A 72,089-nucleotide genomic window follows, 5' to 3' on the forward strand; every position below is an offset into this window, starting at 1 on the left:
GAGAACCGAAACTGAACCGTTGAAACTTTAAACTGAATCATTACTAATGGTTTGGTTTCACTTATTGAACTTCAATAATAAATTTACCGTCCGGTCCGATTTTATATGTCAATTTTATGTATAAACTATAAACCATACCGTTTGCTATGGTTTGAACATTCGGAAACCGGTTGATCAAAAGTGATGACCGGTTCAAACAATTTCAAGGTTTTCAAATGAACCTTGAACATCCACAATTGTTACATAATATATAAGGAAGATAAATTATGGTCAATTATTTACTTACTTATATGGAGTGAGTATATAATAATAACTAACGAGTTTAAAAATGTATCTATAAAAAACAGATTATTAGTTGTTTATATATATATCGTTACAGAAAACCGTTTGAAGAATCAAGTTTACATTTACAAGCCGTTTGTTATAGAGAGAGAAAGAATTCTGTTATAAAGGTAACTAACTGCCATAGCCATGGCTACTCTCACAATTTGATCTATTTTCTGAAGCTTCTAACTGACTAATTACTTGCTCATGTCATTCAACAGTGCCGGTGATCGATCACGAACAACAGTGTATCCATTACAACAGAGCTTCTGTTAATCTGCGTGCATTGCTACTTCTACTAATTGTCGGATTATTTGGAGTAAAAACCTGGTGCTTCACACCGAGAACTTGAGGTCAGAGAATTCATGTTATACTATCATCGATTATAGTTTTGTTTAATTACCACTTACTTAATTGATGATACATGATATTATAATTTCTAATTATATGATTGAAGCCTACGTTCGATCCTTTAGCTCGTGTATATTTGTTTGAAAGTACTTGAATCTGCCTTCATTTTTATGTATTTTATGATCTGCACATATGCAGCATGCATTTTGATTCTACAAAACCAGTATATATTTTTGAAACAAGAACCTATCATCATGATTAATGTTAATGTGTCATTATATCTGCATATCATTTATTAGAAATATTTAAATCTGACATTATTTTTTCAGTATTTTGATCATTAATTGATGATATATTTGTGATTGTTAATGTGGTATTTGAATCTGACTTGATTAATATTTCAGTGTTTTGATTCTAGAAAACAAGTATGAATCAAGCAGAGAACCGTGTAGACCCTAGACTATGGTACGCTTGTGCTGGTGTTAATATTCACATGCCTTTACCGGATTCGTATGCCTATTATTTTCCCCAAGGTCATGTTGAACACGCACAGACAAATGTAGATTTTGGTAATCTACCTAGGTTTTCAAGCATCCTTTGCAGGGTAATTGATGTCAAGTTACTGGTGGATTTAGAACTAGAAGAAGTTTATGCTAAGATAATGTTGAGTCCACAAGATCCAAACAGTATCGGCACTGATCAAATTATGGAGGACACTCATGCTGTACCTAAGATCCAATATTATGAAAAATCATTATACGCGTCTGATTTAAAGAATCTTTATGTACCTCTGGATGGTGTAGAGATGTTTCCGAAACTGGATTAATCAGACACAACGCGCAGTAAATCAGTGAGAGTTAAGGATATTCATGGTGAGATTTGGGTGTTTTAAGTATGTTTGTTATGTAAGTAAATATATGTTAACCACTGGATGGAAAGAATTTGCAAAGACGAAAAACCTGGTTAAAGGAAACTCGCTTGTGTTCACCAAAGCAGAAAATGGTGAACTTTTTGTTGGGTTGAGACGTGGTAACGGAAGGGGAAAAGCGAGGCCTGAAGATGTTATTAGAGCTGTGTCTTCTGCAGTAAACGGTCAACCATTTGAGATTACTTATTATCCTCGTGCAAGTGAAGAGTTTGTTGTAAAGGCGTCTCGTGTAAATGATGTGGGGAATGTTAACTGGAATGCTGGAATGAGGGTAACAACTGCTTTAAAAACTGAAGGTTCGTCACTTATAAGTACGTTTTTCGGAACTGTATCTTTTGTTGGTGATGTTGACCCGTTATACTGGCCTAATTCCCTATGGCGGCGCCTACAGGTAATTTAGCTTTCGCTTATATTTTATATTTCCCGGTTTTCATCTTTCAAGAATATAATAAAGTGATTATATAATATGATGTAGGTAAATTGGGATGAAGAGCGAGATCAGTTGCAAAATGTGCAGCGTGTAAGCCCATGGCTGGTTCAGCCCATTATTAGTATTCCAGAAATCGAATTTAACAACACCCACCAAGTTCAGTTAAACCTCCTCCCAAAACACCCTGACGGGTCTCAACCACAAAATGAAAATCCTTACGATCTGACCCTCGGTAGCAGTAGCTCTAGCTCAAAGAACAATAGTTTTCGACTATTTGGTCAGCAAATACACCCTGACCAGCATTCATCAGGTAACAAAGGGAAGGAGATTGATGGCATGGCTTCTAGCGGTGACTGTGAAGTATTTCTGGGATCTGAAACTGTGCGGCTTGGGACGCTTGATCTTTCTGTTACTGAGTCGTATGAAGAAGTTGAAAAAAAGCTGGAAAATCTGTTAGGAGATAAAAAGTTAGGTGATTCGACTAGTGTGACGTACGATGATTCAGCAGCAGGTATGGGGGAAGAAATTTTCAGGTACACAACACCTTTGGATATAATACCATATGCCCAATACATCTAATTTTGTTTTTTTAATAATGGTGCAGTGAGTTTGCAAAAATGCAAAAAAGTTGACTGTGAAGGTAAACTCACTCTAGCTTCTGATTAGCTTATTTGGATAAGCAATGTAAACACCTTTTAAAACAACTTTGCTTTAACCATTGTTATGGCGGGTTTTTCAGGAGATATCAAATGCCCCATGATTGTTATGGTGGGTCCTCGAAGGCTTGAAGCCATTGTTGTATGAACTATGAATCTACATTGTTGTGGTATAGGTAATCCTTTTCTATGACTGAATATCAAATGATATGCTCTTTCTTAATAATCATAGGCATACAATTTCTACGTTTATCTTATAACTATTGACTATTAGCAAGTCAAATATCTGACCAAAACAATTTGAAACATAAAGAGGTTTAAATTAATGAACAAAATACATATATCCAAATCAAACTGTGAAACAAAGATCAAAATCTGTAAACAACAATAACTGCTACCTTCTACTGTACATCAATCTCTGCTGCACCATTTGACTTTTGACTCCACTCCATTGACCCTGATCCTGTTTCACTTGACGATGTGCCATTGGCTAAAGATTCGCCTGCTGTTGGTGAGCCAGGGGCATTTTCAAAAATTTCATAGTTTGCTGCATTCTTTTGTTCATCATCTTGGATGAAAGGATTTGGATCAGAATCAGATGTTGTGACGTTTGGTACCAAATCATCTTCACCGACCACCACTTCATCATCACTACTGTCATTACCAGCACCCATACCGCCATTGGCAGATGTGACAGTCATAGGTGCGTCGTTTCCATCTATGTTGTCATTTTGAAAAGTAAACCAGTTTGAATTTGTAAACAAACTGCCAGCACCAGAAAAGGTAAAAAAAAAAAAGGTTAACCATGAATTCAATAGGTACGGTTTTTGGTCAACATTAAGATTCAAAAAAGTACATACCTGCCCTGGTCATCACCTAACCCAAGTGATGATATAACCACTTCAGCAGATTCATCATCAAAAAAGACCTCCTGCTTTCAATAATAAGTACTGCGTTAGAGAAACAAAATAATAACAGTTATATTGACTAATGAAAAGACGTTACCTCATCATCTCGATCAAGATTATCATTTCCCTGAAAGAGAGTGAAATATTAACATAAATACATCATTAAATCATGGGAAGATAATACATGCATGCATACATAAAGGGTTTTGCACACATACCTCATCATTGTCATAAATGTTGTACCTAAATGCTTGACTTAAATTATTTGCTAAAGCAGCAACATCATAATCTGTGTCATGAACATCATCCTCATCACTATCCCTATTATGTAGTGCACTTGGCCGACTAAAATATAGAAAAGTAGAAATAATAAATCAGTAATTTAAACAAACACCTAAACAATTTATGAATTTTGATTAAAAAATTATAATTTTCAAACAAGACTTCATCGATTCTTACCCACAAGCCCACCGATACACATTTTCAACAATGTTGCGTTCTTGTAGAACTGTAGTCTGCCATTCGTTCCATTCGCTACTTTCCTAATAACAATAACAAAGTAATAGAAAAACTAATTATTAAAAAAAAACAAAGTAATAGAAAAATTAAGCAACCAATCTTTCCAAAATAAACACTATACCTGAATATGTGTCTGAATGCAGCTATCACTATTTCCCAACTGTGTGATTTTATTAGCAATGCGCGTCACATGGCCAATATTTCCAGCTTGAGGTGCATTTCTTCCGGCAGCAACCAGTGTTGGCTGCATAATTAAAAAAATTGCTAAATAAAAATTCAATCTTTTTTCCATATCAAGAATCATATATGTTGGATTAACAAGATAAGTGCTTTCACAAAATAACGCTATTTTATACCTGATCAACTTCATTAGAAAGGACAGGGCTTTTATCCGTTTGTAGAATCTTTTTCAAGAGATCACATTCTTGAAATAGGTGATCAATGATAATATTGTTTTTGCTTTCTAGTATAGTAACTATTATGCTCTCAACATGATGATGCAAAGCGTTATTATATGGGTACCTACACACAAATAACAATAGAAACTTAAGTACAACTTCACATTTATAATTAGCTACCGCAATCAATTGTTATTATATGTAGTAATTTACTCGAAGAAAAGATCGAGAACTCTTTGAATAGTTCCAGAGCTAATTAACTCTTGTTCAGCAATTTCATTCCTAGTCTTTAATAAAACCGCAATGAACTCCACAATCTGCAATAAATAAGATAAATCAAGATTGAAAAAGATACTAAACTTCTCATTGATAAAATGATGTTATATTTTCCGGTTTACTAACCTTTAGACGATGCTTCCCTAGAGGAGGCTTTAACTGGCCATATGTGGTTGGCAAAACTTTCTCATCGAGTGAAACGTTTAGTAGGATTAGCAGGTCACCTAATACATCATGATTATGTAATTAAGAATGTGGTTTAATGTATTAAAACATGATTAAATAGGATAGAAATTGAGATCATATGTACAAAACTCACCAAGTTTGGGCAGCATTGCACCAACAGTCTCTTGATTGATTTGCACGGCTGACTCGTACAAATTTTGACCACGAAAAGCATGAAACAGAAGTGAAGATGGTGATCTATTGGGATCCAATAAAGATATACACACAGTCAATGAGTGAACAAGTCCCGATTTTGAATGTGAATCTTCCAGTGCGTGACCAAATATCCTTGCAACAAAACTGATAACAAAATAATAATAAAATATAAATATACGATTAAAATCTTGAGAATAAAATCAACAAAAGTTTAATATAAAAAAACCAAAAAGACCTTGAACTAGAAAGTTTAGTAGCAAGAGGAGACGATGTGTTTCGCGTTAATGTACATAAAGTTTCAGCTGCGTTGGCATGTACTTCAGAAGGGCTCTGAGACAGTGATATAAAAAAGTTAAAAAGATCATTAAAAAATAACATTTAAAGCTGTCATAATAAAGGTATAGACGAAAAGCAGTACTTACAGAAGGACTTAATTTGTCCACTATCATCTCCAACAAATTGCTATCGGCCAACCACTGCATGACATCTGTAGGATTGGGATAGATATGGTCATCGGCTCCAACAAGCCTAACCAGCACCTGTGTAAAAAGATTATAAGAACCAGCAATTCAACATGCAAGCCATCTTGCAACTTTGATTCACGTTCTACTAACCTCCATGATTGATGTAATCCCAATTAAATCAACCAGCTGTTGGAAAACATATTGATGTGCCTGTAGAAGCATAAAATTATATAATAAATATTTGGTCAATAAACATAAAGGTTTTACAAGCATGCAGGTCTTTACATCTATATAATACTCTTTCCACTAAAAAAAGCGACCAAAACCACATTTATAAAGTGACTTGCATTAATGCATTATATTCTCACGAAAACAGATAAGTGATGCTGAATTTTAAATTTAGTCAAAAATCGTTTAAGTGGATTTATGCTTGAAAATTTGTTAAAATAATGTAATGAAAAGGCAGCAAGTGAATCACAAACATTGTACTCACTTGAACATAATTCATTAGCGGGATTGTCTTCCGCATCATGAGACTTATCACAACCTACAAGACGAAAACGACTCTAATGTAAATTATTATATAATGATAACAGAAATCAAGACGTGAAAGAAATTAATCTTAAGAATATACCTTACTGAAGTAACCTGCCAGCAAGGCGCCATGCGGGCGGGTTGGTTCCAAGAAAGAGAAAAGCAAATCCATGAGCTGCAAGTTTGGACAGAGAGAAAATGGTAGCATGAACTCAAAATATTAAATAAACGAGACATCAAACTACCATAATAAGTAACTCCACGTGAACGAGACTTAATATCAGTGGGACCCACCTCCTCTTCCTCCACTAATGTTTTGAAAATCACATCAACTTCACATGTAAAGATCTCACAAGCCACAAAAGGGAACCTGAAGCATGAACAGATCTTGGTTAATAATACTAGACAGTGTTAAAAACAGTATGTAATTATGTAACACGAATAGTGTCCCGTAATATCCAAAATATAAAGAATTCTATATGCGTGAAATAATAATTAAAAACCTACTTGAATGCGCGTTTGCTATCAGCATCCTCCGGAGGCTCCTCTATGATATACCTTAACAATTTTTCAACTTGAACTCTATCCCGTAAGCTGAGAAACAAGCACCCGTATTAAGTATCAAGTAATCTAGAAGGTTCTAGATGCCAGTAAAGGATAGATTTATTACAAATTAATAAGACGACTGTTTAACGCTTTGCATTCTTGGATAATATCTTCTTCATCCAAGAGCTCGTCCAATGTGAAATTTTCCTTGTCCAAAATAGCCTCGACCTAATAAACGTTAAATATCTTATTAAACATACATCACTAATAAAATCACTGCTTTACTAAATCCACGTAGAACAAAAAGGTGCATGAGTGTCAAGTATGACAATTTAATGCATGAATACATCTCAAGCTTGAAAGCATATACGAAAGCACGAAAAGTTACTATTAATCAGTTATCACTTATCACCACCCGCGCAGAATCCATACACTGTTAATATCTCAACTAAAATCTAAAGAAACATTTTTTTCGATACACTTGTAACTCGCGCATCAACATTCTTACTCCTTCTACAAGTTAAAACGAGCGATAAATAACGCTCTTATTCCGTGTATAAGATTAACATGAAAACAAGTGATTAAATAAATACCAACATTGGTTACAAAGAAAACAATAAGCATTTTGCATGAATTGCATACTTTCCAAAATAAACCCTAAAAAATGAAAGTTTCATTTTTTTCATAAACCAAGCTTTCAAGTTATAATATTAATCTATTTACATAAAAAAAAAATCACACATCATTTCCTAATAATCTTTCTTTCTTTCCAAAAATTAAAAAACAAATTAAGCAGCATAAACTTGGTAAGAATAAGTAAGCTATCAGTTAAATTACTTGGTGCTAATGAACATTAGCACCAAGTAATTAATACAAACAACAGCCCTAATTACATTACAGCTGACATTAAACAAAACCATTAAAAAAACCCTAATTTCATCCGATTTAATCAGTTAAATTAATCGCGAGCAAAATCGAACAAACACCCACATCTCAAATCGAACCCACAAATCGAATTTGAAAAGGTTGTCAATTAACAAATCTTACAGGTGAAGAAGATGAAGACAAAGAGGTTAGCTTCCAAAACATGTTGAATTGCAACTGGGTTAGATTAGATCTGCAAACCCTAAACTAAATTGAAATGGCGATTGGGCTATTTGAAAATTTGGAGCCAAACAAAACAAAACAAAACAAAACCCTAAATTTTAGATTTATTTCAGAGACAAGAGGGGCCTCTAAATGTTTATATTCAGGGAAACGGGTCGGGTTGGGTCGTCAAAATCGAATCCGGATAAACATTCATAAGTGTTCATATAAAAAAGAAATATTGGATTTTAATAATCCCTATTAAATAGTGTTGGCCGATAATAATCTCTATTCGTTTTATCGTCACAAGCGGTCCCAAATTCAAAAAAGTTGGCCCCCAATGGTCCCCTGTTGAAAATGACTTAACGGCGTTATAGTTTTTTCTGAATTTCAAACCAATGTTTTAGGGCTTTTGAGCGTTAAGAGGATACGAGTCGATTGGTGTAAAACTTAGTTTGAAATAGTGCTTCAAAATGACGAAACAATGTTTCAATTCGGGTGTTTGAACTTACAATTATCCAAAATTAAGTCGTTTGGATCATTATTTCGAGCTAAGTTTTACACCAATCGACTCGTATCCTCCTAACGATCAAAAGCCCTAAAACATTGGTTTGAAATTCAGAAAAAAATATAACGCCGTTAAGTCATTTTTAACGAAGGCCAACTTTTTTGAATTTGGGACCGCTAGTGACGATAAAATGAATAGGGATTATTATCGGCCAATATCATTTAATAGGAATTATTAAAATCCAATATTCCTATAAAAAAAAGATATTACGAGATTATGATGTCATAGGATTTTCAATTTGTGTCACATGTTTTAACATGAAATTGTGCATGTGAATGAATGTCTCTTTTAGCATGAATTTTTTAACTTTTCAATTAGCCTTTAACCTTCACAGCATGTGAGTATAGAAATGATGAATTAGTCTACTAACAGCATTCACATTTTATCCATCATACCGTGTGAGTGGTATGATTTATGGTGTTATGAGTGGAGGAGATTAATGAAGCGATTGTTTTGTATATTTGAAAAATTATTGTTCGCCCCCGATAATCTTTTAATGTTTGTTGAAAGTGTTTGTGAGTAATTGAAAGAAAAAATGTAATGATAAGAGTATTAAATATATATATATTATTTAATTGAAAAAAATATAATATTTTTAATGTAATTTTGAATTTAAAGATAGAAAGATAGATGTGAATACTTAACGATTTGATTTGTTTGTTCAAAGATATAGATGTGGCATCAAATTATGAGAAGTGAACCAATTAGTTTTCATTCAAAAATGTAGTTAATACTCCAAAATGATTTCAAGTTGCAATTAACTAACATGACAAGAAACCAAAACGGATTTTTTCTTTATAACTAGTTAATAGACTTGTGCATAAAACCCTGTTTCGGACCCGGTGTACCTGATCCGCATGTACAACCAAGTTTTAGTTTCTTGGAAAAACCATACCCGGAATGAAACCGGACCAGACCCACCGGAGCCAATATCACCTCTGGCCCGGTCAAAACTTAGACCCAACCCGATAAAACCCGCAAAACCGATCAAAACCCGACCATACGCAGAACCAGTTTCTACCCGGTTCTGGTAACAGGGAAAAAAACCGGGTTTCGAAAACTTTCGGCAAGCTATAAATGTAAATGGGCCTAGTGGATTGAATGGGAGATTGTGGAAGATGAAGACTAAGATTTAATTGGGCTACGTAAAGTGGCTAACGTAATGGGCATGGCAAATAATTGTAAATGGGCCTAGTTTATTTTCTTACAGATACTACACTAATGGGCTAAAAGTGAGGGGGTGTTTGTAGAGGTGCATAAAAAACCCCAACCCAGAACAGGACCCGTAAAAAGCCTGGAACTATACCCGGGTTTTTAATACCCGAACACGTACCCGACCCTACCCGTAGGGTACGGATACCCGATGCATAGGGTATGGTTTTTTAGAGACAATACCGGACCCAAACCCGACCCAGGTATTACCAATACCCGATTTTCCAGTACCCGGTCATACCCGAACCTGGTTCGATACCCGAAACCGGGTATTTGAAAAACCCGATTTGTGCACCTCTAGGCGTTTGTGCACTCACTAGGTTCCATAAAAAAGGCTCTTGGTTGATAACACTTTGGGCCTTCGGCTATAGCTCACATGCAAAATTCCGTGTTTCTTGAGCGAGCCAAATATATAAAATTCCGATACCTTTATATCCGAGAGTGTGTTGCCCGGGAAGAAATTGCAGTCGAACACGTAGGCGAAAAGAGCAACGATGCAGGCATCCTAACCAAAGCACTCGGGAGGATTAAATTCGTGGAGATGTGGAAATTACTTGGAGTAGAAGACCTCACCAATTCAAGTTAGGAACTCGGGAGTGAATTTTGGTGAGCTACGGGCTAAAATTCCCAACCCAATTGCACACGCATTGGTTCAATCTTCAATTTGAGGGTATTACTGGGATTCCTTAACCAAGCATGGATTAGAGTTCTAGTAATTATCCAATTAAATGTTTAGATATATATTATTTTGAACTTATGTCTAATATTATAGTCTAATGATAGGTTAGCTATATAAACTGAATTATTTTATATAAATAATTATATACATAATTCTAAATTTAATAATTTTTACAAATAAAATGTCATCTACGATATATCGTTTACGTTTATTAAACCAGATATACCTTTAAACAAAAGCAGTGTTAAGTTGTTTACTAGTTTCTCTAGTGTTCTACTAATAGAAAGAAAAAGCAGTTTAATTTGTTTTAATAAAAATATTTATAAATTGATATTGACCAATGCATAAAGTGAGTGATATGGGGTTACTTGATGGTGTTGGTCATGGAGGGAAACCCTAAATTTATGGCATAAAGCACTGCAAATTGACCAACACATGATCCATGATTGAGTTTGTGGGAAAGTGTCTTTTTAGGCACTAATCTGATTGACATATAAAGAATGTCATGACAGCAACAGCACTAGTAAAAAAATAAAGATAAAGCATGTCAACCCAGATCAGGACTAAATGGACCACACAAAACAACCACAACCCACTAACCTACCCTTAAAAAACACATTCAAAAAGACAACCTTTGGGACCACTAATTCTCAATCAAAGGTAAAACACACAAAAGTTTTATCTAAACAACTTTCATTGAATCTTAGGAATGAATTTAAACTGTTTGGTTTCATGACAAGCCATCACCGAACACCCTTTAATTAGTCGGATGTTCAAAACCGTTAAAACAAGCCTGCTGGTTTAGATGGTTGAAGAATCAAACAGTTTGGTTCACCGTTTGCCGATTTAAGCCACCCTGTTTAAAACTTGGAACCGTCAATGCTAATATAAAAATATCATTAAAAAGTGTTCTTACACTGGAAAACTGTATAGGAACTAATAATAAGTGAAACGAATTCAATGACGAAAAAGGATCATCATAAGATTAAAATAGATCAAAGACCAATTGGGTAGTGTAAAATGATGAAAATATAGTACCAGCCGGTTTTGTTTGTCATTTCCTAAAATTGCAGCTTATGTTTTGCTCGAGAATATTCGTCAAAATCTCAAATCATTTTATCTATATCAAGTTTGTATTCGATTTCTAAACAATCACTACAAGTATGATTTCTTGAATAGCTTATGGGTATCAAGAATCCCTACTTTTAAATATTCTTATTCCTGACTTTAAATCCAAACCTTTAAAGTTGAAACCAAACAACTAATACAACAAAAATAATGGCATTACTGGAAACAAACAGTCAATGCTACATAGTTCATACAAAAAGCGAATCCCGCCATTCCTAAACAAGTTTATCCGAGCGTTTTCAATCCTAAACTTCACCAATGGGCAAAGAGTCCAAAAAAACCCATAACTTATTACACAAATGACCAGTTGACAAAAGAGAAAGCAAGACAATGAACAGTACTTTCATCTGCTGCTAGAACCTTCCATGCTACCGCTTGTTCATACGTTATGTGACGCCCCATTGCTGACATACAAATCCCACCAGGCAAATGCGTGTAGCCCTGAAAACTCGCATGATTTACATAAAGGGTCATGAACAAGATGATCTTTTACCATATAGAGGCATAAAGCTGTGATCTTTATTATAGAAGATTAAAAAAATACATAACAGAAGTTGAATTTATTAAGGGTCATGATCTTTTTTTACCTTAAAGATGCCCAAAGTTGTAACCTTTTTTTAAAAAGATGCACAAAAATCTCATAACAGGAGGTTGAATTTAGTACCTGTTGCATTATCTTGGCAAATTCGGGAACCAACGCCTTTCGTCCAGAATCATCAAACATTTTGTCTAGAGTGATGTCTTGTAAGGAAACAAGAGTTGTCTCCAACATATCAAGCCCAGCTTGATTTGCAAACATAAAAACCGGAAGCGACTGGAAACCGCAAAGGAGTCATATTAGATTAGAAATAGGTACCATCCGGATTCCAAAAAAAAGAACAAAGACAAGACAGCAGTTTTGAGTCAAAACCTTTGACTCGTTTAGTTGTGAAATGGGTGAACTTTATGGGTTAGAACTTTCATATATTCATATCACTTCACACCCACTTAACAGTAAATGTTAACGACCATCCATGTAATTAATTCTAAAACTTTTGAATGTAAGTGTTTCGGGTCAACCCGTTTTCCGCGTCTTAAGGAAAAGATAATGGGATATTGATCATACCTTTAAAGAACAACACAAAATGGCATCTTGATGTTGCCAAAGATCTTTCAATAGCGAGTCCTCAACAACCGAACCCGAGCTTAGCAAATCTGCTCCTAAATGGTACCTGAAAAAGTCAAACCACAAATTGGTATCAGATATTCTCAAAACGATTTACAAAGCAGTAACAATTAAAAAAAATTAAAAGAAAAAAAATTAAAAAGAAGAAAATTTACGTGTAGCTCTGGCAGATCCATTGAGCTAAAGTGATTGCTTCGGGTGAGCCGGGAGACGGTTTGGGTCCCACACACGGGCTCAAACCCGAAGGTGAAATAGCCATTGCAACTCTCTGAACTGAATTGATCACACTTCGAACGTATTGTCTAGCCATTGTAGCCACACTTTCAGCTAAATTATTCTCAAACGGGAACTGAAACGCGATGGTAAGAAGCGATCTTGCGGTTTGGCACGTTGAGATGTCGGTTGAGCCATGGTTTGTTGTCGGGGCCACGTCTAGACTAGAGGTTAGGTCAAGTGTTCGGTGTGTGGTTGCCATTGTGTTCTTTGCATCACCCTGGTTAACATGGACCAGTTAGTCAAATTGGTCAAAGAAGAGAATTTTAAAAATAAATAAAAATTATTATCATTATTATTATGAACTCAACTGATTTGGGGTCCAAAGGGATTATACGAAATCCCGAGGGTACAAGTGGCGCATCATCTGGAAACATTTCATCAATCGGGGCGAAAACTAGCTCGGAACAAGCCCCCACAGCATTTTCATCGATCCCATTGCATAACTAAATTCAAAAAAGAATTAATAAATCATTAAGAGCATTTATGTGATATTAAATAATCAAAATGTAAGAAAAAAGTACCTGCAAGAGATGAATGTCACGAGACGTAAACGGATCCTCTTGACCAAGTGCATGACCTTCAAGTCTTACAACTTCAAGCATCTACATGAAAGAAAACATAAATCTTAATAAACAATTAATAACTATGAACATGAACATAATTTTAGAAAGTAAGAAAAATACCTCTTCGTGTTCGATTGTGTGGCCAAGAGGCATAATAATTTGGCTGCCAGTAAATCGGGTTGGTCTCATTCCAGGATATGTGTTATACGAATTGGCTTTAACCGATGCAGCAGAATAAGCATCTACATTGAAGTCGGCCCACTCTGACCTATGCTCCCTCAAAAATCGAACCAGCACCGCAGGTGGCACATTCTGGTTATAAAAATAATTGAGTTCAAGAAATGGTTTGATGGAAAGTTGACTCAGATTAAGAGGTCGGAGTTTGTTTTGACTAACAAAAGTTGCCCTTTTGGCCCATTTTGACTTTGGGGTAAATCTAACCGCATACTAGTATACTACCCTTTCGGCCAGACCCAAATATTACCCTTTTGGTCCGTTGTGACTCTCGGGTCAACCCAGCTTACCTTTCTCAACCCATACCAAAAAGATCCATTTTGGCCCGTTGCCCCACCCGCAAAACTTTTGAGTCGGCCAATTCTTACCCCAGATCAACCAACACCCAAATTGTCCTACTTTCTCCCGTTACCCAACCCGCAGGCCCGTAAAGATACTCACTTGAAACAGCATGGAGGCCTTTGCACAGAGAATCCCTCCAATCACTGAATTACTAAGATTCTTAGTTGAATTCACTGCAATAATTACGTCTTCAACACCATCAAAGTTCATTAACGACCACCCATCATCACTAAATCCATTTATGGCATCATTGAAGCCTCTACAATTTGAAGCAAAATGAATAAATTAACATAATTATTATAAATTATAAAGATATTAAAATAAGCAAATATCACAAATTATTTAATAGATACCTGCTTAATCTTTGACTTAATGTTCTCAGAACAGCCGGCTGTCTTCCTAATCCGTAAACTACCTCTCCACTTGACTCCTGAGCTATTTGCCTAATATAGCGCAACGCCTACATCCGACGCACAATTTAATAAATAAGCATAATCATGAGAGTTGACATGTTTGAATAAAAATATTTAGAATATTTGACTAACCGCAATGGTCATCTTTTGTGCTACAACTTTGGAAGATTCATAAAGCGGACGAAGAACCTCAGGCACACTCCACGCCTAAACAATTAAGAATTAAATCTTTTAGCAATAATTTGTAATGCTAATGTTTTATTAAACCAAATAAACTAATAATCCTACAGGGGTAGATCATTTGTAGGGTTGCTCAAAAATCTCATGGCTCATGGCTAGAACGAAAAAATCTCTCCCAAATAAATATAAATTATGTAGATTATGCATTATGTGTACGTCAAAAATATTTGTTTTTCGTTTTATATGTATATCAATACGTGTAAAAATATGAAACTAATTTTTTAAATAAACGAGCAAACTTGACAAGCGACAAACCGCCACGAACTTTTTATCAGCTGGGCTCCATCTCAAGATTTCAGCTCACTAAAATGAGCTTAATCAGGCTTGGCTCGGCTCGTTTATAATCCTAATCAATTGGTAGATATGCGCCTCTTATATAGTTTGTAAAGTATATATTCTACCGAATGTGTACTTGGATATAATATTAAAATAATCCATTTACCTCAAGATTCAAGTGATCAACTATGTGTATAACGGACCCACCGCCTTCACAAGGGCGGATAAGGTAGCCACTTGGCAACATTTCCCCTCTTACAAACTGAGAAAGAGCAGCCGGATTCGGGCCCGCACCAGAACCAGATAAAGATCTCTCACACACCTTACATGGCCAAAAAAATGTCAAAATAAAAATATATAGAATATGATAAAAAGGGTAATATGGTAATAATACACATACCACGAGACTTCCGTTATCTAAACTTGTTGTGTATCTTAAGGTCCAGAAATCGCGTGCAGGAGCTTGTGTGGTTGGGGCAAAAGTCTAATACAAACTTGTACATTAATTAATTATTTCATAACAAAATATTATTATAGAAAGGAGATATTTAATTATTATTTATACTTACCTGCATATATACAAGTTCGATTGTACCCCCATTTCCGGCGGGAAACATTGTGAGCACTTCAAGGCTCCGGCAGTCACGAAACCAAGAAGGACGATCTTTAAGGATCTCTACAATCTATAAACCATGAAATTTATTTATTATAAACAAAATCAAACATTAGATAAATGATTGAATTTTCCAAATAAGAAAATATTGCTGTTACTTGATACCTTTGTGGGCTCTAAACTTACAAGACCGCAGGCTCTAGCTGCCACTCCACTACAACTTTGTGAAATGGCAAAGATCCCAACCGAATCCGGACCAGGCTGGAAAAAGATATTTGATTTTTGTTACTATTGACATTTTAATCAAGATTATTATGGGTAGTTGAAAAAGATTTGATTTTGACAACCAATTAGACATTCTAATCAAGGTTATTATTAATCTGTCAAAAGATTCGATACTGATAACCAATTTCGAGGTATTAAACAAGATTATTGTTAATTAGTCGGAAAAAAATATAATTTTGACAACCAATTAGAAATTTTAATCAAGGTTATTATTATTAATTATCCAAAAAAGATATGATCTTCACCAACTTTTAGACATTCTAATCAAAGTTATTATAAGTTACACAAAATGAAAAGGATAAAATTTTGATAACCAAAATAGACATTTTATCAATGTTATCATAAGTTAGACAAAAAGATAAGATTTTGATAACCAAATTAGGCATTTTAATCAAGTTTATTAAGAACTAATCTGATTAAAATTCTACGAAACTGTAAAAAATAACCTTCATCCCAGGCATCTGGACCCAATTAACAGCAGTTCCTGTAGCCTTTGAAAGGAACTCTGTCAAGGTCTCTTCGGCAATCGAGAGGAGTCTACAAAATCCAAATTAAAGAACATATCACAAATTCCATACAAAAAAGAATATAAATTTCCCAACTAATATATGAAAAGACCAAATTACCCAGCCGGGTTGTTAGCATCTCTCAGAGAATGCTGTGGAGTTGTAATCACAGACTCACAACTCGCATCCGTAGCTGCAGAACCCTGCAAATATCATTGTTTGTTATCAAAATTGGATCTTGTTATGTGTAATTATTAAATTTAAGCGTTAAAACGTATGTATAAACATACTGTGTGCATTTGTTGGCGCATAAAACCGTTTTCGCATACAAGCTGAGACACTTGTTTTTGTAATCGATCATTTTCCTCCATTAATAACTTGTTCATGGCAGATAGCTTCTTGTTAACTGTTTGAAGTCTAGAAGATTCTTTCCGTTGCTTCTCTCGACATCTAAAAGCAAAAATAATATGATTTTAGCGTAAATCATTAAGCAACTTTACAAAATTCATTTTTCCTTTTTTGATTTTGTACTAAAAAATGTGAAATCACATGTAATAATTAAATTTAAAGATCAAATTTACAGCTGTAAACACAAAATAGTATGATTAAAATTCACAAATCATGCAATTTTACAAAAGCCCTTTTTCCCTTTTTAATTCTGTACTCAAAAATATGTAAATCACATGTAATAATGAAATTCAAAGATCAAATTTAAATCTATAAACACAAAAATGAGTGCAAATCAATAAGCAATTTTACATAATTTTTTTTCCTTTTTTGATTATGTGCTCAAAAATATGAACTCACATGAGATAACCAAAATTAAAGATCAAATTACATCAATAAACACAAAATAACATGATTAAAACTTCACAAATCAAGCAACTTTACATGTCTTTTTTCCCTTTTTAAATTCTGTACTAAAAAATGTGACATCAAATTTAATAATGACATTCAAAAATTAAACTTTACTTCTATAACACAAAAAATAATATAATCCAAGTACAAATCATTAACTAATTTTACCTACATTCTATTTCCCTCTTTTTTCCTGCTAAAAAATGTAAAAAACACATATGTAACAAATTAAAAGATCCAAATATACCTGCGATTTTGAAACCAAACTTTGATTTGTTTAGGTTCAATGTTGGACAAAATAGGACATTCTCGGATCAACTGTTGTCTCCTCAAAGAACTAGGTTTTGGGCACTCTGCATAAACTCTTTCCAGGGCTTCAACTTGCTCTGTAGTATACCTCACATACTTTCCATTATCCAACTGGTGTTTGTTTATGCTGTTATTATTATTATCACCCATCTCATTATGCTGCTGATGTTGAACCACCATAGCCATTTTCACCAAAAGCCCTGATTTTTATTATCAATTTACAGTTTTTTTGAAGACCCTGTTCAAGAATCTTGAAATCTTGGAGAAAAAAACAAGACCCAGAAAAATTTGGATGTAAAGTTTTGATTTTGAGGTGGGTTTCAAGAAACCCAGAAAAAAAAAAGATGGATTTTGGGAGGTGAGTTAGCTGAGGAAGAAGAAGATTTGAAGGGTGTTTGAAACCCTAGACATGGTGGGTGTGCAGGGGAAATTAAACAGCAAGACAACAAATGCAGAGAGAGAGAAAGAGAGAGAGAGAGAGGATTATTAATGGGAATTACACATAGTAGAGAGACACATACACACACAGAGATAGATACAGGTCTGAGTTTGTCTGAGAGCTAAAAAGAAGAGAGAGAGAGAGAGAGAGATGTGTTGGAAATCCAAAAATGACAGTGTTAAAAGAAGATGTCTCTCTCTACTATGCTGCTGGTGTGCGCAGTCTCGAGCCAGCCTTTGGCTTGTGCAATATATATATATATAGAGAGATATAAATTTAATGTACTAGCTTTTATCCTTTTGTTTTACATTATTCATAATTAATATTTATATATATTTTTAAATTTTAATTTTATTTATTGTATAAGTTAATAATATACTTATAATTTGATGATTAAATAGTTTCATAAATAAATGAGATGTTATAATCTGGTTTAAAAGTTATTTGGGTTTGGTGAGACCCATTTTTATTATAAAATTGTTATTTAATTATAAATAATATAATTTTTTGTAACACCTATTTTATAAGATTTTCATACCAAATATTTTGTGAGATTTAACTTTTAATTTAATGAGATGCTATAACCCGTTAAAAGAGTATATGAGTTTGGTGAGACTCGTACCTGTGAATTCTGGTCAAATGCATATGAAACATTTATTTACAGATAAAGCAATCTGGTAGCTTAAGATAATAGAGTGAGGTTTCATTTATATATATATATATTTAAGATATATATGTTATACTGATGTGCGTGGTTATATTAGTGTGAGGGGGTTTTTTATATTATATAAAGTAATTGTAAGCGTTATAATACAAAGAGAAACTTTTATAGATTAGAAAATTTGGGAAAACACTATCCATCCTATATATTTTTTTAATGTTTTATTAAAGTAGTTGTGAGTAGTAAGAGAAAAAGTGTAATGATAAAAGTATAAAAAAAATTAAACTGAAATGGAGAGAAAAAATGTATTAGTTTTTTGTGTAATTATAAACATAGAAATTCTGTTGAGAATGCTCCAAAAAAACATTCATTTGTTATTTATTTAAAGTAATTTATAAAGTGTTTTTTAAAAGCTAATTTTTTTCCAATCGATTTTACCAAATGTGTAAAGTGATACTAAAATCTTAACTATTAATCTGGTCTAGCAGCAAAGATATATGCTTAAAACCAAATTATTAAGGGTTCAATCTCACTTAAAACATGTGATAAAATGTGAAGAAAAAAGTAGTTATTAAAAAAAAGTGACTACAACCCATAACCATTGAAGCTAGTGATTGTAAATAATTATAGAAGTTAACAATTTTAAACTTATTTATGTTTGTATTGATTTTATATTATGTTTTTTTTAATTATAAAGCGATTGTAATCTACCTATACTTAAAATAAAGTTATTATTACATGTTATTTAACTAGAGTAAAGATGTCAACTAATATTATTACTATTTAAAAAATTACTATAAAGTTACAAACATAACTTTAAATGTTATATTAAATAAGGTTTTTAAGTATTTATGAATTGTAATATTTTATTTATCTCTACTATATATAATGTAGCAAACGAGGGTAAATTAAGACGCATAATTTAAGTAAATTACAACGCTCCATGCATTATGTACAACTTATAACAAGGATAAAAGTGTCATTAACACACTAAATATCACGTGTATTTGAAACCTATTCAAAATATTTACAATTTGCAACCCTCAAAGTTACAATATTGATCATTAATCTTTTACATATATATATTTTTATTTTCACTTTTACCCCAACTACCCACACTATTTTTAAACGGTTATAACTTTTTCATACGTTAATATGTTTTTAGAATAAATGGCATCATAAAAACGAGCATTTTATTATCTTTAATTTGAGTATAATATTTTTATAGTTTTCGAAGTAAAAAAAACATTTTTATAGAAGTGTTTATGGTTCGGTTTTGATGGTTTTAAATTAAACCATGAGCCAACTACAAGTGTTTTTTTGTTGTCGAAAACTGAAATTGAACTGTTTTAAATTAAACCCAACTAAACCGAACCATTACCAATGATTAGGTTCCGATGTAGTTTGTACTTCGATAATAAATTAAGTTTAAAATAAGAATTATTAATTTGTCTATACATTCACTTCAAACTAAGCGCCAACTAATAAATGACTTAAAAGAATCATAATACGAACAAATATAGCTTTGGTCACATAAATGATAAACCTTATTAGAATAAATAGAAGACAACATGATAACAAGAATAAAGATTACAAATATCATAATGGAAATTTGGCTAAATTAAAATTGTAATAGACACGTTTACTCGTATTAAATAAAACTTTGTTTAACTATCTTTTAATAATATCTAATATATTTTATAAAACATATCTTATTAAATAAGTAAATAATTAAAATTAGCATTTCACTATTTACGGTCAGCTCTGGTTTCAACCGTGAAACCAAACTATATTCAACCAGGTTAACATGTAGACAAAATTCCCAAATATGCTCAATCATAACCCGCGTCGAAGGTTATGAGTTTCACTATTGTGTATTGCCCGATAATTAGCTTGTTTTCATGCATTTTTCATCACGCTAAAAGCTGGCTGGGTGTTGTAGGGATGTTATTCGAGTTATTTATTCGGGTTTCCGGTTGTTCGGGTTTGAGCTCAAAACAAACTGACCCAAAAATCAACCCAAATAAGTTCGGTTTGTTCGGGTTTCCGGTTAAATGGGTCTGCTATATTCGGGTCGGGTTTCGGGATTAACTAATTAAAAAAATTTATCCATCTTTAATAAATATCATAAATTAAAAAAAAACCTATTCCAATCCGCTATAAAACCATAATAATAACATATAGTATTTCGCAAAATATGAAATTTATCATCAAGCATGCATTAGACGGGATGGAGTGTTGTAGCATGTGGGTCAATACTTGTGTAGATTGATGAAACATGCTCAATACATATTAGTTTAAATACTTTACTATTTAAGTTTTTGAATTGAAGATACAATCTCAACATGCTTTATGATAATTAATACATTGGGATCCAATGTGATAGACCTAATAGTAAAGTAATTGGAGTCTTGAGAACAACCGAACATGAATACATAAGGTTATTTTGTTACTTTGTCGCTAAACTACCCTATAAAATTTATGGATACATGCATCAATGTATTATACTTCGGGTTATTCGGGTCAACCCGAATTTGGGGATTTCAACCCAAATACCGAACCGAATATTTTATCTCGGGTTCGGGTTAGGAGTTTAATCGGTTCGGGTGAATTCGGGTCGGGTTATTCGGGTCTCAGGTCGCTTCGGTTCGGTTTTGTTATTCGGGTACAGTTAAAAATCACACCCCTAGGGTGTAGCATTCGTAGTTTCGGCAAATCGTTTTCCCTTCGTCATCTAGGACTATATTGCATAAAATCATGCAATCGTACATTACATTTTTTTTCTTTTCTTTTGACCACATTCGTGTCGGGTTTGCGATGATAGCTCACCTTCTTTTCAGATGTTTGAATGCTCGTTAAATATCTTATCTTGCTGATTCTTGCACCTTTTTGTGTAATGTGCTTTTATCCACAAGTGGTGCATGTAAACATTTCACAATAAGGGCGTGCTTTGGACAAGTATCATGTAAAAGATAATATTCGTACTCTTCATTTCTTAAATCAAACGTTTGTTCATATGCAACTTTATCAACGATGTTATTGAAAATTGGTGATGGATCCATACATTGATATAATTATTGGATCCACACCAAAAAATCATAACATATACAAAGATCACAAGCATTATGGTTGGTGTGGATGATCATTTGTTTGATAAAAAAAGAAGAACCTTCGTAGATTTTTTATATTTAATTATTAACAAAGTTTTTTTAAAATTTAAATGCAAAGAGTCGTTATTTCAGTTTCTTCATGCACCTAACGCCACAAAAAAATGTCCCAACACCCTCTAGCCATCTCACATTCACTTATTTTGTGTCTCGTGAGCTGACATGGTAAGACTCAAGTCCAATCATATTTTAGCATGACACATGGCATAACAAAGAAAACGGTGTTGCAAACCAATAAACATTTTTCCTTTTTTTGAGATCATTTACTTACGAAATCATTATTAACTCCGCTAATAAATTAGTATAAACCGAGAACTATTTAAATGTGACGGTTAAAATTGTGATTGATTTGAATAATCATTTTATTAAAATATTAAATATTCATACCAAAATAAATGCATTTTAGAATTTGAACACACAAAACATACATTTAAAATAAATGATAAATTGCTAGCGTATGTTTTTTGGTTAACATATATGTCATTTGCTGATAACATAAAATTCTATTATAAATTAAAATTTAAGACATTACACGATAAAAAAAATGATCTGTCTTGGTATATTTACATTCTTAGAAAGTAACTTTATTAGGAGTACTCCGTATCAATTAACTAGTTTCAATAGTAAGACCGTCATATTATAAACAAATTTTTACAAATTTAAAAGTTCTAGACAATGGTATATTAACTTTTTTAATAATATTAGAATACAATATAAAAAAAAATAGTAAAAGAGTACCCAAAGACCCTAAAATATTAAATGCATAAATCTCATAGGATCATAGTTTGTAATAATAGTTTTTGCCAAAAAGAAACAGTAAAAGATATGGGAGATGGGGGTGGATTATGTTATTAAATTAAGATGGCAGGGTGAGGCAAGCAAAGCCTATTTGGGTCGCAAAGTGGTGCTAGCGACATTAGCTCAGATGATGATGTTGGTCGCCGGAGATTTAGTCGCCGGAAAAATGTGACTTGGGTTTTAACCATAAAAGATTCCCGTAATTTCTGCAAAAATCTTGGGTGTGGCGTATGTATTAGCTTCAAAATGTTGTAAGATGGAGGACGGGAATGATTATGTGGCTGATTTAGTGATTGTGGATGAGCAGGTCGCCGGAAAAAAAGATGGTCACGGCAAAAATGGATTGTTATCATTTTGGACGGGATGACGAAGTCAAATGGTGGTGGGTATTGAATTGAGTGTTTTCCTTTTTAAATTAAAAACTATTTGATTAAACCCAGTTTGGTAAATACCTTCTGTATCACCTATACAGGTAAATACTTTTCTACATCAACCTATTTTGGTAAAAAAACTTCCCTTAATTTAAACGGTGTGTCTAGTTTTTAAATTGAGTTTAAAAATTTAACATCGAAATAATGGTTAAGGCAATGAATTTAAGATCTTAAGTTTAAAACATAACTTAAAAGGGTTTTTTATATAATAGTGAGTTTCCTTCTTAATAGTGTTTTTGTGTGAGTAAGGCAAAATATGTTAAAATAAATATGAACGGTTGACATCTCGTATTAAGAAGGCTCACCCGAGTATTGGGGGTGGTTCCAAATGTTGTTAAAAAAACATACATCTATGGAACTAAACTTATTTATTAATGGGTATTGATACTTATAGGTCGGGTGTTCGAGTCTAGTTGTATACCGCATGATAGAATTAGAAGTAAATATTACAGGTATATGTTGAGAAGTGTTGATCTATAATTTTTGATAAATGTAAGATAAGAACATAAAATGATTGGTGGTTAAAAGGACATCTAAGTGATCTGGGTCTTTCATGTTGATGTAAAAAGCTAATTAAAAGTTATTTTTCAAAGATAACTAGATATTATATTTAACAAGTATTTTTGATAATATGATAACATAAAGCAGTTAAGAAATAAAGAAAATGATATCAGAATTGAAGAAATATAGGAAGCTTATAGCAGTTCCTTAAGTCTCAGATCGATAATCAAACACGAATAAACAAATAACTCTTGTTTATATTAATCAGAAAATATCACTCTAAAAACTGATTACAACTCTCAAACCCTAACCCGGTTTAACTTTTGATGAACCCTAACTCGGTTACATCTAGAACCTTCTATAATGCCTAACCATAACTTGGTTTATATACACTAACCCTAACTTGCTAGTCAAGACATTACCTATTATAATCACAATACAACTAGGAAACATAACCACTATAACCTACTTGTCAATATTAGTCCATCAAGTTTACCGACTTGTGACTTGGAGTCTGAAATTACTTCCAACAGTTCCTAGCTGGAAGATTGTTTTAAGTCAAAATTTTGCATTCTGTTATAAATTTGACTAAACAAAATAACACGCTTTTATGACAGTTTGAATTACTATAATAATAATAATAATTAGCTTAACAATTAGCTAATATGTATTTTTTTTTTCTTTTATAGTCTATATAGTTATGTCCAGTATTTAAGTGAGCCTTTTTGAGACGGGGCGTTAAACGTCTATACTGATTTTGAATCTCCATACCCAACTCGTTCAGAAATATCATCAAAGAGGAAACCCACCACTGTTAAAAAAACTCTCTTGAATCAGGTTTCGAACTTGAGACCGTTGATTATTTTAACTTCCAATTTTAATATTGATAACATTTATAGTCCAACACGTCGTTAACTTTGTTTATTTTTATTGCGTGACATGGCTTGGACTTTTTTTCTAATATATTCGGATGCAACAATTATAATAAAAAATGCAATATTTGGTTGAACTTGAGAGGATAAAACAACATATAGTAAATAAGTTGGGCAGAGGGATTGAACCCCTATTCTACGAGTTAGAAGACAAGGGTCAACCCAACGAGCCAAACCCTCAATGTTCAACTGAAAATGGTTCGATTATAGTGTTTCAACTTTCAAGCTCGCTCATCTACGTTCCCAAGCTAAAACACGCATGTCCCATCCAAATTCATATCCGTGAATTTTGTGTTTGATTAGCATTTTGTTTTCTTGTCGTCTCACAAGTTGACACCCCTTACCAACAAACATAACCACAGTAAATTTAAAATAAACATGCTTTTTATATAAATTTAACAACGTTATTTTAAGAAAATCCAACTAAGAAGTTGGTAAGTGGTAACATTTGGTCCAAAATGTGGAAAAAGGAAACAAAGTGTAGTGTTTGGATGATTTGAGTAGGTGCAATACAAAGGTGTGGATCCTGGACCAGGGTGGATGACAACATGGCATAAATATGGTTTCTTAATTCCGGACCAACCTTAGACAAAAGCCATTTGCGCATGTAACATGGTCCCTAGCTAGCTCCTTTCATTATTATTTTTTCATTAATTTTACAAACAAACATTATATGTTCTTCATCTTTCAGTTTACGTGTTACGGGTCCAACTTAGTTTGAAGACATACCGATATGGTTCATAACTTCATCTTATTCACTGGAGCATTGCTTTAGTAATTGATCGTTGAAATAAAAAGTATTTTGCCTATAACCCGGTCTTCTAATTTATTTAATGTTTTCACGTACATCTGTAGAAATGATTGTAGCAAAGTTGGCAATCCTAATCTATAATCATGTCACACGTCATGAATTTGAAACTTGTGATTATCTTTATAATGTCTAAGTCATATTTAATTGTAAAAGACTTAACGACACACCAAAACGATTAAACTAGGAACACATACAACGGCCGCTTGTTCAACTCTTGTGACCTATAATTTATGAGCCAAACTAGTTAAATGACTGGCTTTTTAACAAAAACATACAAGGGCGGGAGGCTTTCCGGCATTTTGAGCTCGTTTCCTTCTCTAAAACGAGACCACTGCTGGTGGTCTATGAGAGTCAACATGGTATGTTGAACATACTCATTTGTTGAGGTGCTCATGATTGGCTCTTGATGTGTATTGATCTCGACAAGTGCAAATTTGACATTAATTCCTACATCAATGCATATCTTTATTGTAGAGAATTTATTTGGGTTTGAAGTGATAATGACTTGTCTTCACATAAAATGTTTTTTAAACGAGCTCGACTTAATAATCTAATTGTTGGAGAAATTGACTCGTCTGGTTAATTAAGGCGATCAGCTGAGTTATGATATGTGAACTACACATTGGACAATGAACTAAAATCCAGTTAACCGGTTAAATTGATAATTATGAACGATATATGAAACAAATCATAGTTATATAGTTATACAATATAACTATATATATATACTCGTTAGTGGGCTAATTAATAATACTGGTTAATAAAATATAATGTTTATTATGATGATTTTGTTTAATTAACTTACTACGGGTTTTTAATGAGAGACGGGTGCATGGACCGGTTGGGTTCCTAATATGATTTTTGAAAAATTAGAAAATAGTGAATGAAAATTATTTTTTTGAAATTATTATTATTAGAATTTTCATATGGTGTAACTCTTAAGTAGAGTTGCATAAGAAACTTGACTAATTTATTAGAGTTGATGACTCTAATTAATTTATAACTAATAGAGATTCTTCATCATCCATGACTCTTGTATATATGGTAGACTAAGTGTCTCATTTGAAGATGCTAGAAAAAAAATACAAGCTAAAAACTTCAAGGGAAAATGTATGCATGCATGAAGAGTTATTAGTGAAGAAGAAAGCTTTGAATACTCATATGTTAGAAACATATAGAGATGAGTTTCTCTACTTGATTCCTCTACCTTTTATTCTATTTTTCTACAAGTTCTGACACTATTTACCCAATGTAACCTCGGGCGCGTGGACATCTCCGGCAGTACCAACTGCTTCGGCTGTTGTACCATGAGAGACAGACGTGTTATCTTATGTAGAGGCGCGAAATCTGTTTTAAGGGAAGCGTGTTGAACACATGTATTAGCCTCAATCGTTAACTTTTATTTTGTTCATTCTTGCAGCCAAATAGATTACTAGAAGCCGTTGTTGTGATAATAGTTGAAAAAAGTATCTTTAAATTATTGTCAATGAGATTAAAAAGATGTAGCTGAATAACAAGTTGAAGACCTTATCATATAAAGTTCTTGAGTTTAATCATTAACAAATTTGTTATGTTTTTCATTGTTTATTTTTATTTTGTATTACGGTATTTGCACTAATTATTTTCTCATGTTAATAAACAGAGTATCGTTATTTGTATTAATTTATATAAAAACTCATATTCCTACAATGATTGTCTTGTGATTAAGTTTTAATCATAATCATAAGACCATGAGTAGTGGCTTGTCATGACGTCCAAGACTAACCCCAAAACACGATGAACACCGCCCCCACTCTCGTTTTCCTCTTTGTTTTGGTCGGGTTTGTTGTGTACACAACAAAGGTTAAGGGAAGTTCTCTAATAAGTGTGTATTGATTTTTAATTTATATTTATATTAAAAAGTTATAAAAGTAAGCCGGTTACGGGCACTTTGATCCTTCTCTTTTTCCACCTATGTGTGTGTGATGTTAATGATTTTTTTATTATGTGGTTTTTAATCATGTTTTTTAATTAGTATGTAATCTTTTATATAATTAATGAAAACTCTTAATTATTTAATTTACTTTTTTTTATTTCTAGCTAGCTAAGTAGATGTTCTAAAACTATAAGTATTGTTGTATTAAAAAAATAAAAATGAGTGAAAATCGAACCATATGTATAACATAGATTGAAAGATAAATGAAGATGGTGAAGTGTTGTTGGGTGGCACGTAATAGTTAAAGATGAAAGATGGATGTATCGCATGCCCTTATTTGGGTGTCTTACTAATTGCCGGCATAAGTTAAGACAAAGGTTCTTGGTTTTTAACATACATGTGTACGCATTTGCACTCTAAGGCCGATTGCCACTCCTCTAGCTTTCCATCACATTCTCCCCTAAACGCCTTCCTCTACCAAGCGCCAAACAATTCCATTGTCGTAGTATGATAAGGTTGTTCTCACATTCTTGTTGATTCACAATACCATTGAAAATGTCATTGAATTAACCTGTTGTCCACTTCTTTGGTTGTTTTACTCTGCGTATTGATTGTAATTGGGATAATTAATAAATAGAAGAGTGTTTTGAAGTAATAACCTTGTGTCCTACTTGCTTCTGCTCTCGTTCTTATTCTCGTAGTGATATCGAAATGGATTCCGCACTTTTGGTCAATTGTAATAGTCTCGTCATGGACCTACACTCTCATTCAACACATGCCATCTACTAATTGGTGAGTAACTTTATATTAAAGGGAAAATTTCCAAAATGTTTCCCTTATAAACGAGCGATTTCAAATATGTCACATCCAAAATTCAATTTCCCTCTTTGTACTTTACTAACTCATCGTTGCGAGACAATATGTTTCTTAACCCGTCGCCACCCGACATCGTGGATAATTTAATATAAGGGAAATTCCCAAAAAATGTTTAATAGCTTTATATGAACATTTAATGTAATAAAATAACACAAAGTTACTTTTTTAATATTAGTTGGCGCCGCGAGCCGGGCCTTTTACTCATACATTGTCCACTTTCCGTCCACATCTTTTTACCAATTTATCAATAACTTTTCTTGTTATATATATAAAAAAGGCACAATACCAACATAAATTTTTAATGTCACAAACCTCAAAAAACAATTTTTTGCTTGGTATCGGATAATTTATTCAAGCTTCACATGTAAAACTATGCATACATTATATACACATGCCCCGGTTATAACACAAAGAATGAAATCTTTTAGGGTTATCAACTTACGGCTTACACAAAGACACCACGTGTGAGGAAGGGTAAATTCACTAGAAAAAGATAATCGTAATGCACATAAAGTAGACAAACTAACGTATTGTAATATGATCTTGATAAATTGTTGTCTAGACCGAGGTTGTAGTTCGATGCATCGTGTAATATAGGATGAGTAGCAACTCGCGTATCAGTTACATGAACAATTGAAGTGCACAACAATAGAAACAATATAATTAATTGTACGTTGTGCATGTAACAAGACCGTAAATAAAGGATTGAAAAAATGTCTTATGTATCACACTTAAAAATACATATATAAGTCTATGTAATTTTTACAATTTTATATTTAATAGTTGTGGAAAAAAACCAACAACTATATGATAGAACTAAACAAGTTAGAGTAATAAAGGAATAATTGGATCCGCAGGACTCACCTTAAACAGGGACGTCTGCGCAGAAACCAACTGGATCCGCAGGACCAACCATGCTCAGAGACGTGACGTCCTTACGCGCAGTACGCAAGCTGGTCCCGCAGGAAATGCCTCCCAATGGTGAAGGACTCCGCCTGTCCCCGCAGCCTCGGATACAAGCCATTAGGGAAGGCCACCCGCGCAGCAAGGCTACACGCACAAGGCACTTAGCTCTCAATCGTTCAGTGTCACCTGAAGGAATGAGCGAAGCCGGGAACAATCCCGCACAAGGGCGGGAGGGGGAATACTCCCGCCCAAATAAGCCAGTCCGTACGATACAGGAAGATCTTCTGTACTGTACCTGACGAGGTATGGGAAAAAGATCTGACTAAAGATACGACAGCTTATAGACAACAGTATGGCGAGCAGCATGCTCCTACACTGTATGTCACTATTAGCCGCTGCCTACTCACCAACTCTTGTCATACCACGTGCGTAGCTGACAGTTGGTGGAAAAGGAATAGTATACAGCAGGCCTGGTCGCTGTCAGCCGCTACCTACCCACCAACTACCAGCAGGGCACGTGCGTAGGCTACTGTTGGTGGAACAGGAACACTGTTGCAGCCGGCCATACCTCTTTGGAAACCTACCTTCGGCTATAAATACCACAAATGGTATGACCATCTCATCTTATCATGTATTATCTTATCATATCTTATCGGATTATCATCATATTATACCTGATATCTGCTCTAGCAATCTCTTAATATACTTTTATATTTAAAGAGCAATCTAGTCTGATTCTCACGCCGGAGGGTGGTCACAAGGAGGAACCCCCCCCCCCCCCCTTCTCAGTGACGAGCTCACGGTGTCTGTTTTGCAGGTTATCAGAAGAACCATCTTCTCAGGGTCTAACCCCTCGTGGGAAACATCTATCTAACCCCCAGGTTACCAGTAATCTGTCCGGGGTCTGGTTAGTGTTTCTTCATTGACGTCATCCGTGCATAAAGCTATAACTACATTTTTCTCCAGTTTTTTCAAACTTCTACAAAGATGGTTAGAGAAATTCCGGTAACCACAACCCCAGCTACTGGGGGGAATACCGGTAACACAGTTTTTACAAACACTACCCCGGTTACCCAAGCCGGGGCAAGTGAAGTAAATTTTACGAACACTACCCCAGTTACTCATGCTGGGGCAAGTGCAGTAAATGATCGCCTACTGGGATCCACGGATACCCAGGTTGAGAAACGAAGACTCCCCCGCCAAACTCTCGATGAAGTCAAGGCATGGGCGGAGGCACGACAAAAGGAATTCCAGGCCGAGTTGAACGAACGCTTGCGTTCCGTACAACAGGCCGAAGAATTCGAATACTGGGAGGATGACTCGGAGGAATCCGACTCCGACGCGAACCCTCGCCATAGGGCAAAAGGGAAGCGTAAGGAAATGGAATCCCAACCGAAAAGGCATTTTGGACAAGCCTTCAAACCAAAAAGCACAGGTGGAAGTCCACGAGACTTCTCCAAAACGTTCAGACCAAACATTGCAAATGCAGGAACGTCCAAGTTTGCAAGGGACATTGCAGAAGCAATCGCCCCAAAGAGTGCCAAACAAATGCCTAACATAGGCACATATGACGGTATATCTGATCCAGACGATCATTTGAACAGGTTCATAGCGGGGGCAACCGTCAGCAATTGGACGGAACCCACGTGGTGCTACATGTTCCAAATGACGCTTGTTGGGGCTGCTAGAGCTTGGTTTGATCGTCTACCGGTCAACCACATCTACGACTGGGCAGACTTCCAGCAGAAGTTTAGCCAACACTTCAGCCAGCAACGGAAGTATACCGAGGAGCAATGGACAATCCTCAAATGCATACGAGAAGAAGATGAATCTCTGCCAAACTTCATCACTCGCTTCAACTCAAAGAAGCTAAGTTTGGGCAATATCAGCGAAAATCTTGTTCGCGCAGCCTTCATCCAGGGCGCGCATGACCCAGAGCTCATCCGCACCCTAACGGGTAAAGATGGTATGCCATCCACATGGGATGCCATCATGACAGCAGCAAAACGCTATGCAGAAACGGAGAAGCAACTGGGTAGAGATCTCCCACAGAGCACAAACATCTACACTCAGAAGACGAGAGAAGACAATGTCCTCACCGCCCGATTAAACAAAAAGCGGAAGCTAGGCATTTGGCACTCAAGGGTAAACTTTGACACCTCATCCGGCTTGCAACATCGATTGGGCGGAAGGGATAATGTACAGCCGCACCGAAACTCCAGATGTACGCCACTCACCAAAAGCGTCACTGAGATATTCGCCACTGAAGAGCTCCCGTGGCCAAAGCCTCCAATAATCCGACATCGTCACGATGCTGATCGGAGCAAATACTGTGACTTTCACAAGACAAAAGGCCACAACACTGAAGAATGCATAGACGTAAAATACATGGTAGAAGCATTTGTCAGAGATGGGACGCTCGCGCACCTCGTGGCGCAATAAAGGCTGAGCAGGCGGGTGCGCGTAGAACCCCAGCGGCGGAAAACACGAATAAAAATTCCAGCTTCAATATCGAGACTACATGCTGCGTAAAGAACGAGATCCCGAACCAGGTGCGTATCGGCTCGATGGCACTCCCACCCCAACATGGAAGGGAGCTCATTTACACAGTTTACATGTAAATCAATTCCAATTTGTAAAGAGGGCCAAGAGCCACTTCTAATGGAAATGATTCTCTTTAGAACATCGAAGCTGATGATTTTACTTTTCTGCACTAATATGACAATATTCACTAAACGTGAAGTCGTTGCGTGGGAAGGCGGTCCTACCCGCACAAACCCAATAATAGGAAAAAACCTTCACGCAGGTCAGTTGAAGGGGAAAGGTTCAGCACCCAAAAATGAAAGTGCCGGTCTATCCGCACGAATCATAATGAGGAAGCTGAACAATAACCTATCAACAACCGCGCGTCGAACGGTTAACTATGCAACACTGGTGACGGCATTCACATTACGTGAAGTCGTTGCGTGGGAAGGCGGTCCTACCCGCACAAACCCAATAACAGGAAAAAACCTTCACGCAGGTCAGTCAAAGGGGAAGAGTTCAATGATCCCATTAAATGAAAGTGCCGGTCTATCCGCATGAGTCATGAAAGGAAACTGAACACTAACCTATTGACAACCGCGCGTCGAACGGTTCAAAACAAATTTCTCAAAAGGATGAGGAAAACCTACACGCAGGTCAGATATGGGTAAAGTTTTGCCATCCTACTAAGTGCAAGTGACGGTTCTACCCGCACAATCACGAAAGAGGAAGCAAAACTTCACACCTATTATCAACCACGTTCAAAGGTTAACTTATCCTCAAAAGATGAGGAAAACCTACACGCAGGTCAGATATGGGTAAAGTTTTGCCATCCTAAGTGCAAGTGACGGTTCTACCCGCACAATCACGAAAGAGGAAGCAAAACTTCACACCTATTATCAACCACGTTCAACAGGTTAACTTATTCTACACTTGGAAAATTGCTAATTTAAACTAAGTATGCAAGTCATAAGTTTATAAAGCAAGAAACCCAAAGAAGGAAATAACAATCTTATACGCAAAAAGATTAATATTTCACAAATGAATTATTACAAGAATGGCCAGGTAACTACCCGCCTACGAAAAGAAAAATACAAGCTAAAACTATCCTAGCAGTGGGAAGGGATCTTCAGGATCAGGCTTCAGGGCCACTTCCACTTGGACCAGCCCCATCGGTAGAGCGTGGCAGTTCAAGGAAAGCTTTGAGGATAGCTAGCCCATCATCAGCAGCAGCTACTTGGTTCACCTTCTCCACCACTGGATGCGGGAAGGCGGCGTATTGATTTACTGCTTGGTCGTATATGGCTTCAGTATCAACATTGTACAAAGGGAAGTTGGAAGGCGGGAAGCCTTTCTCAACGAACCCTAGACCAAGCAGGAAGCCGGCCCGTTCCCCATCCTCGTGAGAAGCGTTGAGGGCTGCGCTCATGGCATCATCATAAGTAGTCTCTGAGAAGACCCGATGCACAACCTGCAAAGAAAATATACAAGTGTCAAAACACCTTTTCTATGTACAAAGGAAAGCGTGAAGACGTAAAGCTAAAATACCTGAGGCAACGCTTCTCGAAGAAGCCATTCCTTGGCAACCAGAGCTTGGGTGCAGGCGCGTTCGGCTTCGCTCTTAGCAAGATTGGCAAGAAGCACTTCCTTTGCAGCAGCCTCTTCAACGCCCTTAAGCTTCCGCTCGGTGTGATCAAGCACACCCCTCTGGTCCAGGATCTCTTGGAGCTTCTTGGCATCTTCCATGGCCAAGGCATCATGAGCACGTTGGAGGGCCTCTAATTGGGCCTTGAGCTCCTCGTTCTCCATGCGTAAAGGCTCAGCAACGGCTTCAGCCTTGGTAGCCCTCTCAGTCGCGTTCCTCGCAGTCTCCTTAGCCAGCCGAAGCTGTTCGTTAACAGCTTGGGCAGCCTTGGAGCGGGCCTCGAGTCGCGCTTGAACGTCAACCTCGAGGGCCTTGAAGGCCTTCTCCTTCTCCGCAGCAGCTGCGGTCAATCGTTGGTTCTCCTCCCGAAGAGCACGCGCCTGAGATACGTCCTTGGCGCGAGCTGCTTTCAACTTGTCGTTTTCACGACAAAGCAGCTCGACGCGCGGCTGCATCCGGGCCTGGAGAACCCGAAGCTCATTGGTTAGCCTACCCTCCTGGTAGCTAGCCATGGCTTCCCCCAACACACCATGAGGAGCAGCGTGGCGAGCCCAGTCCACGCACTCCACAGGGGTACGAAGGGTTGTTCCTCGGCGTATGTTCCATCGCGGAACATACACTTCATTGGAATCCGACACTGCAAAAAACAAAAAAGCAGTTAGGAAAAAGATGATAAAAATAGTAAAAAAAGGGGCCAAAGGAACCCTACGCACCTGTAGGGTCTATAACAGGCCGATAACCGCCGAACCCATCACCTGAACCCAAAGGAAACCCATCCAAAAGGTCAGGCAGATGGGAAGGTGGCAAAGACTCGCGAGTACTCCCATGCGTACCTGATGGGCCGGCCATCGGTGCCGGTGGCGGGGGCATGGTGGCAGCCGCCGCAGTCGCTGCCGCAGAATCCGCAGCAATCGTAACCGCCGGCTCGGTGAAGGACGCCGTAAAAATCGCACTCACGGCCGGCGGTGGCATAAACTCGGCTGGAACAATCGGCTCAGAGTGAGCAACTGAACCAGCGGGACCAGGCGCAGGCGCCTGGGTCGACGCCTCAGGTAGGCTGACCAAGCCTACCGTCATCGGCGGAGAGGTACTACTAGGCACTCCACCCGGGAATGCGTCAACATCCACGCCTGCACAAGAAGATAAGTGTTAAAACAATAAATTTATGAAGTATGTTAAATCTACAAAAACAAGGATGTTTGTACTTACGGGTTTTCTTGAGCCTGAACGTACGGACAGGCGGGGACAAACCCGATGGAGCCGGTCTCTTGATGCCGGTCACCGTCGTCGTCGTTGGTTCTCCGGAGGTAACCGTCGTAGCCTCCGGAGCAGTGGTCTTCTCACCACCGGGGTGCCCCGCCACCTCTTCATTATCTGACTCACTGTCATATAGGAGCACCGGATCAGCTGTGGAGGCCACCTCCTTCCCTTTCCCACCGGCAGCCTTCCTCTTCCGCACCAGCGGAGGACCATCTGCGGATTCCTCAGAAGAAGACAGGATGTCAGGAATTCCAGCAGCGGGTACAGCATTGAGGGGTTGAGGATAGAGTATCGCCTTACCTGGCCGCCGTTGGCTCAGGATCTCGTGGCCCAGCGGATAGACCTCCACAAACCGATCCGCCGTTTGCTCCAGGATGGGCAACTCGTTCTCGTCAAGAGCACGAGTACCCACCCGCACGGGACCGACAGCTTCCCGCGGGTACAGGAGCGACTCCAAATTGTTCCCCTCTGAAAGAAAACAAGTTAGAAGACAAACTCATATCAGCAAAAAAGACAAGACATACCATAAGGAATAGAGTTCAAACCGTATTCGAGAAGGATAGGAAACCGGGACGCATCCTTCCATACCCGGCTCATCCCCAGCATCACCATCCCGGACTCTGCAAACCGGTAAACCGGAGATTGGACCCGGGATATCTTCGCGAACCATTCCGCCTCCTGGTAGCTGGAAGCGTGAAGGCTCGGAAGCGCTTGACCCTTCTTGAACTTCATAGCAATGGGGATGGCGCGGGCAGAGATGTAGAAGAACTCCCGCTTCCACGATCGTAGACTGCGCTCGGTCACGCAGATCTTCAAACCCTTAATACGGGTTGTCAGGGTGTACCACCCCTGGACGCACCTCCAAGTATAGAAGGTCATCAGGCGGTCCACGTAGGGCTCAATACCCAGAATCCGGCACACCCACTCGAAGTGCCGGACCTTGGCAATCGCCATCGGATGCACCTCGGTCAGGTGCACACCGTGCCTCTCAAGGACACGGTAAACAAACTTTGTCAATGGGAACCTAAGATTCCCATAAACAAAGAATGCAGCATATACCCCGATCTTGCCACTGGGGGCATCGTACACAGTCTGGTGGGATTCAGGAAACTCAGGCTCGAGAGACTCAAGCATGAACTTCCTGACGATGTACTGGTAATGATCGACAGGTAGAGCACACTGGCACTCGCCAGCAGTACTCCTATCGTCGGCTACAGCTTCAGCATCATAAGAAGACATTTTGTAGAAAGAAGAAAGTGATTTCGGGAAAATGCTTGCCTGAAAAGGGGAGTATTTGCCGGAAATCACTAAGAAGAAGAGAGGTGAAAGTGTGGATTACAAAGAGGCCTCTCCCCCTTTATATACTAATCGCAATTAATGCGGTGAATTTAATGCGGAGGAGAGAGAAATCGAAGGTGCAATGAAACTATGACACGTGGCAAAAAGCAGGCTGGCAACAGCTGTTGACAGGACGTATGCCAGTAATTTCGCGGCCACGCGCCCGAAAAATCGCGCCCACGCGCAGTAAAAAGCGTCTGGAATGACCATATAATGTCACGTCACCATAACTTCCTGCACGTCCTGACACAGTCAGAAGAAACTGTCGCACGACGTTTCAGAGGTTTGGACTGTTCCTATCTTTCCACCAACCCTTCGAATTTCAAAATTAAAATTTTGAAAATATTAAAAAGAAAGCGGGAAAATCCCCCTTACCTTGGCAAACAAGTAACTGTAAGACGGATGCGGGTACAGTGTAAAGGCAAAACCCTTCACATACCTAGCACCCGCAGGGAATTGAAGCCAAGTAAATTTTGGCGAACAAGTAACCGTAAGACGGATGCGGGTACAGTGTAAAGACAAAACCCTTCACATACCTAGCACCCGCAGGGAATTGAAGCCAAATATTCCTCGGCAACCAAGTAACTATAAGACGGCTGCAGGTACAGTGTAAAGGCAAAACCCTTCACATACCTAGCACCCGCAGGGATTTGAAGCCAGGAATACCTTAGAAGTAAAGTAACCGTAAGACGAGCGCTGGTACAGTGTTAAGGCAAAACCCTTCACATACCTAGCGCTCCGCTGGGAATTGAAACCAAGAAGGATCTTCTGGGCAATGCTTGCGGAAGCGGAAATAATATCCCCGCATAGCGGGAACGTCGAGAACTACGTTGTTTGAAGCTCCAGGATGGAATTGGTGGTTTTAACATAATTGATCACTATGTTCAAAACTGCCAAAACCTCATGGAGAATCCACACAAGTGGGACTCAACGCTCCTGACTTGCGAGGAGGTTACAGACCTACCCGCATCATACCCAAAGACCAAGCAGGAAACTCGGGCATTTCTGCAAGTGACAAGGACTTCCGCGGGAAGAATCCCCATGGAAAACCTTAAAAAACCCTTTTCAAAACCCTTTGCTTAAGTCCAAAAGTTCACCTCACTTTATTAAACACGCATGAGAAGAACATTGGACTGGGGGGACTTGAAGAGGTAGGTCCCAGCAGAGCCCAGTTGGACCCGCAAGACTCACCTTAAACAGGGACGTCTGCGCAGAAACCAACTGGATCCGCAGGACCAACCATGCTCAGAGACGTGACGTCCTTACGCGCAGTACGCAAGCTGGTCCCGCAGGAAATGCCTCCCAATGGTGAAGGACTCCGCCTGTCCCCGCAGCCTCGGATACAAGCCATTAGGGAAGGCCACCCGCGCAGCAAGGCTACACGCACAAGGCACTTAGCTCTCACTCGTTCAGTGTCACCTGAAGGAATGAGCGAAGCCGGGAACAATCCCGCACAAGGGCGGGAGGGGGAATACTCCCGCCCAAATAAGCCAGTCCGTACGATACAGGAAGATCTTCTGTACTGTACCTGACGAGGTATGGGAAAAAGATCTGACTAAAGATAAGACAGCTTATAGACAACAGTATGGCGAGCAGCATGCTCCTACACTGTATGTCACTATTAGCCGCTGCCTACTCACCAACTCTTGTCATACCACGTGCGTAGCTGACAGTTGGTGGAAAAGGAATAGTATACAGCAGGCCTGGTCGCTGTCAGCCGCTACCTACCCACCAACTACCAGCAGGGCACGTGCGTAGGCTACTGTTGGTGGAACAGGAACACTGTTGCAGCCGGCCATACCTCTTTGGAAACCTACCTTCGGCTATAAATACCACAAATGGTATGACCATCTCATCTAATCTTGTATTATCTTATCATATCTTATCGGATTATCATCATATTATACCTGATATCTGCTCTAGCAATCTCTTAATATACTTTTATATTTAAAGAGCAATCTAGTCTGATTCTCACGCCGGAGGGTGGTCACAAGGAGGAACCCCCCCCTTCTCAGTGACGAGCTCACGGTGTCTGTTTTGCAGGTTATCAGAAGAACCATCTTCTCAGGGTCTAACCCCTCGTGGGAAACATCTATCTAACCCCCAGGTTACCAGTAATCTGTCCGGGGTCTGGTTAGTGTTTCTTCACTAAACAAGTTAGAGTAATAAAGGAATAATTGTTCTTCATACTAAGAGTATGCAATTTACAATATATGATCTCACACACTTCAAGTTAAAGTACATATTCTCTATATTTACCCTATTTTTAAAAAAAACCTAAAGGGTATTTATGGTACGATAAATGAATATTTGTTGGGTTTTCTCTCTAACGGATTGATATTGACGTCTCTTTTCCTGTTGTTGAGTATTTTTCTCACAGTTATTTTTGTCTCCTACCACGTCACCAGTGTGGTGCATTTCGATAATCGCTTGCTTCTAGAATGACTTTGTTGAAGATCTCCTAATCTCCTATGACCCATTCCACCACATATTTTCATACGACTTCACCACTATTGAAATTTTTTATTTTATGGTATGATCTTTTTGTAATGGAACCTCCCTGTGTATGTATTATTGTCGGTAAGAAGTAAAAACCATAAAATAATATAAACCAAAATATAAAACACTGTAAAAATATTTAGCATGCGGGAAAAGAGCCCCACGTGCTTCCCACCTGTCCGATGTACACGTATTTGATATTTTACAAATTCACGTATCCCCAAGGTTAGCAAACCCTTCCATTTTTGACATGTTTTTGTTACAAATTCTGTGTTTAACTAATTTCGTTGTGTGATTCTTATAGCTATCTTAGTTAAATTAGTCATGTATTGAACTACTATATGCATATATGTGTTATGAATATACATTAACACAAATACTCACATACATTTAACAGCAACTAAATTACTGACGTCATTATTTTGATTTCTTATCCTAACCAGCGTAATTCAATGTTTGGCTTTTACAACCAATGTTGTATTGAGTTTTTTTTTTTTTTTGACAGTTTGGTTTATTGGTTTAAGATTTTCTAGATTAACCGTTTTTAACATTTTTCGGATTTAGGCTTTAATATTAAAATGTATGTTATTATAGACCGAATTTCGAGTATATAAAATGTAAAGCTTTGGAAATTATTTATAGGCTTTTTAAATAATAGGCCCAATGTTCGATAAAAGTTTTTGGTATCTTTTATTGCATCTCAAGCAACAAACCAAAAATGGAAAGCCAAAATAGTATTATTTCGTAGGAGTATAGGGTTAAATTTAATCTTTTCGATTCAATGATTCGCATGTCTTGTTTAATATATTTAAGAAAATGGACTATGTAATGTAAAGTGTATGATTGTTTAATCCGGCACCCCGTATTATTGATAACCAGTAGTAACACCACCCGCGTTGCGGTGGGTAGAGGTGCACAAATCGGGTTTTTTAAATACCCGGGTTCGGGTATAGAACCGGGTTCGGGTATAACCGGGTACGGGTATGACCAGGTATAGGTAGTAATCGAGTCGGGTTCGGGTAGGGTATTGTCTCTAAAAACCATACCCTATGCATCGGGTTCGGGTTGGGTATAAAACCGGGTATTCTAAAACTGGGTATTTGAATACCCTATTATCGGGTATTGAAAAAACCTATTTACGGGTTTTTTTCCGGTATTTATTTGGTATAGATTGGAATTTTTAAAAGTTTACACTTTTTAGGGGTATTATTCGGGTATTTTTAAGGTATTTTTCGGGTATACATCGGGTATTTGAAATACCCGGTTTCGGGTATTGGAAAACCTCGGTTTCGGGTTCGGGTATTACCGGGTACAAATTGGGTTTTCTGGTATTACCGGGTACAAATCGGGTTCGGGTTTTAGTGCCAAAATGCATACCCTATCTGTAACCTACGGGTAGGGTCAGGTACGGGTTCGGGTATTAAAAACCCGGATATTAGAAAAACCGGTTCCGGGTATTTATTTCGGGTCCGGTTCGGGTTTTTTGTGCACCTCTAGCGGCGGGGTGTAAAACCGTGTATTTACATATCCACTCAACTCGAAAGCGTGAAGTTACCACCATCACCACCATTGCATTCGGTCATCTTCCGATCACCAACGGCAAGTAACTTTCATTAACCATTAAGAAAACCGAACAAAAAGTAGACATAACGAATGTTGAAGCACGTACGCTCATTTGCGTCGTAAAATTAGACTGAAGCATAATATATAGAAAAAAATAATCAAGTCAACTTAACATTTAAGTGCTGTGACGGGACCGTTAAATGATAAAAATGGACATAAAAACGATGAACCACACACACGTTGCAACGTGTTAACTTGTTAAATTTAGACCGAAATGTTAACAAAAAATTGTAAAAGATGAAAAGTATATGAGATCAAAGTTGAAAGTGAAAAAAGTTAGGGATTAAAACTAAAATATATTATGACATGTTTGTAATCTATGAAAATTGTTGGTGCTAAAAATATAAAACCAAAAAAAAAAACATCACAACAAAGATGGAGGGTACAACAATATATGCATGAAGAAAAAATTTAGAAACACACTACTCCCACTTTTATTATTATATAAATATTAACAAGAATGCCCAGTAATATATATAATTTTTGTTTTAACTATGATGCAGATGGTTATGTGTCACACCCCATACTAGGCCTAGGCGTGTGACTCGATAGTTGGTACCACATTTGTAAATAAATCAGAGTTACGGTTAATTAGCGGAAGACTTATAAAATATAAGGATCAAAGTTATAAAATATTTACATTACAAAAGATGGAAACAAGTTCCATTTGTGTTTACTTGTTTTAAGTTTACAAAACCACCATTTTAGTTATATTAACATTTAACAAAAATTATCCGAGCCATCGGATTCTTGAGCTTTCGTCCCTTAGCTCTAATCTTGGTTACCTGCAAAATGTTATAAAAATACGTCAGCAACGAATGCTGGTGAATATGCTGACGCAAAAACATTTTCTTTTACTTTGTTACCCCTCGAGGGTTACGCGTGCCTCGGCCCATCTTGGCTTAGGAATAACAAAGTTAAAACAACATCATTATAAACTCGAGCCTCTACCCAGGTCACCCCAGCAAGACACCGCAACGTCCCAACGTACTTAGGTACCATAAATATACACAAGGTCATTCTCACTCGAACATACTTTGGTTCGGCCCATCGTGGCTGGAGGTCGTGACCAGGCGTGGTGCGATGTGCCCACCGCATTTTACCACATATGTAAGGATCCAGACAAACTTATACTACAGCCTGAGGGCTAGGCTTTTACTCTTATTAATAATGTTTTTAGAGACACTTAGTCTCATGTAAAGTTTTACACATAACACGTTTATTTATTTGAAAACAAGTTTGTAAAAGTGGGGCGTATTCACCTTTGATCGGGATCGGTTTCCAACACCGTCCTTATGTAATCTTTCTTGCTATCTCGCACCAATAGTACGAGTATAACTTTTATTAGTCGGATATACAATCCGGCTTAAGACCTTTAGTCTTATTATCTCGATGAACCTTTAGTTCATTTCTTTTACTTTAAAACCTTTAGTTTTATAAGCAATATTTATAAACCTTTAGTTTATTATAAAAACCCGACGTTTCTTCTTTTCTAATAAACGTATTCTTTTTCTTTTATTATTTAAGAATACTCTTATTACTTAAATAATAATTATAACAAAGAACTATATAACACACACATATATATATACACTTTCATATTCTTTATTTTCTTTTCTTTGTTATATAATTTCTTTCCATAAACATCGAGCATAATTCCGACTTAGGGCATTAAGCCTTTATAATATTTTATTATTATTTTAGTCGGGTAGTAAGCCTTACTTATTCTCGGCTTATTATTCCCTAGATACTCGAGCAACACTTCTACGTCGCTTAGCCTTTTCAACACTCGCCTTGATCGTCACTTCACTTCGGCACGCACTTCGAGGTGATCGCCGGGTTGTAAAAACGTCACCACCTTCTTGCTCGGAATGTCTTCGGGGAGTGGCACAGATATCGAGGTATGGCACGTTTATAGAGGAATCGGGGCACGGTTTTCGAGGTGGATCGTTGGCACGAATTTCGAGGTGTAGTGAGAGAGTAGAGAGATGATTGAGAACTAATTTTGGATGTGGTTTATGAAGACCCCGGACCTGCTATTTATAGGCAAAATCTTGGATCGCGATAGGCTCCCAGTCACCCATCACGTAGCGCGATGTAGCTCCGCATCGTCACCACGTAGGTCTGCCACGTGTTGCTACGTGGCAGACTGTGTGCCACGTGTTACAACGTGGCGGACGATGTGCCACGTGTTGCCACGTGTCGGGACAATGTGCCACGTGTCGAGACACGTGGCGAGAGGTGTGCCACGTGTGGACACGTGGCGGTCTTGTGCCAGAGGTGTCGGGACACATCATAGCGATACGCGATGACGTAGGTCCAACCAGCGATCGCGTATCGCTGTTGACCCTTCCAGAAGGTTTGACCAAGCCCCGTCGCGATACGCGATGGCTTGTCCCTTGTCCCCATCGCGTAGCGCAATAGGACAAGAAAACAGATTTTTCATTTTTAACTTTGGAGTTTGAATTTGGCAGGATTAGTCCCTTAACTTTGGAGAGTTGTCATTTTTGGCCCAAAATTCCCGTGATGTTACATTATGTATCATAAGATTCAGTAGCGTATTTAGATGGAAATCTCAAAGGTAACTTACAGTATATCATACAATGTAAACGGAATTGTTTTTTACTGTATTTCATAAAATAAACGAATATTTTACCTTATTTCATATAATAACTTTTGCTTAACTTGTTGTTGGATATCTATCAACATTTTATTAAAATTTTTCGTTTAAAAAGATTGTTAATAAGGCGTTGTCGTTTCATCTTTGAAGTTCCCTTAATTTTAGAAGAAACAAAATTTAAACCTAAATCCCTAGTTAATTCCATTTTACATTGTCCAAATATCCAATAAATAATAATCAATCATTCAAATATTCAATTGCCAATAAACAAATCCAAATTAACAATTTGTATAAACAAATTAACAATTACAGTTTTAGATAAAAGTAGAACCGTGAAAGAAAGACTGAGGGGACACCAGTTGTCTGCGACTCGGCTAAAACGTGGAGGTCATATGATCAGAGGAGGGCAGCAGGGGGCAACGTGGGGTGGATAATAGCTGAATGAAACTTTCTTTTGTTGAAGACCGGCCTAGTCCAAGCTTCCAAGCATAAGGGACAACGAACAATGGTTTTATTTTGTTTTGACTTTCAACTTTAATTGGGCTTTAACTGATTTTAGCTTTTAATTTGGTTGAACTTTAAACAAATAGTGAAAACTTTATATTTTTCAGGGGTAGTGAAATATGAAAACCGACTAAAAGAATCCATTGTTTCAAAAGCTAAACCAACAAATTAACATTACAAAGAACAAGGAGTTGTAGAGAAGATATAATACAAAGAATAAACAAAACTTAGCAACTTAAAATACGTACATACAAACACCCAAACAACGATTAGAAGCTACTCAACGGGTATGAGACCCGGATCCTCCAACTTATTGAATTATATTTGGATCTATTACGAACCCATTTATACGAGAGCACCTTAATGTCATCAATCATCTCATTCCCGACTTTTTAAATAACCTTGAGTCATCTTATTCCTTTTTTTTCTTGTAATATACCAGGCATGTCATATAAAATATTACATGATTTAGAAATTATATAAAACAAGACTTCAACAGTATTCTTTATTTATAATTTATCGGTTGAGTTTATTACGTTATTATTATTATTATATGCACTACTTTATTAAATCTTTGATATATAATATATGAAATTAAATAATTTACATTTTTACCAAAGACAAATGTGAGGGCATTGTCTCCTCCAAACCACGCGAACAAGAGAAAAGTTTAAAAGACACATTGACTTTTATCCACACTCCAAAAGTCATCACACCACTGCAGTAATGGGCTTCTCTTTTGGATTGTTTTTCTTTTTTCTTAAATTTACATGAAAACATAAAATGATAATTATGAATACAAAACTTTCTTAAAAGTAAACTTTTGAAAATTGGAACGTTTGTCGACTTGATAGCTGCAACGGTGCTTTAACATTGTTTCTTCTTTAAAAATCGGTCGACTAGTAAGAAAAAAAGGTAACTTATATGCTATGATGTCATCTATCGATTTCGATTGTTTTATTTAAAATCAACAGATACATTTGTCTAATATGTTATCTCATGACTAGAAGTGACAATGTATGAATTTAGGTTATAAATGGGTTTTGGTGGAAGTGTAAACAAGTTTGGTTATATAGTTGAGTTTGGGTTAACATTAACAGGTAACCTGATAATAAATTTATGTTTTTAAAAGTTTTTATGCTATAACTTGAAATATGTGGGTATATTATACAAAAACTTCAACTAAAAAATAATTTTATGTAACTTTTCATAACTTAACTTAATTGTTTTATACACATTTCAATTTAATTTATGTAAATTCACAGTGTTAGAGTAATATACAGATAATAGAATGTTAAACATGTCATGTTGGAATTCATGTGTTTAACATGCTTTTATGGTTCGTGCAATGTTCATGTTCGTGTCAATTTTTCTAGGTCATGTTTGAGTTCCATTCATCAACTGAAGACCCTTTGGCACCTCTAATTGTAACCAAACAAGTGACCCTAACGGGTCATTTTTATTTTTATTAAATCACACTTGTCGTTTGACTTTCAAAACACTAGTTAAAATTTGCACATTTGTGACTAGCAAATGGAATATACAAGCATTCTCTATGCTCCACGGATTATCATATTTTTTTTTATGATTCTCTTATAATCAGCTAACTCATAGATGCGTTATTTATTATCTCGTAATTTAGCCGAATCGTTAAATATGCTAAACCGACAAATCCAAACTAATTTTCAAAACATTGATTTAAAGTTCTTCGGTGACCGATAGTAAGAAAACAATTGATAATTTAAATATTATTCATATTTTTTTGATGTTATACCAAAAAAACTTTTGTTTGTGTATTAATTATAATAAAAAAACGTCACTCAACCACCTCAGTTTTAAATTATATAAAAACAAAAAAGCAAAACCTAACGACAATAAATACGAAAAACAAAGATTTTCCAACCACATAGAAACACAATAAATATGGGGTCGTGATGATTAAACAAGGTCAAAGTGGATCACACATTTGTTTTATTTTCACAATATCTTTCACTTTAAAGTGTTGTCTCCTTGATTTGTTTTCATATTTTCCATAATTTTTTGGATCAAGATAAAAACAATTACTCTTAAATTGTAACAAAAATAAAAGAAATAAAAAAAATAAGTGAGTTGAACCAGATCAACGCTAAAATGGATTTGACCTCATAAGTCGTCGTCTTCATCATAATCGCATTCAGTATATTCCAGTAATAGCAAAGCTATGGTAGGGTCTGAGGATTGTAATATATAGACAATCTTACCTCTACCTTATAGGGTTAGAGAGGCTGCTTCCGGTGAGACCCTCATCGTACTCAGTATATCCACCAGGACCACCAATAGCAAAGCTATTGTCATAGGCAGATTCATTCATGCTTTAGGGAGGGGATAGACCCCCACTGAAATTAGCTCATCAAGCGTAGTAATATGTTAGTGGAATCCAAAAAAAATCCACATGCCCCCAAGACAAAATTAAGAATGCATCTTGGCATTTAGAAAGCTTAAATGAAAACGGAAAACATCAAATCAATTTCTTGTTTTTTTTAAAAAATGAACTGGCTATAATATCAACCCTTAAAGCAATAGTACGCGTTAATTATTATTTTTTTATATATTTTTTTTATGCACGGGTAAGTGGGTAATTGACGATGGAGTACATAGGTCTATACAACTACAAGGCTCCTGAGTCCGGACATAGTGGCTATTCATTCTACATGTTTTTATCTTTAAGTTGAATTGATTTATGCAATGTAGCTTTTAAAACCAAAACTTGCACAATCAACATGTTTTGACCCATTATACTCGACCTGTTTTGACCCGTTACAACCTAGTGTTTATATCGAACATAATTTTTCCCCCCACCGGTGAAAGTTCCTGGATCCGCCACTGGCTATTGTATGGTATGAGAAGTGTAAAATGTAGACGACCTATCATCATCGACCACGTAAATCATAATAGTATGAAACGAATTGAGCTGGACTTAATTTGTATTTAATTGTGTTCAACTCGAGTTAATTTTATATCACGACACCAAACTAACAAAATATAAGAAAAGTCGAATATAAGTTTATTCGAGAGAAGCAATGAATTGACTATGTTTAACTCCAGCTCAGGCCAACATTTTATTTCTGCAATTTAACTCAAGCCAAATTATCTTCGATTTAATTTCATCAAGTTTTAAAATATATATACTATATATAAAACATGAGTTAGAGACCTCTTAAATTTTAAGAGGTACTAAACTCATTGTTTTATATACAACACATAATGCATTAAAAATTTAGAAATTATGGGTAATTAAGTCTTTAGTCACAAATATTATACTTACAACTTTGGTTCTTCAACTTTACTATCTTTTTTGTAAATTTTAATAAGAGTTACAAATATGCCCCCTAATTCAAAACTAACTACCCACGATTTTTTAACGGTCATAACTTTTTCAAACGTTAATATTTTTCAAAAATAATAGGTCATAAAAACGAACATTTTATTCTCTTTTATTTGGATATAATATTGCTATAGTTTTTAGTTTTAAAAAATTAGCATGTTATGCGCTTACCATTCAGAACCAGGTAACAGGTCGAGTCGGACGAGTTCGAGTCATTTGTAAAAGTACAATAGGGTCGGAATGAGTCGATACGAAATAATGGTTGTGGTTCGGGTTCAAGTAGAAAGGGGCCAAGTCAGAAGACTCAGAACGTTGCCGAGTCGGAACGGGTTTGTTTAAAAAAACAATTTATTTCAAATTACTGTATATTTCAAATTAATGTATATTGGTTAACCATGTTTTAATGTCGGTAACGTGCATTCCCGTCCGGTTACACGTGTTCAATCTTCGATTACACGCAACTGGCTTTGCACGAGTTACGCGTCCAATTTTAGGCTACGTGTGCACCGTTATCATGTGACGTATGTACCAACACGGACTATGTGTTCAATGTTGAGTTGCGTGCGTGCTCCGCTGCATAGCGCGGGCACCCTGCTAGTTTACATATGAATTACAAGTCGGTCCAATCTACTCATTTAAAGAGGGCCCACAAATGTTATATAATGGTTGTACGAAACGTAGTTCAAAGTTCAAACTCTCTCATTTTTAATGAATGTGCCTACCAATCTTTATACGTCCATGTATGTTACCACCTCCTATTTGTGTGTGTGTGTGTGCGTGTTTACCATTCACTATGCAACTGTACACATGTTTTACAACCTATGTAAGTTTCGCTAATCGCTACTGTATTTAGCCAATGCCGCTGTGTAAATATGTAGAGTGAAGGAAATTTACTAACATGATGGTGTTTCTTTCTTAAAAAAACAATATTTTCTCTTTAAACTCAAATTAATATGATTAATTAGAAACTCGTAACCAATTAGTCCAGCAGTGTGATGTCCCCTTACGAAAGTGGAATTTTGCTTTTCAAAAATAAAAAATAAAATTGATTTATAATAATATAATAATGTGTAATATTATATTAATTGATTAAATGATTTGATAATTATTGTTAAATAAATTAAAATGAATAATATCTTTTTCCCTATTGTTATGTTGAGGCTGAGGGGCTCATGTCATCAAGTGGAGAGTTGGACCCACCCATGGGATGTGAATGTGAGCCAACCGCACACACTGACACGCTCACAGTGTGTGTGTGTCTTTGGGTTTTGTTTCTTTCTCTTTCGTCCTTTGCTTGTATTTCACACTTGTAGCTCAATATTTTTCTACCATATTTTACAAAATAATAACATATATATTTTAAAAAAATTATCAATTGTTTGGTGCATTATTTATAAAAATTTAAATTACAGTAATTAAGTTAGAAATTAAGATATATGATTGATAAAAGAATGTCGGATTCAACACTACTAGAATAATTTCAATCAGAGTTAATTAATTGAAATAAAGTTAACAATTTTTTATTAAACAAGAAGATAAACCCAAAGAAATAGCCGAAAGAAAACTAAACTATTTTTTTTCTTTAGTTTTACCTTTTTTTTGTTATTGAAATACAAGAGTAAAGTGACATTTTCGTCATTGGTTTGATAAACAATACGACTTTAATTCAAAAAGTTTATTTTTTGCATATGGATCATCCACGTTTTCAGTTTATTTATGTCAATTACATCCAAATCACTAGCCTAATTAAATTTAATCGTTATGACAGGGGTAGACATGTATTTTCACTCTTTCCTTATTATAATACTTATTTAAGTGAACTCCGGTTTTCGTTCATTTGGTTTGTCCAAATCTATAGTTTTAGTCTAGTAGTTTCAAATTTGCAATTTTTTTCTCTATAGTTTCATTTCATTTGCAATTAAACCCGAATTCCTTAATCTCGTTAAGTCTGGTCGTTAAACCCATCAGTGTGCCCTTCACATGAGTGACAGTTTTGTTCCTTCTTTTTTTTTTCCTTTTACCCCAAATACACCTCAGCCCCTCACGTGAGGGGGTTTGAATTAGAACTGAGGTTTATTTGGGAGGAAAAATGACTAAAATGATCGTCACATGAGGGGTACGCATTTAACGACCAGACTTAACGATGTTAATAATCTCGGGTTTAATTACAAGTGAAATGAAACTAAAAGGACAAAAATTGCAAATTTTAAACTATTGGACTAAACCGCATATTTGGACAAATCACAATGACGAAAACTGCAGTTCATTGAAATTAGTATTTTAATAAAGAAAGAGTGAAAAAACATGTTTACCCCTGACTTAACGATTAATTTAACAAGGTTAGTGATTTGAATGTAATTGGCAAGAACTGGGAAACGTGGAGGGTCCATATGCAAAAAATAAACATTTTGGACTAAATTCGTATTATTTGCCAAAACACAAGGACGGAAATGACACTTTACTCGAAATACAATTTGTGTGTCTATTTTGTTTTCACGGATCTCAATACGAGACTGGTTCTATAATGAACGCGCAATACCGATTCTTCTATAACATCAAAATCCTTCAAAACAATTCGATATTCAATTATTGGTAGCATTTTGCGCAAACTTAATGTAAAACACTGTAGTAAAGGGAGCATGGACAAGAAGAAAGAGGTCAGAAACGACAGTTAAACTACAAAACCTGAAAACTCCTTACAAACTTACATTACCCATGAACACCTTACTAATCAACGAAATGAGATAAATTACATATTTTGTTGGGCATGTGACATTCAAAAGATTATGATAAGAAACCAATGAAAATATGATTAAAACATTAGACCTTTATTAGAGCGCAATTATATACTTACCTAAACGGATATTATATTTTATATTCGTTTTAAGTAGTTTTAAAGCATCATTATACATAAAAAAGACTGTTGATAAATATTGAGAGACAGGAACAATAAGACTATCTCACCTAGTTCCTGGTTTGGTCGGAAACAAACCGGGTTGAAGTGAACAGGAGTATCTCAAGGCTCAATGATTAATGATGATACTAGTGAGTAGTGATTCAATTGGGGTTGTTTGGTGATGTCAACTCAACATTCCCAAAAAGGAACCAACATGGTTGTACGTTGTGGTGTAATATTTGTACTCTGGTCACATCCCGTACGTAGGGATGGAGACTGTAAATCAGCTGGGTCTTGTTCCATCTAGATATTCATTTTAGATATGTGTACAACCTATAACTGTACGTAGATAACAAACTTTACAATTATACCGAAAATATTTAAAGATTATATGTTATAAGCATCTTAACCCCAAATTCAACATTCCCGTATAACATTATATAATTCCTCTACTCACAACCATAACATATCCTTATATTAATTACAAAACTCACTCAAATATTTAAAGGGAACAGACCGAAAATGCTCAGAATTCTATATATTATTTATCATTGTGATAGGTTTCCTTTTTGATGGTTCCTAGTGAGTTGGGTTTAAAGCGTTAAGATCAGTGTGGGGTTGGTTGACATCTCGTCTCAATCTCTCAGGAAAACTCAGTCGGGTGTTTGGGCTGTTCCAAACACTATTAAAAAAAATTAATTATATACTTTTTAAAGTACAACTTTTGAACGTATATTCCATTTAAAGATTTTATATGTGGTTAATAGTTCAGTTGACATGGCCCAGCTCATGAAATATATGGCCGGATCAGAGGCCCAGCCTGACTAAACAATGAGAATGAGCCATCTGTTGGGCTCAGTTCACTAGAATCTAGAGGCACTAGTGTCATGTTTTGCCAATTGTCATTGTCCGAAAAGCCCAAATGAACTTGTTACAAAACACGGAAACCAAGGTATTTTTATAGGCATATAACCAAATAAAAGACATAGTACATTTTACATTTCTAGTGACATTCTTTCGCAAAGTAAGAATAATGTGTTGGTAATTTCAGAGACCAAGTTACAAGTCTGGTGAACTTGATGGACCAATATTGATAAGTATGTTATAGTTGGTTATGTAACCTAATTACGTTATGTTTCCTAATTGAATTATAACTAAATATGTAATGTCTTGGCTAACCAGTTAAGGTTAGTCTGTATAAATTGAGTTATAGTTAGACATTATAGAACACATGAGATGTAACCGAGTTAGAGTTTATTAAAAGAAACACGAGTCATGTGTAATAAGTATTATTGAGTAATGTTTCCTTTATAATATATTGAGAGTTATTCAATATTATTTTTTATGTACGTTTACAGGTTGACGAGCTAAATCAATGCGTTCTTGATTATAAAAGGGTAAAAGAGACCCATAATCATGTAAGAAGCCAACATTTTGGGTTGAAAAGAAGTTAATTGTGTGATCTTTGAGTGGAGCAATAATCATGGAAATGAAACATTCCTACCCAAAAGAGACCCGTATTGCCTTAGCTTTTATTTGTTTTGAAATGTTTGGCACAAAACCTCAAATAGTAAATACGGTTAAATGAAAGGTGCTTGGGTAATTGATTGTCAAACTACAAGTAGCTTTTTCTTAGGAGTCTTTGGGAGCTTTTCTTCTTCCTCTTTTTCCTAAATAAAGGCTTAAATGTGCCATGTCCAAACAACATTTTGTTTCAAGGAAACCCTCAAATCTCCTAAAAGCTCGTCCAGTCGTCCCCAAACATTCCCTTAATCATAAGCACCTATATACAGGTAGATAACAATAAATTTTACCATAACATATGCAAAGCAAACATAAGTACATATGAAGATTTCGGATTTGCAGTAAGGCACAATGTAGACAAATTGGTTACAGAAAGAAGATAATAAAAGCATGTTGAATCGGCCAGATCTTCGGTGTTAATCAATGAAGATCCTTCAGGTGAGTTTTAGTTACATGTGGCTATCATCTTTTTTTTTTTAATTTATTTATAGCTATATAAGGGTCGCATGTGGACAATGAGGTGGAGAAAGATGATTGAGTTGGAGGAGAGAGGTGGCAAACGTGCACGATAGTAAAGCACATGGCCCACTCTCCGTTCGATTTGTCTAAAATAATTTTTGCTTAGATACATTTATAAGTATGATACATAATTGATCTAAAAGCTAATAAACTCAAAATTGAACCGATGTAAAGGAGATAGAAATTTCCTAACTAAAAGGGATAACTTATGTTAAATTTGAAAACCCGAAACCCAAAAGCTATGAACGAAAATGATATAATCGACATGATCATGTGACAAACGTCATACACAACTTTACCCTAACCCTTGGATCACAACTTGTTTAGAAGCTCTGGCCAGGACTAATTTGATTTATATAGATCGAATCAGTTTTAACCTTTTAAATTAACTTCACCTAACAAATTTAGATATATCATGTGAAAGAAGAGGCTGAATTTAAATGTTTTAACATTCAATACTAACTGGTTTTCTTTTGTCACAAGTCACAAAGAGTTTACCCCTTTTTTATTCATCAGGGATAAGTAATAACCGAATCGTTAACCGAAACCGAACCGAAAACCGACAAAACCGAACCGATATAACCGAAATTAACTGAACTCTTCATTTTTTAATATATTCAAGCCTTTTTTCCTCTATTTCATGTATTATATGTAGTTTAATACTATCATTTTCATGTATTTATGTCTCCCTTTCATGTACTAATATAACGACTTCATATATTGATACATTCATTTCATGTAGTTATGCATTCATTTTATGTATTCAAACATTCATTTCATGTATTTTTAAGCAAAATTTTAGCCAAAGTTTAATACTGGTTATTAACCGAACCGAACAAATAACTAATCGGTTCGGTTTGGTTAATGCTAATAACCTAACCGAACTGAACCGTGCACACCCCTAGTATTCATTGTTCCCGCGTTATACTTGTGATTGCTGAGTTGTGCTTCTAACAAACAGGAGGCCAACTACCTCGACTTCTCTCATATGGTTAAAGATTTGTTAAGTGTGCTAAAAAAGAAACAAAATCTAGACAGCTTTGGCTAACTCCACAATTTTGTTGATTTGGAAAAATCGGAATTTTTTATTGTTAAGGAAGGAGACTCGAATTTCACCAAAGACGTGGATGATATCGTGCTCTCTTCATTTAATTGAACTAAAACTAGACTTACGTTCTTTCCTTTATTCTAGTAGTTGTTTTTCTTTTTGAAACGCAAGCGGTCATTCTTCGTTTCTTATCATGTCGCAAGTCTTTCGCCAAGGGCATTCACATCGTTTAAAACTTAAAATTGGTCTAGCGATAGTCCCATGAGCCAAATAGCTTTTTTAATTGCGTGTTTTCTCTTGGAAGGGTGGATGGGTCGGGTCTCCACGTTCTATTATTCGAACAACGGTGAACAATTTGTCATTATGATCCCGAGTATTTGACCGTTTGAAACTTTGCTTTAAAAAAGAAAAAAAGGCAACGCGTTTGTTTATCAACCCCACCAATTAATTTCCAAACAATTTCTCGATGCTTCGCTGTTCAACTCTAAAAAGTATAAGCAAAAGTAGAACGAATAAATGAAATGAATTATGAAATCACAACAACAAAATTCAATTCTCTTCATTTCATTTCAAAATTCCAAAATTACATCACAAAAAAACTCAAAACTATTAAAACCAAAAGTGTAACAAAAAAAAAACTGTAATTAGTAAGTTGTAACCAAAACAAAACTCTGCCTCAATTGTTGTTTATAGTTTACACTTTACACTAATCTAACTTAACAAAACTGATTAATTAATGACGGTTTGAAACTTTGGATCAAATACAAATGAAATTATTAAACGTTATAATCAAAGAGTAATTATATATGTATATATAATTACTCTGCTATATTCTCACGTTATATTCTCACGTTTAACACGTTAATTTCATTTGTACGTTTAACTTTTCCCGATTAATAATAATAATATTATTATTAATCCTGAAACCCGGTTTTCGCCCAAATAGCATTTCTAACCCTACTCAAATCCCTTCCTTTCAAAGTCCGCCCAATTCCTTCATGTACCGAAAACGACGTCGCAATCTGCCTCGCCACAAACTCATGCGGCGGAATCCGGTCACCAACGCCGTCGTCAATCTCATCGGAATCCTCATACCTCCTCCGGTTCTGACCGTACCCTTCCTTCAGTATCTTTGACCAGTCCGGAACGTTGACCGGCAACGACGACGCCATTCCGCCAATCTCCGTTCGATTAATTGCCTCCGGTGATGGTTTGTTAGAGATCCGGTGAGTCGGAACGGGTTTTCGGAGGTCCGGCGACGGCGTGGTGACGTTCCAGATGTCGGATTCGTCTAGCTCAAACATGGAGTCTGGTGGTATAAGTGGAGATTGTATATCGTTGGAAAGGTACCGGTAGTTTGATCTCCGGTAGTAGGGTTTTGGTGCCGCCATTGAAGCTGAGCTCCGGTGGAATTTGTAGTGTTTGTTTTGGGGTTTTTGTGATCGGTTTTGGTCTGCTTTTATAAGCTTTTTGTTAATGCTATCTGTGGATAAGGTTCTTAAAACTTTTATTTTAATTTCTATTTATATTTATATTATTACAGTATATAATTTCAAGTTACAACACTGTTGGTGTTTTTTTATTCGACTTTTCCTATAATGGGCTAAACGATAATGACTTGTATAAATATATATTTTTACAAATATTTTTTTATTGGTGATGTATTCGGGTTGAGTGACATGCCTCTTCAAAGCTTAGTTGCTTAGTTTAGTTGTATATTCGTATCTCAAAAGGAGTTACAACCGTTCGGTGTTTAGTTTGAATGGAGCCAAAACCGTTCAAGAAGAAAACCAATTAGCTCGCAAAATCTCTTACTTGCCTACCAGGCCTCCCCAAATTATATTTTGGCTTAAACTAATCAATGTAAATCCTTTTATATATAACACAAACCGAACTACATCTAGATAATGGGTAAGCGAGCAACAAGCTGCGCCGCTATCCCCTTTTGAATCGCAAAGCCTATTCTACTAAATATAAATCATTGGTTCCTCGGGCTCTGCGAGTCACTGTGGACCACCTTCTGCACCCGCTCCAAGAAGCGAACCGCCTCGGGAGCTAGGGATCCAAAAGTGTCGAAGGCAAATGGAATGAACACGTGCAATTCTCTAAACACGATGTCTCATCCTTAGCAACATTCCTAGACTCCGCTCTCAAAACCGCCTGTCCCGGTACGAAGCCACTGTCTCTCAGCCCCACCAACGGGGACACCCCAGTGAGGTCAACACACGCATGCTTACCCCCTGCCCAGCCAAACACAAGAACATCCTCAGGACGCAGGGTAGATCTTCCCTCACGCGGATCAGTCAAAAAGTTAACAGGTGCCTCTTTCTTGGCTGAGATCCCGGCACGTCTAAGCACATCCCATAACACATCTCTAACCCAGTCATGACGATACTTGAATCCCGGCAATTCCTTACAGTGGAGGGCATGCACACCGAATCTATCCAAACAAGCCTTTTTACAAATGGGGCATAATTCATTTAGAGGGAAAAGGGGAATCATAAGCCGGTATTTAAGGATGGCTCTGTATTCAACTGCCGACATCCGTTGCCCAAGACCTTCAATGGGCACAACAGTCAAAAAATCCTGGGCATGAGCCCCCTTGAGACAAGCTAAAACTGCCTTTTGTCTCGGGGTCATATCGAATCTCTCCTCCAAATCATGTACGTGTTTACCATAAAGAGCACTCGCCAAGGTTTGTTGAGGTTTCTTGGGGGTGGTATCCTTATCAGTAAAACCGCCTATATCAAGGTTCGGGAGAGTTGTTCCAATATTACCAAGTGCAAAAGAGTAGTCAGGATCTACCCCCGTAACACCAGCGTTTCGCAGGACGTGGTCCTGCAATTTCCACGACTGAGACCTGGAAGCCACAAATGCATATGCGGAGACATCCTCAGCCGAGAAAATTCCTAAGCCTCCGCAACGCATAGGGAAGGAAGCCAACCTCCACTGGAGGTCCCCAAAATGCGGTCCTCCACACACAACAATATCTTCAATTGCCCCCCGCAGGCCCGCATCAAAGATGGACACAGCCTCTTTGACATGTTCAGGTTGACAGGTCCGGAGCCCAAACACTAACTTAGCAACCCCCATGCACGAGCGTAACAAAAGAAGCTCACTTTGGGGGTCCCTCAGATCCGGCAGGCGTTTCATAAGTTCAACCGCCCTCAAAGCTCTTTTAGTTGCCAAAGACCGAATAAACCCTGCATCCCGACTAACCGCTCCCCCTAAGAGTTTAACTCCCATCGCAGGCCTGCTAATCTCTCCAGGGAATAAACCCGACACTTTCTTCGAATCATCACATGATGGCCAAAAAACTTATGTTTTTCGAATATTAAGCCTAAGCCCTAAAGATGCCTCATCTGAGCGAATAATGCCCAACGCTCTAGCGACCTCCTCAGCTTTACCAATAATAGTGCCATCATCTAAATACCAAGCATGGAAGGACAAGGAACAGGTCCCCTGCACCCTAAGGATGAGCGGATGAAGGACCAACGCAAAAAGAAGAGGGCCAAGGGGGTCCCCTTGCTGCACCCCAGTAAAAGCCCCGATATGAGTATCCCCCACATATAAACGGGCGGGGCGGGCATATAAAAACTGGACCCATGGGAAGATGGATGGACATATGCAGCTAACTTCCCTGAGAAGGGTCGTCCGATCCACCTCGTTAAAGGCGTTAGAAAAATCAACAGTGAGCATAGCCAGGGACCCGTCAGAATGAACGCGCTCAAAAATCTGTTAGCACTATGCAATACCGCTTCTGCCCCATTAGGGATCCTAACCCCGAATTGGAAATCCCCTAGATAAGCAGCCACCTTTTTCCCTATTTTACGCATAGCGACTTTCGACACCAATCTTCTCCAAATGGCCCCCACTGCGATGGGTCTAATTCCATTGTCAGGCTTCAACAGGGGGGTCAACGGTGCCGAAGCAATGAACTCCGCTAGAACTTTTGGACAAAGCCCCCCAAGCCACAAGTTGACAACATCAGTGATGGCCTTTAAGAGCCCGGAGGCGGTCGGAGACCCCTAGCCACAGAAAGCGTCTAAAATATGTTGGGCCCGCAAACCATCCCTCCCACAAGATGTACCTTTCGGAAAGGTTTTAATACATTCCAACACACAATCACCGTCCACCTGCAAGGCTGGTTCTGATGGCACGACGGAGGGCATGGTCGGGGGGTCCACCACAGGATGTTTATCAATCAATGCTCTCAAAGTATCCCCCCCGGCAGGCGCGACCCCGGATGAACACAAGACTTTGATCGCCGCTGTGTAATGGTCGTCCGCTACCTTCCGGAGGCACTGCTTGATATTGCCCCCTCCCTCTTCTTTATGTTGGCAATCCCACATCACTGGAAGTTCAAGGAGCGGTAGCACCAACTCTTCTAAACCTGCCCCATCTTTCCAAACAGCCAAAGCCCGCATAATGGAGCTACATTGAAGCGATTTCCTGTTACCGGACCTTCGTTCTTGCCTAGTAGCCGGTTTGACAACACGTAACGTGCAACGAGGCAACAACAAAAGTTTAACCCAAGCCTCAATAGACCTCGGGGCATCCACCACTTTACGGAGCCCCCCTGACAAAGCCTGGGCAAAAGCCATGCGACACGCGGGCGGGATACTCTTGACAATGGCAATAGGAATGGCGAGGACGCGCTCAAGGAGAGCGACATCTACCACAAACGTCTCAGACTGACCATTCCCAAGTTCCACCTGCGAATCGCGGGGTTGAGGGATCCCCACAATAAAATCAAAGTCGCCTCCTGCACGTGGGGTGCATTTAACAACTTCTTTTCCGTGCAGACAAGGCCTATTCAAGGCATGCAGGGCCATGCACTCCCCGCATAACCAGTTCTTAAGCAAGCGCAAGGTTTCGACAACGTCATTGTAGAGTTCCAAGTCCGAAGCAAGACGCTCCTTTAACTGATCTCTCCTTTCCTTTACATTGAAGTGATCCCGCTGAAAATGCATGAGTAACCTAGAGTACCCCTTGTATCCCGGGATACCATCTTTGCAAACATGAAAATTTTTAAAAGGGCAACGCCAAATCCCCGTGCCCGAGCTAGGACCGGGCTCTCCACCACAGGCCCTCATAAATCACTTAAGAAATTAAAACTTTTTTTGTTTTTGGAAACAAAGGAAATTAAAATAAAATTTGGCGTTGGCATTTAATCAAACACCTGGCGGGCATTACTAGCGAAACCTCCAAACTAATGTCATTCTCAACAAATCTGATCTTGATGATACCCTTTTGAGTAATTTTACAAATAATGTGAAAAATGGAAGCTTTGATTCTGAAAGTGAGAAAGATTTGAGTAATTTGACAAGTGATGTGAAAAATGGAAGCTTTGATGGGATTTCAGTAAGAAGGTGTGTGTTGAAATTGAGAAGAAACATCGAAAGAAGAATCAGAATCCAGAACTACTGAAGCCATCGTCTCAATCCAGAACTACTGTAGATATTGTAGAAGTGGATGCATGTGTGATTTGTGCAGGTACATGTGGAGAGTAAAGGCAACTTTTTTGGAGTTAATTATGGTAGTGGCGGACTCAGAAATTATTTGTTGAAATTCAGTTTAATTTTAATTGATTTTTTAAATCAGCTATCCAAGAAATGTACCACTCTTTTCTTTAACGTAATATCATCCACCAAGGTTTAGGAGTATTTATTATTGTGTTTGGACCCGATTGAAATCGAATTATATTACAAACTTGGTTTTCAATTTGTTTTTAAACCAAGACTGAACTGTAATTTGTTTTTTCCGCTTCACAAAATCTTAATTTGTTATAAACTAAAAATATCATGGATGAAGGGGATAACAAACAATTATTGTTTAATTTTGTTATTTTGCACAAATACAACAGGCAATCAGTCATACATGGTATAAATGTGGTAAAAAAAACTATTCATTTTGTTCTGTCAATATCGAATTTGAATTTGGTTTTAGACGAAATATCTTAAAACCGAATAAACATGACATATGAATACCCTTAACATGATCTACTTCTTCTAGCTTAGCTTATAACCAATTTGGTCAATATTTGATAAATTTAACATGATTGGTTTTAATAACCAGTTTTCTTCAAAGAGACTTGTGTACACATGTTCGGTTCACTTCAAAACATTGCCGAATAATAATAACACATTTCACAAAATAGTTAACTTATGGTTATTGTTGGTTACACTGTTTGATAGGTTCCAAGATGACGACATGTGTCTGGTTAAGATCGTGACATGTGGTGAAACAAATGCACGCAAGTTGGTGTATACAAATAAGCCACGTGAAGTGGAGCCCGCTGGATTTATCGCGTTGTGGTTCTGACAGCTGTCATCTCGGATGGGACATAATGACAACATCTCATGATAAAGATTCAAAATATCACTTGGTGAGAATTTTAAAGTGGTTTGAAAATATCGCATAATTATAGGATATTACCTTGTGAGTTGTGACTTTTAACTTACTTTTAAGAAAAAAATTCTTAAAATAGCCCTTTTTAAGAGAGAGAAAGTGAAAAATAGCCTTAAATTTTATCATATTTTTAAAATAGCCCATCTAATTTGGACTGAGTAGACGAGATCTGAAAAAAATCCTCCAGCCAATAAAATTAGACAAGTGTCAAAATCCGACGAGATTTTTAAAAATATTGGGGGATCAGTCCATATTTCCTATTAAAAGTTCTTGAAATTAAACAGTCTTGCCAGACGGTCTTTTAATGTTTCCTAATGGGTCCCCACAACTTTCAAAAACATGGGAAAACGTGTCTTCAAATTCAGTCTTTCAAGACGCATTTATGATGAATTTGTACCAATAAGATAATAAATTTATAAATATTGAGGGATCCCTCTATATTTTTGAACTAAAATTTACATTCCAAAGTTGTCTTGCCAGACGGGTTACAAAAGTTTCTTATCTCGACCCTATATATTTTAAACTCATGGAAAAATTTGTCATTCAACTTTGTCTTTCAAGACACTTACTTGAAAAATTTGAATGAAGGGGATCATATTTTTGAAAATATTGTGGTACCCGTCCATATTCTTCACAAAATCTTTATATTAAAAAGTTGTCTTGCCAGACGGGTTATATAAGTTTCTTATCCCGACCCTGTATATTTTAAACTCATGGAAAAATGTGTCATTCAACTTTGTCTATCAAAACACTTACTTGAAAATTTTGAACGAAGGGGATCATATTGTTGAAAATATTGTGGTACCCGGATACGAGTACGATGAGAACTAATATGATAATTGGGAAATGTGTGTTACCTTAAACCGAGCTTCAAGTAAATCAATTAGCTTGGAATGGTTAATGTTTGAAGCAAGACCAACACATCCCCGTTTACAGTTTATTGGAACATAATCATACCTTCCGTTACTGGTTTGCCAATTACCACCATAACAAACAACAACATTATCAAAATCCATGGAAGATAAGGTTTATAGTGGTATGAGAGGATGGTTTAGGGTGATATGAAGTGGAAGATGATGAAGATAACTCATGTATATTCTTTGGATGATCATGTCGGAAAAGACGGAATCTCATACTATATTGTCGGTATAGACGGAATATAAATAAATTTTGAAGGTCTAGACTAAATTTAAACACATAAGAAATAAACTACAAACTCGTTTTCTTGGTACAAATTAACCCTAAATGCGTATTGAAAGACTGAATTTGAAGGCATATTTTCCCATGTTTTTGGAAGTTGTGGGGACCCGTTAAGAAACATTAAAAGACCGTCTGGCAAGACTGTATAATTTCAAGAACTTTTATTAGGAAATATGGACTGGTCCCCTAATATTTTTTAAAATCTCGTCGGATTTTGACACTTGTCTAAATTTTATTGGCCGGAGGATTTTTTCAGATCTCGAATACTCAGTCCAAATTAGATGACTATTTTGGAAATATGTTGAAATTTAGGTCTATTTTTTAGTTCATCTCTCCTAAAAGGGCTATTTTAGGAATTTTCCCTTACTTTAATGGCATTTTAGACCGTGTGGTTCTTAATTAGGGGGGGGGGGGAGGGTGGTGGATGTGGTGGCATCACTCATCACACAACCCACCCAATTATATGGTGCCACATCACCAACTCAAAATCGATCACATGTGATGGTTTTTTACTAGGGGTGGTGGTGTAGTGTGATAGTTTTTTTAATAAATACTAAATTAAATAAAAAGAAAATAATATTATATTAACTAAAAAAACAAGATTACATTAAATAAAGACAACTAAATTAAAAAAGGTTACTAAAAAAAATAAGATTACATTAAATAAAGACAACTAAATTAAAAAAAAACGACAAAAAAAAACATACGGCCCTTCCCAACCCTACCTGTCGCATATCTCGCGTTTGCGTTGAAGTATGAGCGATTTAAAAGGTTCTTCAAGATGTTCGTGCGGTTGTAGGAGGAAAGTTAGATCGACGTTTATTTTGTTTTTCATTCAAATGGTTGATATACGTCTCCTCACGTTTCATTTTTAAAATATGAGCATCTTTCCTTCGCTCCTTCGTCTCGGCCATTTCCGCCATCTTAGCCGACTTGTATTCGGCGAAGTTTTCGGTCACCGCTTCCTTTCCAAGTCTTAACGGTTCCCCACTTTTCTTGCGATTCGGCCGTGTGGGTGTGGGTATGTCTTCGTCGGGATTGTCTTCGGGTTCCTCATTCAAGTTCATGTTTGGCATGTTGCATGATAAGCCGCCGGTAGACGTTGTGTAGTCCCCAGACTCGGAAGTTTTTGATCTTTTTGAAGAAGATCCTTTCTTCCTTAGAGCCGTTGGTCCGTTCAAATCGACCAATGAAATCGGTTCCCACTTCGCGTGATGTCTCGCAATCTCCCACGCATCCAAGTGGGGAAAATCCCTACATTTGTAAGCTTGGACATATTCGGCCAAAGCGTTCTTTATGATAGTCGCTCGCTCGCTCCGCTTTGTGGAGTTCGGGACTACAAAACATTTAGAAAAAATATATATATCAAATTATAAAAATAAAGTAATAGATTATAAAATAAATAAACTAAAATAGTTACCTCTTGGACGTAACTAGCATTAAATTTTGACATTTTTTATTCAAATCTCCCCACTTGCCAATCATTTGATTCTTGTTTCGTTCGGTTGCGCCGGGAAGTTTCGAGAAATGTTCTTTAACACGTTTCCAAAATGCTTCTTTTCTTTGTTGGTTTGAGTGTTTTCTTGATTCGGAGCAATGTAAATAAGCCTTGGTCAAGGCGACCTCCTCATCGGCCAACCAACGCTTCTTTTCAGTTGCTTTTGACAGAAGACACGATTCTTCTGTGGCCATCTCTGTCGACCTCATATCCATGATATACGTATTCTTCACTCTTGGAGCCTTCATAACAATCCAATCCTCTGGTATCTTGAAACCAGGATATAGCACGATCGCCTCATTCTTGGTAAAATGTACGGTGTACTCTTTGTCACAGATCTGCGAAACACTCAGCAGATTATGCTTCAGTTCTTCAACAAAATTTACTTTCTCCAAAGTCATCTTTCCATTCGACACCGTCCCTATTCCTGTAATCCTTCCACCGCTCTCTCCTGCGAAACTCACTCTTCCTCATTGAACAGGTTTTCAGTCGTGTAACAATTTCTTGTTACCTGTCATGTGCCGGGAACAGCCGCTATTCACAACCCATTGATTGTTGGCAGCCCTGTTCAACTGTTCTTGCACGATTAAAGCAGATGATTAAAATCTGGGGACCCAAGACCTATTGGTCTTGGGTCGATACATCCCGTACCTTGGCTGTCCAAAGTTAGTATCATGATAATTTTTGTGAGTCCTAATAGGATAACTTCTCGTAGATTGTCTATGAGGCCATCCAAACCTTCGCGAATTAAAAGAATTATTACTTATGGTTTGGTTGTTAGCAGTGAAAAACTGAGATCGATTTCTTTGAAAACCTGGATTAGTCCAATTTCTTAATTTTGATGGGTTTTCAGTTTTAACATTTCCGTTAGTTATATTCTCAGTTCTCGAAGGCCTCACACCTCTGAATCTCTGCTTCAGAGGGCAATCAGCAATTAGGTGTCCTAATTGATTACATCTAAAACAACTCCTGTGTTCAACTTTCTTATCAAAAGTTGTCTTAGATGTTGAGGCTGTATTACTGCCCGTTTGTCTCACATATGGTGGGACATACGGGTTTAGTGGAGACTTCTTTTCAGGTGTTTTATTTTTCTCTCCACTTTTTGGTAACACTTCCTCTTGTTTTGTCTCACTCGACTCATATGACTTGTCCGAGTTTGATGAGACAGGACTCGGAGCAGAAATCTTAACACTAGTAACAGGCTTACTTGTTTCGCCTTTACTAACTTCTGGTTCTTTAATCGTTACCTTAACCGGAACTGTCTGACCATAGTCAACATCGACAGATTTCTGATTACTAGGGTCATATGTGTAATTATGATTGAAAGGTGGTGGAACTTCATGATAACCAATTCCTCCCCTTTTTGGGGAACCTTGATCACTAACGAGGTGATCAAGTATAGCGGAGGAATTTCTGAATTGCTCAAGTTTCCTGTTAAGTTCCACCACTTTCACCTGGTGATCAGCTATCTGTTTATCCCTTTCAGCTATTAGTTTGGTTTTCTCTTCTAGTACTTCATAGCTAAGATCAATTACTTGAATTTTTTCAGCAAGCTTTGCTTTAAGACTTTTAATCTCTTTCTCACTAGCTTTAATTTTTACTTTGTAACTATTTTCTCTAGCTTTAGTGAAATGATGATCATCTTTTAATGTTTTAAATTGCGCATCCAAACTAACAAACTGATCAGTTATAGTTGTCAGTTGTTCAGACAGATGTTCACACTTAGTACAAGGGAGTTCCCAGCCGGATCTACACGAGATATCACGTTCTACGTAGGTGCGGAATCCCTACGTAAGACGTTACGAGCGTAGAAGACTATACGATTAAACACGTTACAATAAACACAAACACGTTATATTGCAACCGTAAACACGTGATACTATGATCACTGAATACAAACTCTCTGACTCGAATACACGAATAACAAACTGAATGAACGAACTCTCTCAAAACTTGTTTCTCAGCCGTAACCTAGCTGAATAAATAGGCGACAACTTCGCCTGGTAAGTTCAGGCGAAGTTGTTCCTAACTTCGCTTGTCTAACAAGTTCGCCCATATCAGCGAACTTTTTAGCAACTTCGCTTACATACAAAACATAAATCTAACTAACACGATTACAGACACTTGACACTGAACTACTGATATCATGCACCAACAGGGCTTGAAACCAACCGGCCTTGATGAGAAGGTTGCTAAGGAGGTGCTTGAGTCCTGGTCGAAAAAACGATCCCGCTCCGGTGATAGTGAGGAGACCTTACCTGGGGGAAGCGACGGGTCTCATGTGCAAGCCTTGAAAGCTCGGCTGTTGCTGATGTTGTTTCACAGGTCAAGAAGTCAAAGAAGGCTAAGGGTGGTAAGGCTAGTACCTCAAAGCCTGTTGCTGATGTTTAAACACTTTACTCGTAGCTTTCTTAGCACAATGTTATGTAATCTTGAACAATATAGGTTTGGCATGAAACTCTTAAAGTTTCTGCCTTGTGGTTGTGTTTGGCCTTTATGGCCCTTGAACATTTTCTTGGGAATCCTTGTGATTTCCTTGTTTTAGCCTTAATTGGCTTATTATGTATGGATGCTATGGCCTTAGAATGGCCTTGTTTATGAACTTATGATGTTCTATGTGTGTGTTGATTGCTTGTCTTGTTAGTTTAATGTGATTTTAGCTAACTTTCCTTAAGAAGTTTTAGTGCTGAAGTCACTTTTAGCTTCAAGGCTTCATTAGGTAAAAAACACATGTTTGCTATCCTTTATATCACTACTTAGTGTATGTTTTTTGTTTTCGTAAACTTTTGGAGTTTAAGGAACGAATTGGTGTAGGCTGTTCGGACCTGTCTATGAGATTAGTTTTAGTTTAAAAATTTTCTAAGTCTCATGGAGTTGGATTGATATAGGTACTCACCCCTTATATAGGTCCATTTAACCCTTGAACCTATTGAGCAATGTGGCCTGGGAGTTCATCCCCTTACATGGACCTTGCCATGGAGTTTTTTGCTAGGTTTTCAACCTGATTATAGGATAGTAAAGACAAGTTATGACAAAAAGTTTATCATTCATTCAAGAGGTTGTTGTTCAAAAAAAGGAGAATTATACATCTCTTTAAATACATTCTTAGGTTTTGACTAGGCATAGAACCTTTTAAGGGTTTTGCCGTTCCAGTGTCTTAGAAGCTTTTTGCCTTCTGAGTCGGTCAGCTTGTAGGATCCACCCTTGTGAGCTTCGAGGATTGTGTATGGTCCTTCCCACTTTGGGCCGAGCTTTCCTTGATTCTCTTTCTTGCTGGCCTCATTGTTTCGGAGTACAAGGTCTCCAGGCTTGAAGCGTTCATGCTTTACTCTTGCATTGCAATAAGCTTCCATTTTTTGTTTGTACTTAGCCTCTTGTATCACGGCTTGATCACGAATTTCTTCGAGGAGTTGCAAATTCAACATGGTCTCATTGTTGTTTGATTCGAGGTCCATGTTGAGTGTTCTTTGAGTCACAACTCCGACTTCGGCCGGGATTACAGCTTCCGATCCGAACACTAGGCTGTAAGGCGTTCGTTTGTGACTTGTTTTTTCGGTTGTTCTTATTGCCCAGAGAACGTTTGGGAGTTCTTCAAGCCAATTGTTGTCATGCCTTCCCAGCCTTGATTTGATTCCCTAAACGATTGTTCTGTTTGTTCTTTCAACTTGGCCGTTGGATTGTGGGTATGCGACTGAGCTGAACACTTGAGTGATTCTGAATTCTTTGCACCATGTGCTAAAAGGCTTCTCAACAAATTGTTTCCCATTATCCGTGACCAACACTCCTGGCAGCCCATAACGGCAAATGATGGTTTCCCATACGAAGTCGATGACTTGTTTGCCCGTTATTTTTGCAAGTGGTTTGACTTCAGGTCACTTGGTAAAGTAGTCAACAGCTACTAACAAAAATTTTACCCCACCTTTGGCCTGTGGGAAAGGACCAACAATATCCATCCCCCACTTGTGAAAGGGCCAAGCCGAGGAGATGGGTACTAGATCGTGTTTAGGACTTTTGGGAACCGGTGCGTGAATTTGACAAGCTTCACATTTCTTGAGTTGTTCCGTTGCATCTCGGTGCATGGTGGGCCAGAAGTATCTGATGTTCATCAATTTTGCGACCATCGTTCTTGGCCCAAAATGATCTCCACATATCCCCTCGTGAACCTCTTTGATCAGATATTGACTTTGTTCGGGGCCTACACATCTCAGTAGTGGTGCAAGGTAAGCCTTTTTATAAAGCGTTTCTCCTTGCAACACATACTGTCTTGATTTGATTCGAACCCTTTCTGCCTCAGTCTGGTCCAAAGGTAACTCACCATTCTTGAGGAACCTTTCTATGGGAGTCATCCAATTGGGACCTTCTTCAGTGATTACATCTTGAACCTCCAATTCTTGAATTGAAGGAGTTTTCAGCACTTCCACCAGTACTTTCTTGGTGAGGTGTGCAAAAGTGAGGGATGCTAGCTTGCTTAGGGCATCAGCTTTCTTGTTTTATGATCTTGGGACTTGCTTGATAGTACATTCTTGAAATGTGGTCATTAACCCTTTTGCCTTTTCACGGTACTTCTTCATGTTGGACTCTTTTGCAATATAGCTATCATTGACTTGACTTGAAACAAGCAACGAGTCTGTGAAGACTTGTAACTTTTGGATCTTCATCTCTTTGGCAATCTTCAGACCAGCGATCAATGCTTCGTATTCAGCTTCGTTGTTGGTGGTCTAAAATTCAAGTCGAAGAGCATATGTAAATTCTAACTCTTCAGGGTTGATTAAAACGAGCCCAACTCATGACCATTCGATGCTGGAAGCCCCATCGGTAAAAAGCTTCCAGGCTTCTGGGTCAGAAGGTTCAGTGGCAGTTGTGTGTATTTCAGGAATGACTTGCTTCGGGATTTCCACAATGAAGTCCGCCAAGACTTGGACTTTTATAGCTTTTCTTGGGACATAGGTGATGTTATGTTCGCCTAGTTTCACAGCCCATTTGGCCAATCGGCCTGAATTTTCAGGTTTTTCAAGCACACTTTTGATAGGTTGGTCGGTGACTACTTGTATAGGGTGTGCTTGAAAGTACCTTCGAAGCCTTCTGGCCATTTGAATTAAGGCCAGAGCAAGTTTTTCCAAAGGAGGATATTTGATCTCTGCCAGTTTTAGCGTTTTACTAAAGAAATAAACGGGTACCTGAACTTTGTCTCGTTCGATGGTTAGAACCGCGCTTAATACTTCTTCAGCGACTGAGAGATAGACAGAGATCAGTTCTCCTGTTTCAGGGGCTGCAATAGCTGGAAGTGAAGCCAAATGTTGCTTCATTTGGTTGGAGGCTTCCTCTGCTTCCTCCGTCCACCTGAAATCTTTCTTGTTGGTGCAACCCTTTAGCGTTTTAAAAAAGGGTAGGGACTTCTCAGCAAGCTTGGAGGTAAAACGCTTCAAGGCTGCAAGCCTTCCATTCAGACTTTCCACTTCTTTTTTGCTTTGTGGAGATTTGGTTTCGAGAACAGCCCTGACTTTGTTGGGATTAGCTTTTATGCTTTGTTTTCCCACAATGTGTCCCAAAAACTTGCCTTCTTCGAACCCGAATGAGCACTTTCCCGGGTTGAGCTTCATGTTGATCTTTCTCAAGCTTTGGAAGGTTTCTTGTATGTCTTCAAGCATTTGATGCTCGGTTTTTCTCTTGATTACTAGATCATCGACATAAGCTTCCAAGTTTCTGCTGATTTGGCTAGAAAATGCTTTGTCGATCAAACGTTGGTAGGTTGCACCGGCGTTTCGTAGGCTAAAGGGCATCTTTTGGTAACAGAAGATACCCTTGTCTGTGTGGAAAGCAGTTTTTTCTTCATCTTCCTCTTTCATGAGAATCTGATGGTAACCCTTGTAAGCGTCAAGGAAACACTTAAAAGGATGACCGGTTAAAGAGTCGACCTTGAGGTCCATCTCGGGTAAGGGATAGAAATCCTTTGTACATGCTTTGTTTAAGTCTTTGAAGTCGATGCACATCCTCCAAGACTTGTCGGGCTTTCGAACCATGACTGGATTAGCCACCCAAGATTGATACTTGACCTCACGTAGGATCCCAACTTGTACAAGCTTTTCAACTTCTTGGCATGCTGCCAAGCTTCTTTCAGGAGCCAGGCTCCGTTTCTTTTGGACAACAGGCTTGACGTCAGGTGATATTTTTAGCTCATGCTCTGCAATGCTTCGAGGGATGCCGATCATGTCTTCCGGGCACCAAGCAAAGACATCGTTGTAACATACAAACAGTTTCTCAAGGTGTGAGAGAGTTTCTTTAGAAAGGTTTGTGTTTACTCGTACCTTTTGTTCAGGGAAACTTTGGGTTTATGATCAAGCCTTGTTCTTCGTTTTCACTTTTTGAACTCTCCCCTTCAACCGTGTAAATCTCGTGGGAAGGTTGAAGGGTTGCGATTCCCCTGTCAGTTGGGAACTTCACAGCACATTGACCAACTGAGACAACCATGTTGAACGCACACTGTCCCGGCCTTCCTATGATCACATCATAGTTGGAAGGTATGTTGATAACCACAAAAGTGAGTGGTTTAGTTTTCTTCATCATGCTTTCATTAAAACAGACATCAAGGGTTAGTTGGCCTAGAGGCTTCAAGGGTACATCGGCGATACCTTTTATAGAAGACCCGGAGGGTTGAAGCTTTGAACGTTCTTCTTTGCTTAGTTGATTGAAGAACCTTTCATACATGATCTCTGTGGCCGCCCCTGTGTCGATGTAGGCTTTGCTTGTTTTGAGTGTTCCCACGTTTGCTTCTACCACCAAAGGGTTTGAGAGTAAGTTACCTTGAGGTGGTGGGAAGCAGACACATTGAAGCTCCCAAGCCTCCAAGCGTTGTCGTTTGCAGGAAACACCATCGTCTATATTCACCATATTCACCTCTTTGCTTTTTCTTTCAGCCATCTTTTCTTTGACCCCTTTCACCAAATGAGCCAACTCTCCAGACTTAACGGCTTCCTCAATTCTTCTATTGAGTTGAAAGCAATCGTTGGTGTGGTGACCTTTTTCTTCATGAAAATCACAGAATTGGGTTGAGTTTTCGTTTTTCTTGCTCTTGGGCAAGGGTCGAGGAGGTCGGAAGTTGTGTTTCACCTCTTCTGTGGCAAGGATATCCTGAGGGGTTTTGGTTAAGGCTGTGAAGTTCACAGTCTTTTCTCTGCTTGGAGGGTTCCGACCTTCAGGCCTTCGTTGATCTGAACTCTTTGGGTATTTATCGTAAGGGTTGTAGTTCCCTTTCTTTCGGTTGGGGCTGTTGCCTCGCCAACTAGTAGCTCTTTTTCTTTGTTCTTTGAAATCGACAGCCTCTTCGCCTCGGATATGAGCTTCAGCTCGCTCAAGAGCTTCTTCAAGGGTTTTAGGTAGTCACTTGTTAAAGTCCTTTGTGAGGTATTTGGAGGTGATGGCGTTCATGAAGCCTGCAACCCTCATTTTTTCGTCAGCCCCCACATATTGTAACCCTTCTTTTTTGTACCTTTCGATAAAGTCTCGAAGGCTTTCATCATCTTTCTGCTTTATCTGGAAAATGACCGTGGCATCCTTGACATACCTTCTTTGTTGTGAAAAGTGGGCCAAGAACCCTTTGCTCAGATCATCGAAGCTTCGAACGCTTTGAGCAGGAAGGTCATTGAACCATATCCTGGCTGATCCGACTAATGTTTGCATGAACATCAAGCAACATTCAGCGTGGGACCATTTTTCAATTCTGGCCGCCCCAGTGAAGACCTGGAGGTGGTCTTCGGGATCCTCAGTCCCATCATATGTTTTTATATGGGGTGGCATCTTGATCTTTGTTTGAGAGTCATAGTCGGCAATTTGTTGAGAGAAACAAGAAAGGTTGCCGGGTTTGTAAGGATTCGCAAGGTCTTCATCTACCCTTGTATTATGACTCGTCGTTCCCTGGTGAGTACCCAATGCTTGGTTGATGAGCTGGGTCCAAGGGAGGCGTGCCATCATTTGGGCTATCATCTAAGGCATGAGGTTGAAGCCTTGAAGGCTTTCAGGGGTTGCTGCTATTTGTTTTGTTCCCATGGGAGTGCTCATTGCAGCACTTCGAGCCAAGGGTAAGACCGACATGGCCTGCTCCCATGTAGTGGCTGTAGGGGGAACACTTGAAGCTGGTGACTGCCATATTTGGTCGAGAGTGGTTTCGTGTCCAAGGGGTTGTGAAGTGAACAAAGGGAAAGCCGTTGGGCTTGGTCTCCCATAGGTGTAGGGAGATGGGTTAAAGGGTTGACAGGTTACACTTGTACCAGCCTCTAAATGAGAAGCAGCAGGTTGTGAGCTGGTTAAAGGGGAAGGTGGACGTCCGAGTGACAGTGAGGGTTCATCGTCGTCGTACTCCAGCCTTAATCTTATCCCCTTTTCTCTTTCTTGGCTCACGTGGCGGTTAAGAAGATGTCTTAGTTGCAAAAAATGCCGTGACACACCTTCCATCGTCAAGTCGACACGTTCCGGGGTGTTCGTGACTCCTGCATGAGGAGAAGGAACCCCAGATCGTGAAGGAGTCGGAGTTCGAAAAGGTGAAAACTCGAGGAACAAAGGTTCCGTCGAGGTTCCTCCCGGAGTGGAGAAAATCGAGGTTGTCGTCGGAGTTTCTTGACCGGCGCTTGGTGTTGGTGTTCTTGACACTTGATTAACTTCTTCGGGAGATTCACTTTCTGTCATGGTGATGGAGCTACACTACTGGTCTTTATGATAAAGTAAGCGGCGTAGCCCCACGGTGGGTGCCAACTTGTTGCTACAACAAAGATAAGTCCATTGATAGTGAATAGACTGATTAGGCTAAAAGGCTTCAAGGGTTCAGATTAGCCTAACGCAGGTCGTGGTGTCCCTCTACGTTTGCAAAACGTAGAAGGAGGTTCACTAGTTAGTTGTTTGTTGTTATAGCTCACCAATGATCAAGAACCGTGATGTTTGGAATCAGTTTTGGAATGATGTTCTTGGTGAAGCTATGAAGATATTAAAGTAAGAAAGAAATAAGCTATGAGCATATTTCTCAAAGAAGAAGAGAAGATTAGGGAGATGGTGTTATCTGCCCAAATCTGGTGTGTTTGTGTTTATGTCTAAGCATCCTTTATATAAGTGAGGAGATGTAAGCCTTTTAGTTCAGATGTAACTAACTAGTTAGCCTCTTGTTTGCATAGAGAGTTGACCATTGTTGGGCGGGAAGCTTTGGACCGATGGTCCATAGATAAAATAATAATACTTTATCTGAATGTGTCCTTTGCTCAGAGGGGACAAGGATGTGAATAGTGATGTGACATTGTACTGTAGCACGTGGGTGCTTATTTACATAAGTTTAGGCGGGATTTGAAGCGTTTAACCTTTTAACCCTTTTAGCGATAATATGTTCCAGCCATTTTATTATTTCCTGGGGTTACCCAGGTCATCAATTATTATTATTGATATTATTATAAAATTATAGTTAACACCAACGTTATTTATCAAGCAATGAAGATAAAACGAATTGTAGTTGAAATCTAAACAATAATGTCACACATTATTGAACTTTTAATTCTTAAACTTTTATAACTTTTGATTATCGTTCCCTACCATTCATGATGAAGGATAATCGAAAGTGAACAAAATTAATGATAGAACAACCAATATTAACGGATAAACGCCAAGCATTAACCGCACTTGTGAATATAGTTCACGAAGATGGAAAATAGAAGATGGTAACAATAACATGGTTTATGCAAGTAATCTTTTTGACTTGTAACCATAAGGTCATATGTAGTGGGGGAGTTTTGGCTCAAAACGCCACGTACACCGCCCCCTCTTAGTTTTGACAAGCATTTTACAACTTTAAAGAGGATGCGTTTTGTGAGAATGGGAGAGAAAGAGGCCATGGTGGCCATGGTAATGATTGAATGAGAGTTGTGGATTTTTTTACGGCCACACCACTTTTTACAACTTTCAAATGCTGATAGGACCGCCACATGTTGTTAAATGCCCAAGAATGGAGAGTTTTGACTATGCATAATCTAAGCATATGCTCCATCATGATTTTGGTCGTTAACATATGTAGTTTTAAGTAGAAATGTATACAATTCACTTGTATTGATGTCTTTATGAAAAAGAAATAACGATGCTTTCTTTTGTTCTTTTTGGTCATTTCTCTCTTAAATATTAATAGTGAGATTAGATATAAAGGATGAGATGGGAATGCCTTTATGCTTTATTATAAAATCTAAATTGTTTTGCATTTTATTAAATTTTTGATCAAATGGTAACATGGGGAAAAAGTTGCACTAAGTAATGTGAATGTGTACCTTTTATCCCTCATTATGATGCTTCCTAAGTGCAAACGTCTTTTGTTTTATCTTATCTTCATATTATCTTTATCAAAAGCCTTTTTTGTTCAATGCAATGGATCGCATTACATCGTGTGTTACTATGTTAGGTTAATTACGAGTATTTCACAAATTGGAATTCGAAAAAATTATTAATTTTAAAAGTTTGTTTAAGAGCTTACTTTCTATTATAATTAAGAAGTAGCGGGTGTCTGATGTTATTCTAGCCTAGTGTCTTATTAGGGGGGAGGGGTGGTGGATGTGGGGGCATCACTCATCATACACCCCATCCAATTAAATGGTGCCACATCACAAACCCCAAATCCATCACATGTGATGGTTTTTTACTAGGGGTGGTGGTGTGGTGTGGTGGTGTGTGATGGATTTTTTTTGCAAGATTAA

General features: G+C 37.5%; 3 protein-coding genes and 1 pseudogene across 4 annotated transcripts; 1 reads left to right on the forward strand and 3 right to left on the reverse strand.

The window, feature by feature from the left end:
* Window positions 1-1,592: 1,592 nt before the first annotated feature.
* Window positions 1,593-2,837, forward strand: LOC143533539 (auxin response factor 18-like). The gene is made up of 4 exons (XM_077028294.1): window positions 1,593-1,994; window positions 2,079-2,544; window positions 2,638-2,673; window positions 2,773-2,837. Exons 1-4 carry the CDS (start codon window positions 1,593-1,595, stop codon window positions 2,835-2,837), a joined length of 969 nt encoding a protein of 322 aa, XP_076884409.1.
* A 151-nt stretch (window positions 2,838-2,988) lies between these two features.
* Window positions 2,989-7,952, reverse strand: LOC143533519 (uncharacterized). Of its 2 annotated transcripts, XM_077028279.1 has the most exons (20): window positions 7,763-7,952; window positions 6,840-6,943; window positions 6,677-6,763; window positions 6,464-6,539; window positions 6,270-6,344; window positions 6,129-6,182; window positions 5,786-5,845; window positions 5,594-5,710; window positions 5,407-5,501; window positions 5,110-5,315; window positions 4,917-5,014; window positions 4,728-4,831; window positions 4,473-4,638; window positions 4,238-4,360; window positions 4,057-4,139; window positions 3,816-3,942; window positions 3,695-3,724; window positions 3,550-3,620; window positions 3,354-3,454; window positions 2,989-3,314 (listed from the first exon to the last, which is right to left on the reverse strand). In XM_077028279.1, exons 1-20 carry the CDS (start codon window positions 7,802-7,804, stop codon window positions 3,091-3,093), a joined length of 2,043 nt encoding a protein of 680 aa, XP_076884394.1. In that variant the 5' UTR covers window positions 7,805-7,952; the 3' UTR covers window positions 2,989-3,090. The 2 variants fall into 2 exon arrangements, with proteins under 2 accessions (XP_076884394.1, XP_076884393.1); XM_077028278.1 differs by having other exon boundaries at window positions 2,989-3,454.
* A 3,573-nt stretch (window positions 7,953-11,525) lies between these two features.
* On the reverse strand, window positions 11,526-18,082 carry LOC143533520 (homeobox-leucine zipper protein REVOLUTA-like). Its single transcript, XM_077028280.1, has 18 exons — window positions 17,407-18,082; window positions 16,592-16,751; window positions 16,422-16,504; window positions 16,242-16,332; window positions 15,676-15,771; window positions 15,467-15,580; window positions 15,298-15,381; window positions 15,064-15,219; window positions 14,514-14,588; window positions 14,322-14,428; window positions 14,068-14,227; window positions 13,513-13,704; window positions 13,351-13,431; window positions 13,138-13,272; window positions 12,709-13,046; window positions 12,494-12,599; window positions 12,053-12,202; window positions 11,526-11,829 (listed from the first exon to the last, which is right to left on the reverse strand). Exons 1-18 carry the CDS (start codon window positions 17,652-17,654, stop codon window positions 11,680-11,682), a joined length of 2,526 nt encoding a protein of 841 aa, XP_076884395.1. The 5' UTR covers window positions 17,655-18,082; the 3' UTR covers window positions 11,526-11,679.
* Window positions 18,083-53,153: 35,071 nt separating this feature from the next.
* On the reverse strand, window positions 53,154-53,722 carry LOC143533491 (protein S40-4 pseudogene; annotated as a pseudogene).
* Window positions 53,723-72,089: the final 18,367 nt, after the last annotated feature.

The sequence above is a fragment of the Bidens hawaiensis genome, unplaced genomic scaffold (genome assembly GCF_021521415.1).
Source record: "Bidens hawaiensis isolate Kalapana, Puna unplaced genomic scaffold, B.hawaiensis_p1.1 tig00009774_1, whole genome shotgun sequence".
NCBI classification, from domain to species: Eukaryota; Viridiplantae; Streptophyta; class Magnoliopsida; order Asterales; family Asteraceae; genus Bidens; species Bidens hawaiensis.

Excerpts from the sequence above, each read along its gene's own strand:
- LOC143533520 (XM_077028280.1), bottom strand. The coding sequence starts at position 17,654 with ATGGCTATGGTGGTTCAACATCAGCAGCATAATGAGATGGGTGATAAT. Across the intron at positions 16,333-16,421 it reads GATGCTAACAACCCGGCTGG|ACTCCTCTCGATTGCCGAAG; the intron begins GTAATTTGGTCT and ends TGGATTTTGTAG. Across the intron at positions 11,830-12,052 it reads TTGCCAAGATAATGCAACAG|GGCTACACGCATTTGCCTGG; the intron begins GTACTAAATTCA and ends GCGAGTTTTCAG.
- LOC143533519 (XM_077028278.1), bottom strand. The coding sequence starts at position 7,804 with ATGTTTTGGAAGCTAACCTCTTTGTCTTCATCTTCTTCACCT. Across the intron at positions 6,345-6,463 it reads CATTAGTGGAGGAAGAGGAG|CTCATGGATTTGCTTTTCTC; the intron begins GTGGGTCCCACT and ends CCAAACTTGCAG. Across the intron at positions 5,711-5,785 it reads GGATTACATCAATCATGGAG|GTGCTGGTTAGGCTTGTTGG; the intron begins GTTAGTAGAACG and ends CTTTTTACACAG.
- LOC143533539 (XM_077028294.1), top strand. The coding sequence starts at position 1,593 with ATGTTAACCACTGGATGGAAAGAATTTGCAAAGACGAAAAACCTGGTT. Across the intron at positions 2,545-2,637 it reads GTACGATGATTCAGCAGCAG|TGAGTTTGCAAAAATGCAAA; the intron begins GTATGGGGGAAG and ends ATAATGGTGCAG. Across the intron at positions 2,674-2,772 it reads CAAAAAAGTTGACTGTGAAG|GAGATATCAAATGCCCCATG; the intron begins GTAAACTCACTC and ends CGGGTTTTTCAG.